At 40.6% G+C, this 70,904-nt stretch overlaps 2 protein-coding genes and 1 long non-coding RNA gene across 10 annotated transcripts in view; 1 reads left to right on the top strand and 2 right to left on the bottom strand.

Moving 5' to 3' along the window:
* LOC121666784 overlaps positions 1-5,735 on the bottom strand; it is a 10,210-nt gene extending 4,475 nt beyond the window's left edge. Inside the window, exons 1-2 of the long non-coding RNA XR_006016801.1 lie at positions 5,725-5,735; positions 2,410-2,416 (exon numbers count right to left, since the gene is read on the bottom strand). This is a non-coding gene — a long non-coding RNA (uncharacterized LOC121666784). The remainder of the gene's footprint in view (positions 1-2,409; positions 2,417-5,724) is intronic.
* Positions 5,736-14,997: 9,262 nt separating this feature from the next.
* On the top strand, positions 14,998-51,313 carry PDK3 (pyruvate dehydrogenase kinase 3). Its single transcript, XM_042035972.1, has 10 exons — positions 14,998-15,153; positions 21,820-21,891; positions 29,517-29,701; positions 31,793-31,882; positions 35,179-35,256; positions 37,378-37,454; positions 38,662-38,763; positions 39,370-39,480; positions 44,845-44,958; positions 45,999-51,313. The coding sequence occupies exons 1-10, from the start codon at positions 15,044-15,046 to the stop codon at positions 46,140-46,142; spliced, it is 1,083 nt and encodes a 360-aa protein (XP_041891906.1). The 5' UTR covers positions 14,998-15,043; the 3' UTR covers positions 46,143-51,313.
* Positions 51,314-56,324: 5,011 nt separating this feature from the next.
* PCYT1B (phosphate cytidylyltransferase 1B, choline) overlaps positions 56,325-70,904 on the bottom strand; it is a 44,048-nt gene continuing 29,468 nt past the window's right edge. For 5 of the 8 annotated variants that reach the window (XM_042035941.1, XM_042035905.1, XM_042035895.1 and 2 more), the window contains 5 exons: positions 70,882-70,904; positions 69,887-69,965; positions 66,627-66,769; positions 64,304-64,492; positions 56,325-59,291 (listed from right to left, as the gene is read on the bottom strand). The exon at positions 70,882-70,904 is cut by the window's right edge and continues 129 nt beyond it. In XM_042035941.1, coding sequence (XP_041891875.1) covers positions 59,085-59,291; positions 64,304-64,492; positions 66,627-66,769; positions 69,887-69,965; positions 70,882-70,904 — 641 coding nt within the window. In that variant the 3' untranslated portion in view covers positions 56,325-59,084. Of the gene's footprint in view, positions 59,292-59,835; positions 60,139-64,303; positions 64,493-66,626; positions 66,770-69,886; positions 69,966-70,881 lie in introns of those variants that run through there. The other 3 variants (XM_042035913.1, XM_042035958.1, XM_042035931.1) reach the window with 2 other exon arrangements.

The following is a 70,904-nucleotide window of genomic DNA, read 5'->3' as shown; positions in this document are numbered from 1 at the left end:
GCAGCCTGTCCTTGGTGTGAGCCAGCCCTGGAGGGCTGCACTAGTGCTGAACCCTGCCCCAGCTGGCAAGCTCCACACAGCTGCTTGCTCACATCGTCGGGGTACCTCAGCTGTCAGTAAAGTTACTGACAAATGTTTTGTCAAATGAATGGTTGTACTGCAAAGGTTACATATAATTAAGCACAAATGAAGACATGAGTGAAGTGTAAATGGTGTAATCCTTCAATTATGCATGAAAGAGTCATTTGAAGCTGTGCTAGTGCTGTCTTGTGAACGCGTGCCAGGATACTGTACTCATGTAATCCTCTCATTGCTGGTGCCCAGCTGACCAAGTGTCTGAGACCGATGAGTCTGAGGTGTGTTTTGTCAGAAACACAAACCATCTGCTTTTGGGGCTTGTTTACTACTGAAGCTCTCTTGGCCAGCTGTACCTAGCCCTTTTTGTTTCATGTTTCAAATGAAATGCTTTGGATGAATTTTGTTCCTATGGGGTTACACTTGGTTTTTTGTTAGCTCTTTGAACATGTCATATATTAGTGTACATGTACCACAGAGTTACTAATGGGTTTGGATAAAAAAGCTGTGCTTGTGCTTAAGACAGAAGATAGTGAATCACAGTGAATTCTTGTTGTGGAATGTGACTTAGGAGATCCTGATTTTGTAGGTTATAATCAAAATATTTGTGGTGACTGCTGCAGTTAGTGGCATTGAAAAATATCACAAAGGTTGTAATTTAGTAATTCTACTGTACTGAGAACAGCTGAGCATGCAGCAGATAATCACAATGAGTGCATGGAACTGTTGTGCCCTGGGGCATATCTGGAGGAAAATATGATCAATAGATCCTTCTCATTTTTTAAATACAGTTTTTGACATGAAATTGTTTCATTTATGTGGTACCTATTAAATTTACCTGTCTTGGGGCAACATGTAGGCCCCTTCCAAAGGGATATAAAGAGCAAACCAGATATCGGCATTGCTGTTGGTGGCTGCCAGTTGTATGAGCAGGATGAGTGAGATTGGGGTTTTGCAAGAGTGTTAATGCTTCATGTCGCTTTCTTGGTAGAGGCATGGATCTGAGCTGACAGCCTGCCACTGGAGAGGTAGCTGGCAGATACAATTTGAACAACAACAACATGTGGAGGTAGGAAAGTAGAGATCAAAACCTGCCTTATGCCTCCAAATATAATTACTAATCTTCTTATGGAAGATGGCTGTTGGAAGATTTTTGTACACAAAAAGATACTGGAAGATTTTAATTGTTTGGTTTTTTTTAATAGAACATTAATAGAACATTAGTTAGAGTTTTTTTAATAGAACATTAGAGAGACTGTGCATCTACAGCACTTAAAAAGTTCAGGGCTAAAAGATATTAAATGATTACCTGCTATTTATTGCTTTCAGCTGTGCTTTTTCTACTGCTCTTTGTGTATGGTTCTTAAAACCTTACGCTTGATTTAAATACATCTTCAAAAAAAAAAAAAAAAAAGTCCTCTTAGCCCAAATGTTAACCATTGGAATGCTGACCTCTGAGTCGGATCAGGAAGATTAATGCTAGTCAGGCATTACTGTCTTTCATTTTCATCTGACTGGCTTCAGCTTCCATACAGCAGTTTTGTTAGAGCTTTTGTTGGTAGGTTGGGATCCTTTGATGCCTGGAATATTTTCACTGTGTGGTATATGTACAGTGTGGTGGAGTATCTTTCTTGATTTTGTAAAGATAAATACATTAAATGAGCTATTTCAAGCCTTATGAAAATACCATGGAATTAACTTCTGTGGCTTTTCCAGAATTTTCAGTATTGTTCTTCAGATATGTCTTTTAGAGCTTTAAATAGCATCCCTTTAGGAGTTTTGTGGAACGTTGGAATAAGATTGTTTCACTGCTGTTTAGTTTTTACCTTGAAAGGCTACCCTTTGGTCACAGTGACAGCTGGATGTGCAAGCTGGATTGTCTGCCTGCTTTTGTTCTTGAATTCTTTTGTGGTTATCACCTTTCCATGTTCAGTCCTTCGTTCCCTAGATCTGGGCATAAAGTTTGCATTTCATAACATTAAGAAGGGTTTTCTTTGAAGGGGCTGTAGCACAGCAAGTAAGCTGGAAGCCTTTTTGATGCAACTGTTATTTATAACCTGTTCCTATTTACAACTGCCAGCTGCTGGCAGGCAGTGGTGTTCCAATACTATATATAATATTGAAGGGTTTTATAAGGCCTAATATTGATTGTTTTGAAGGTCTGGAAGAGTCATTGTGGTTAGGTAACTTTGTTCAGCAGTCACTACTAAACTGTGATATGATAGAGATATTTGTGTGTGGGAGTATTGTGTAATACTAGACTGTGGTGCATTTCGTATACAGAATTATCTGTATCAGTCACTTTTACAGGCTGTTTATTCAATAAAGGAATACTTAATTTCTGAGTGTAATTGAGATTTTATATATATTCTGAATTCAGTATTCTAGTATAGTTACAGTACAAATTCCATAAATTGCTGTAGATGATCAAACTGGATCATCAAGGTATTTTTTTTTTCTTCCTCATAAAGCCTAAGCACTGAAAATTCTGCCTTCAGTAGGTGGTTTGGCTGGCCACTCTTGCCTGTAAGCATGGCCTAGTAGTTTACAAGTGAGCATCCTTCAGCTGATGGAATTGCTTGAGTTTGGTTTCCCAAAACAGCCAAAAATTTCTCAATCTGTATTCCATTTGTCTGTGGGCTGATCAGAGGAGCTGTGCAGTCGTCTGTCTTGGGATGCTGGGAAGGGGAGATGATGTTTCCCTGCACATGTGCATGTCTGCATGCTTGAGCTTTTTTTTATTTCCTGAAACTGGTATGGCATGTAAGCATACAGCTGAATGTCTTGGGTGATAGAGAGAGGACAAGAACTCCTCATCTGCATGAAGCAGTAAACAATGCCAGTGGGTTTGTTTATTTCTTTTTAGCAAGAAGCAGAAGCAATGGAGAATGCTGCCTGATAGAAATTGAGGGCTTGGGAAGCTTCTTTCTGGAAGGACAAAAAGATAGGATTTGTAGCTCTTGAAGATCTAAGAATGAATGGGACATGTTTTTCTTCTAGCAACTGGTAGAAATTGTTGAAATGCCTGCTTTAGAGTAGACTAAAACTAATAAGGAGACACCTGAAAATCTGAGATTAAACTTTGATTAAAATGGACATGAATTTGATAGCATTCCTTCTCTGGAATGGAAGAACTGACAGCCAGTGATTTTAAAATAGCGTAACTTCTACAAGCCGAGAAAACATGTTGGTAGGGTCTCTCCTAAGATATAAGGAGGAGTATAAGATGATGTGTCAGTTTGAGAAAGAGCAATTCTGATGCAGACAAAAGATAGGAGAGCAGTAGAGCAGTGTTACGAAGTCCAGAAATACTGTTGATTAAAAAACATCATATGAAAGCTGGAAGCAAGGACATCTGTCTTAGGTTGCAGTACAAATAACAGCCAAGGTGAGAAGTCATGGGATAGAAAAGCAGATAAAAAGATGTTGAGATAGTTTAAAGTAATTGGGGAGAATGCAGAAGTGAAACATTTACTTGACGAAAGTAAGTACATAATGATAAAGACTGTTGAATTCATCTTTGCTTTGGTCTTCAGAAAAAGATGAATTGTATCCAGAAACATAAAGGAAATCACAACTCTCCCCTGGCCCAAATTTTAGATCAGCTGCAATATGTCTAGATCCTCTTGGCCTAGTGGGTTCCAGCAGAAGTAAATCGGTTCTGTGTGTTGTGAGTAGCTGAACACTTTCTTCTGCAAATGTGTGTGGCCTGGTGCAGCACAGCTGGTGCTTACGGGTTTCATGGAAATAATGGATGGCCCCAGTATTGTGGAAGTGGGAAAAAACACTGTTTGTCTTTCAGGGGAGAGGAAGAGGAGGAGATTAGAGTTAAGTCAGGTTGACTGAAGTAACTGAAAAAGTGATGGAGCTGATAATGAAGTAATACATAGATAAGCACCAAGAGATAATAAGGTAGTAAAGAGACAAAAGATTGTGTTGGCCTGGTCTGATTTCCAAGTTAATTTGGTGTGTGCTAAGGCAGTAGCAGTAGGTGCTGTATCTGGCTTTTTATGAAGTTTTGGCACAGCTCCATGTGACATTCTTAATTAAAAACAAACAAACAAAAACCCCCTCAATTACAAAATAATGGACTAACTTCAAGGTGAGGTGGTTGTATCATAGCTGTTCAGTGTTATGGTAGGTTGACCCCATCCAGTAGCTGGGTGCTTGCTCCCCTCTTTCCACCCCTCACTGGCGTGGGGAGAGAATAGGGAGGGCAGAAATGAGAGAACTTACGGATTAAGAACAAGACAATTTAAGAAGTAAAGCAAAGAGGAAGAGAAACAAGTGATGCACGGGCAGTCACTCACCACCCCTAGGAGCAGAGCTGTGCTCAGCCAGACACTGTGTGATGGACATCTTGGGTGACAAAGCCAGCCAGTTTGTTACTGCTGGGCATGGCATCATGTCATATAGAACAGCCCTTTGTCCAGCTCAGGTCAGCTCTCCTGGCTCTGTCCCCATCCAGCCTGTTACCCACCCCCAATCCTACTTGCTGGGATAGGGACTGAGTGCAGGAGAGAGAAACCCCTCATGCTATGCAGGGCCTGTTCAGCCATAGCCCAAACACGGCTGTGTCACCAGCGCTTCGAGTTACAGCTCCAAGGCACAGCGCCCTCTGGGGCACTGTGAGGAGAACTGGCTCCGGCAGCCAGCTCAGTACAAATGTTTATGAAGAACAATTAATACGTATGTTGCACTAGCAGTCATTGATCTTCACAGGCCTGTGTTGTGAAGAGTGAATGGTATGTCTCCAGTCCTCCATAACTCAAATCAGTATAAGCCATCATAATAATCCATCAATATAATCCGTCATCGTCATCCACCATAGGCATAGATTTAGGGATTGTTTTGTCTAATTCCACAGTTACTATATTAGAACAGCTTTTCTTGTTGCCAGCTATGCTTAATATAATGGCCTTTTTTAAAAGCCACCTTTTTCTCAAAACTGCTGAAGTATTTTAGAGGCTACTACTTACCCTTTAAAAAGTACATTTGTTTTTTTGTGTTTTTCTGGAGTCAGTTAAATGTAATTTTTCTTTTTGGAAATGTTAGGTTGAAAGGATGAATTAGAGCACTGAACTGTGACTCTTGAGGCATAGTTCTCCTTTTTCTGATGCTTTTTGTGTTATAAGAGGCTATTTTATTGGCTCCTGTTTCCTTTAAACCTTTCTATGTAAATGTGACGTTCTCTTACATTTCTTTGTTCTGTTTAAATTATTTTCTGTTAGTTTGTAGTCAATATAAAAAAAGTGACACAGTATTATAAATACTTTCACTGACTTAATTCATTAAAATAGTAGGCTTGTGCAAATTACAGTTGGTGTTTTTCAGAATTAGGTTTAAGACTGTGAATGGACAAGCAGAATTCTTTTGCTAAAAATAATCTACATTTTAACTGCTACTTGTTTGTTTTAGTCCTTGTTTATGCTTTTCTGCAAGATTTTTATAGACTGCAAAAATACCTTCTGACTGATAACTAGCAATGACATAGAGGAATCCTCTAATCTTTTTTGTAATGTGGTTTGTTAATTATCAAAAGTGTTTTGAAACAAGATGTTTAACAGTCTAATGCGTTTCACTTCGGCGAGACTAAAGGGAAACTGGAGCATGTGGTATTGGCAGTATTTTTATGTAATTGGTTTTAACTGTGTGAGTCTTTGCTCATGAACGTTAATTTTATTTATGCTGGGGATTTGGAATAGCTTTTCCTTTGGCAGGTTTACAGGAACTAAAGGATAAAGCAGGGACTTGTATTTTTCTGGAATGGTTAGAGAGAATTATGGAAGTTTTTCATAAAGGTTAGGAAGGAAGTTGTCAAAGTTGTGAGAGCTTAGGGAGAGTGTTAAAAATTTGGAACATCTAATTATAATCTTCAATGTGAAACAGATTTTTACCTCTTATGGGAGGAAAAGGTGATTATAAGACCCAAGAAGCAAAACTCAGTCTTTTCTGGTCAGTTTATTGTAACAGAAGCTGATCAGAGCAACAAAAGGGGAATAAGGTTTCTTTGGTTCGGTGCTTTAAGCCTCATCTACATCTAAAAAACCAAGTTTTAGATTTGTTTTAAAATTTTGAGTCTCACCAGAGCAAAACGTGAGATTTGTTTTGTCCAGGATCTCCTGTTTGAAAGCCACAGAGCCCCTTGGCAGTGGAGGCCAGGGCTGCTGCGCACCTCTGACCTGCTCTGACTGGCTGCTCCCTGCTTAGGGCTCAGGAGTGCTGGTGGAAGAGGAGCTGATACAGTCTGAAGAGACACGTTGTTTTGGTTTTGTCTGTTTTAGAAGCCCCTTGTGCCTGGCTAGGGAAGGAGTCTGGTTTGCAGAGATAGTTCTAAGATCAAGAACCTGATCAGGGCCATGGTTTCTCCTGAGAATGTTTTGGCTCTTTGCCTGTCATTTTCTGTGGGGAGTGCCTATGATACAGCAAGACAAAGCTTTGTGCTAAAATGATTCACCTGACTTTCAGTCTACTCCCAAATTGCTCAAAGGAAAGACAGCCTTGGGTCTATATGTCTAAAAATAATACAGCCTGTGGGTAATTGGTTGAGTGCCTCTGCGTTAAACTTTATAGGTACTTTTGGTTACTGTGTTGTCTCTTGGCAAATGCATTAAAATACTCAAAAAATTATTTTGTTAGAAGTGAGTGGTAAGCAGCTAAACATTAGTTTTAGATCAGGGAAGCTTATGTTAAAAATTCACGCTTTTATTTTAATTTGCGTTGTTCTGTTTAACAGTACATGGTGCTGGTTTACAGCTTTGACAAGTGGTTTTCTGATAATCCATTCCTCTTGAGAGGGACAGACGTGTCTTCACTTGGGTCTTTTCTGTGGCAGGAAGGCTGTGGCTTTAGGAGTTAAAATCAATGATTGCAGTTTATTGTGCATCTGTTAATTCCTCCTGTTGTTCCTGTTCAGCAGTAAGTTAAGCTGCTTTCCAGCACAGTCAGTCTCATTCAGAGCACCATTTACTTGAAACAGGCTTACTGGAGTTCACAAGTCATATATTGTTGTTATTATTATTTATTATTAAATTAGTGTATAGCTAATGTGATAGTAAATGTAATGATTCACTCCATGTTGAGCTGTCCTGCTGTGCTAAGGACAGCTAGCTGACATTTTTTCTTTACCTGCATTTATATGAAAACATGAAATGACTTTTTCTCGATGCCAGTGGTATTCCTTAACATGGACATAGTAATTAATACACATAAGATATAAACCAGCTCACTCTTAGGGGTTTTGGAAATAAGTGGAGATAAGTATGTTTTTCTGTATATAAATTCAAGAGTATTAAATTCAAGAGTTTTAACTTCTTAAGTTCAAAAGTCTAGACCTTGATTATGAATGAGATTTGGTCTGGTCATTCAGATAACAGGGTATAGGCTAATGTATTCTCCTGATGAATGTTGTACTGAAATTTTCCTTTAGAGCAGAAAGTGAGCATTGCAGTTGCCCTGCCAGTCAAAGCTTGAATGTGTCGTTAGTTGAATTGCATAAATTGGAAATGGTTTATTAAGCTCAACTGTTTCAGTACTTCAGCCCTTGTTTTATCCATATGCTGTGACACGTGACTGTTGGAAAGTTTTAATTGGAAGGGTAAATAACATGAGCTCCCTAGTTTGGATTGCGCTTAGCAGTGGAATGGCACAGAGCGCAAATCAATGGCCATACAGTGGTAACAACTGAGTTCTCATCTGTGAACATAAACCATGTAGATTGAGAAGACTCAAGCACCCCTATCAATGTGCTTTCCCTTAGGCTGAAAAGGCCCAACTAGTCATGGGAATTGGGCTGAAGAAGATAAACAAATATTTGGGAAAGATTACTTGCAGACTTCAGTTCCTCTGGCTTTAGGCTGGTTTTCTGGCAGTAGTTGTTTGACACAACTTAATTGACTTCATAAAAGTGATATGTTTATTGTAGTTCAGTAATATGTAAAAAATATTTTTTGTTTTTAAATCTTCACGTTTCATTTTTTGAAACTTCAGAATTTCTCTGGTTTCCTTACTGACATAGAACCAGTCTCTTAACGTGCCAATCATATGTGCCAAGTGAAGCATGCCCATAAAACAGGACACTTCCATGAAACAATTGCAAGGGTTGGTGGAATTAGCCTTAGAGAGCAGTAATGGAACTTGGGCTGAAGCTTAGTCCTGATGTGTCTAAAAAGAGGCTGAATACCTGAGGAAGTGTGGTTTGGATTCTTAAATTTCAGATCCTCCGTCTGCAGGCTACCTATGTCGGAACAGCTGTGCAGGCTGTGGTTGCTATTCTGTAGCACAGCGTGGCAGGTCCAGTTTCAAAATACAGGTTTCTAGGATGCAGTTTGTGGTAGGGAGTGAGAGTCAACAAGAGTCAACATCTCCTGTTACATTGTGTGTGCTTTTTCCACTTGCTTCATCATCTTCATTGGGGTTTACAAAGCCCTGTCTGGTACCAAGCAAACAAACCCTGTATACTTTTTGTGGGATTGGTATTTTTAGTGCTTGGTGAGATAAATATCTAAAGAGTATGCTGAAAATATAATCATTCCCATTGGGGAATAGGAAGGATTTTGGACTTGGGCTTGTTTTGCTGAGTTTTGTTTTGTAGTCACATTTCTTGGGACTGTGCAAACATCGTTGAAATTCAACTGTTCTTAAGTTCTGCTTTCCTACGTTCAGCAGCAAGTTATTAGTTTTAGCTTTTGCTCAGTCTGCTCTGATGCACTGATCTTTTTGCATATTCTTTTGAAGATTTCTTCATCCTTCTGCTTCACTTTGTTTTGTTTGCCTATACAGGAGCTATGAAACATTCTGGAAGCTCAAGAGAAGACAGTATATGTGGTTGATCACTCCTGTTTTCCTGTGTTTCTTCCTTTGTTTTGCCCTAAAAGCAACAGTAGTGGTTTCTGATCTTGTTTTTATGGAATTCTGGATAAAGTCTCTTGTCTCTGGTAGACAACAGGTGGGACTTTGAGTCTTAAAGTAGTACAGTGTCTGTCTCTGGTGTTCGATACGTAGTTATTGGAGAGAACTAGACCTCTGCCTGCAGTGAAAAGACTGAAAAGAGCACTTTGTCTCTTCTTTTCCTGCCTCCTCTGACAGACGAGTGTCAATATTCAGAAACTACTGATGCTTTTATGATGTGACCTTGGCAGTCCAGTGACAGCCTGGGGATGTGACAACTGTATTAGGTTTGTGAGCTAGGTGACTTTGATCATCATTGTGAAGGACTGTTGCTGGAGTCTGTTCTCAAACAGGTATTCATGAATGTGGGAATCTGGCAGCTGAACTGAGAACATTGGAACCAGAGTTTATGATCTCATGCTGCATTTCTGCCCTCTTCTGCAGCAAAATGGAGGTTTGTGTGCAGCCTTCTGTATGGAATGAATCCTTTTGTAAAGTGGATCTTGGACAGTACAGTATTGCTCTGTCAGTTTGTAGAATTTGCCAGAACTGGATCAGGGCCTGCTGCATGTGTGTGAAAAGCCTCTGCATTGTTTGTGCCTCTTGTTGCAGGACCCAGAACAAAAGTTTGGTTTAAGTGCAGCTTTGCAAGAGTTGTCTAATTTGTTTTCCGTTTCTTAGCACTGTGGAGTAAAAGGTAAAAGTAAGAAAGAGAAGAGATGAGTAAATGTTAGAGAAGAGTTGAATCCAGAGAGGAGAAAAGAGAGTAGTAGAGAAAACTGAGAGTAGAACTCTGTTTCCTGAGTTTCCTCTGAATGGAAGATCCACCAGTGATAACATTGATGTATAACCCTGAAACATTCCACTTTTAATCTTTTCCCTTCTGATGGCATTACATTTAGAAGTTCTAGTGCATTTCAAGTCTGCTTTTGTGACCTGTGCTACCTCAAAGGTTCTGGGTCATGTTTTATTAACATGTTTTTCTTAAATTTTTTTCTCCCTCTGATACCTGTCTAGTTGAATAATTGGCATGACTCATTTTTGGTGGAAACATGTAACACTTTTTCATATCTGGAAAAATTGATTTAATATTAAATGTTGTATTCTGGGTGAGCTTTTTCTGAAATTTTAATGTGTTACTCTTATTTAAATAAGTCTACTTATATTTTCAACTTAAACTTGTGCAGTGGCAGTCACATCATTCTTCAGGTGTATCATATTTCACTGCATAAGCAAATCCACCAACATTGACTCTCGTGAACAGTGACCATTCCAAATGCAGCAGTATTTGTACAGGTACCATTCCCACTGTATTTTTACAAACCCTGTGTCTGTCATGCATAAGGCTGACATTGAAGGTTGTCCATAGAATATTCTTCACTGACCTTGCTTCGATGTAAAGTCCAGAAGATTGCTGCTTAGATTTTTGTTTTACTGATGTATTTTCTTATTTTTGCGGTGTTGAAGACTGTTGTCAGTCCATTACACTGACTTGTTCTTAAGTGAAAGAGTCTCGAGATTAGCATTGCAGTCTCTCTTTGGTGTTAGTTTTGAGCTGAAGATTTGAAAGTGGCAGAGCAGTGGCTACGAGTAAGTTTTTCTATGTGACTTCTGTATAGGGTGACTGATGAGCCCAGACAGGTAAGATTGTTCAGAAGATTGAAGGTGGTAGAACATTTATTAAACAGTTTCTTTTTTTAAACCTCTGGTGACACTTGACATTTCTTTCAGTTTTTGTGCTAGCTATGCGTTCAGTAGTAATAACTTGAGGATTAGTTCCTTCATAAATACCTTGCTTTTCATTGTCTCTTTTCTGTCAAAGTAGCTATTATTGTATAACTTTATGCAGTCTGTGCTGTGTTTTTGCTAACTCTGACTTGCTTCAGAGTTCCCACTTTTTGCTTGTTTCCCTGTGCAAAATTGCACTGCTTTCTCTTTGTGGGTTTCATATTGACAAAATATGAAGTGATCAGTTTCTTCCTCTTGGGTCATGAGAGAATTAGGGCTGCAAAGAATGTTAGGCAGTGTTCAGTCTAACCTCATTTCAGAGACTGAATCAACTAGCTTAATGTAATTTTGGCAGATTTTTTTTTTTTTTTTGTAAAAGAGATGCCTAAATCAGATCAGGTTGCTCTCTTTTACAGTGTTTACCATGAAGAAGTTTCTGCATATTAAGACTTGAGTCTTCTGCAGTTTGAGTCTAATGCTTGTTTGGTTCTTGAAGGACAAGGTTACTGGTGCCTCCTCTGTAGTGAACTGTTGAGGCCTTGGAGAACATTGCTGTGTTCTTTATCTATTTCTTCTTAGGTAAATCCGTCAGATTCACTCATTCCTCTGTCACAGACTGTTTTATTATTGTTACCTTGATTTCTGTTGCATCCGTCTATGTTTTTAGAAGATGCTCAGAAATTCATGTAATTTACCGGTAGAGTGGGATATTTTATGCATGCTTTTCCTTTATCCTGTTGGGTCAAATTCTGGGTTAAGTTGCAGGCATTGTAGCTATGATTTTGGAGTTTTTTAGTCACCTTTAAGGTGTAACTTCATTAGGAGTAAAAATCTGTAGATAATCTAGCCTCTTGACCCTGAATTGACACCATCTCTTAGAAAACGCAATTACTTTGCAGGGTTATTTTCTACCCGGAAGAATAGTATGGGATTGCTTTGTTCCCTGCAGTAGAGCAGACCTGTAACAAAGAGGTTTTATCTCTCTGGTTTGTTCTTTTTGTTGCCTTAATGGGATACTTACTGAAAGAAACTTGTTTCAGTGCCTGACTTAAGAATTTGGTCTGCACAATTATTCCACTTAAAGCCACAAAACTGCATTATTGTTCAATTGCAATCAAATCTTGCTGTTTTACAGACAGTGGGAAACAAATGGTGGTGGTGTGTGCAAAATTCTGAACCCTATATATCATGAGATGCTTTCCTTGCTTTCTTTTCTTCTTGGCTTTGTGGATAAGAAATGTTTCACTTTGAGTTTTCTAGTATTTCCATTTTCAGATTTTTAAAAGCATACTTTTAAAGAGTTTCAAGTTTTTGGAAATAAAACTAAATACAGCCATTGATGCCTAGTGCAGTATAGATTCCACTAGGGCATAGGATGACTATTCATTCTTCCATTTGAATTCGTATAATGGGAAGCATATATTTGTATTCTTGAGTAATGTATTGAGGATTGCAGTGTAAATCAAGGAGGGATTATTCACAAATTTAACTTTCGCTTTGACCCTGAGAGTGTGATTTCAAATTCTCTTCAACTGAAACTGATAGATTTGGGCTGATTTTAGCCTCTGGTGTTTAAAACAAAAGCCTGATTCTGGCAACGTGTATTGACCCAGCTGGAGTCAGAAAAAATCAAGAAAGATTGCTGTATATTTTGAAAAATAGATGGAATGACTAGATCAAAATTAAAGCCAGCCTTTGAAAAAAAATTAAATGTGACTGTAGGCTAAACCTGCAGAAGTCTCATTGCAGCTTATTAGAATGCTGTTTCTGGAAATATGTTTAGAACTTACACTTACTTTATCATACATGCAACTGTCATGTAATTTATGATCAATTATATTAAGAAAATACCTAACATACAGACTAAGGGGTTTTTTTACTTAGTCTGATGTCCCTTCTTTTGATGGATATGGTTGTACAGGTGTTGCTGTGAGGAACAGCAGCCAAGGAGCAGTGTTAGGACACAGTTTGCTTTTGCTTTGAAAGCTGGAGGGTATCTAATTACTGCTGATCTAGTGGGTACCATTCTCTCTTGCATGCTGCCTGGCAGGCAGGTAACTGACCTGATGCTAAGTGCTGAAACAGCTCTGTGGAGGCTCTCAGATAAACTGACTGCAGCTAAGAAGCTGATACAAGGACCATGTGCCCCAAACCAAACAGATAAGCTGAACTTAAGCTGAAGCAAGCCTGTAAGCTGGGAAGGCTTAAACCAGAGCTTCCTTTCCTTTTCCTGCACTGAGCATGCAAAGGGACCCCAAAGGGCTCTGTACCTAAAATGTAACTGTACAACAGGGCAAGGCAGCTCCTTAAAGAGATGGTTTAGAGCTGCTGGAGTGAGACAGGTTGAATAGAGATATGCCCTTGCATGTGGGAGCAGAGGAAGTGGATCTTTTCAGCCAGTCCTGCTTTCCTGTAGCAGCTTTTGTTGTTTGCCTTGCACAAATCCATGGGCTATGGGTTCTTGTTCATAATTTTCTTATTTTCTGTATGGGCTGTCTTTCATTTTGCTTTTTATTGCCTAGAGAATAACTGAACTTGCTCTCAGTCACTCTTGGGAAGAAGCAGTTGTTGTCTTTGTTCTGAGGGGTTTTCCAGCTCAGAAGGTATAGGCTGAGCTAAGCCAGGGAGTCTTTCCTGCTGTTCAGCCTCGTGTCTCTCCTCTGTTGTAGGTGAATTGGTATCTGGCTTACTTGAAAAATTGAACTCTGAAATCATTACTGTGCTTCACAGAAAACAATGTAATGTCTTGTTTCCTTTGTCTTAATTTTGACAGGATGTGTGTATTTGTAATTGAGATGTGAAAATGCGAGCAAGTAAAGTAGGTCCAAATGTTTGCTGGAAGAACTGTAATGGAATTGATGGCACTATCAGAATTTAATGACCCCCAGATTGATGATACCTAAATGAGCAAGAAAAAAGGGAAATGCTAATCCTTCCTGCATATTCCCCAAGATAATGTCAGGGTTTGGGAACTAATCCATCAATGCGTGTTACCTATGCAAAGAAGGTGAAAACTCTGTGATTATAATGGGACTGTCTTTAAAAGTATCTCCTTGATTGTGCTGGTTGCGCTGTACTTGAATCTTTCAAATTGCAAATCTCAGTGATTATGGACCTAGCAGTGCTTTTAACACTTTCTGGTTTGCTTGAACATAATTTGTGGCTCTTACATTATGCCTTCACTCAGAAATTTTGTGGATGGTTGAACTGGTTATCATCACAAAAGAACATTTGCTGTCTTTCTAGATGAAAGCAGAATACTGGCTGTTCATTACAAGTAAAACATGGACTTCTTAAAAAATTTAACTTACCTGGACTCTTTAGAAATTAGTTATGATGGGGACTTTACCCACTTGTTAAATGATGCAAAATACAAAAAACTATGTTAAGTAAGGTCTGATCTTCTATCTAAACTACTTGGGCAAGTGTCTTAATATCTTGTGCTTTTAAATATTTGTAGTTAAAATTTTATAGGTATCTTTAGTAGCTACTTTAGCTTAAGATTGCTCTTAGTCATGTCAGTCTTTCGATTTGTATAGGGTGGCTTCAGAGAATGAAGACTGTTACAACTAGGTCTGCAGGAAGGTATTGTTATTTTGCTGGATCCATTTATTTGCTTTCTGACTGTATGGTCGGGGGGGTTTTAATGTTTTATTTTCAAAATACTAGCCTCGATAAAAATCTGTTTTAAAAATGAAAGTTAAAGATAATCTTAGCTGAGGCCTTTCCAAATGGGAATGTGGTGATAAGCACTGGACTTTCCTTCCAGGTCTCTAGTGAGAATCTTATAGGCCAATCCCAGGAGGGATGACAGCCTGTGCTGGTCTCACCAGGTGCTCCTCAAATGTTAAAGTACTTAAGTTTGAACAACTTGTGACATGAAACATCAGCAAACTGTTGTCACAGTTTTGTCCTTTTGTTTTCCCTCCTTACCCTCTGTTATGTGTGCAGCATTTACTTTTTAAAAGCTTATTAGTATAAAAATTGTACTGGTAAAAGCTAGTATTTTGGCGTCATATTTCCAAGTAATATCAAGTATTTGGTATTTGATGAATTTTATTTCTATGATGAGAGATTTATGCGAGAGAAAATGAGATGATGTGAAATGTGCAAGAATGTCAGACAAAAAGGGTTAAGCTCTAGGAAGGCAAAAGTTTAAAATGTGTCTCGTGAGAGGAAAGTGAAGATGGGTACTGAAATCGCTTTAAAACCTTTTATTTTCACAACTGGTTTTTTTTTTTTTTTTTAAACTTCTAACATTAGGAGGTCTAAAATTTGATCTGCTGCAATGGGCATCTGTTTTTCCTTCCTACTGACAGGTCGTGACAATGCCTGTGAGAAGACTTCATACATGTTCCTGCGGAAGGAGCTGCCTGTGCGACTGGCAAACACCATGAGGGAAGTGAATTTGCTGCCTGATAATTTACTGAACAGGCCTTCGGTTGGGCTGGTGCAGAGTTGGTAAGTTTAAAAAAAAGTGGATTGAAAAGCTATTGCAAAACTAACACTGTATGTGTTGTTTTGCTCGCAACAAAGAATTTTTGAATTTTTCTGAATCGGTTGGTTTTCTGCCTTGAATTGTTTATAGTATGTCTTGTCAAATGAGGTTTCATTTTTTTTCTGTCTGATGTTGAGTATATACTCTAATCTGGATCCTAGCTGAGGATTTACAAGTTACTCTTGTGAGTTAGTAAAAACATACTGTTGTCTCCCAGGTAATTAAAATGCATCTGTAACTTCCAAGAGCAAGCTTTTTTGACATTCCTTACTGTATTGCACTCATGGCTTCTTGAAATAGCTGTTCTTTCTCTGTATTCTTCCTTCATCAAAAATATTGAGAGAAAATTAAAACCTCATCTATTTTTCTCACTGCTAAATCTTTAAAAACATAACCTGGTATTCAGTGGAAGTTATGGAATGGGTCAAAAATCTGGTGTCATCCAGTAAACTACAATCTCCATTGTAATAACCAGTGTGGATCCAAAGTGATTCAAGGTCCTGTCATCTTTTCCACAGTAATTAATTTCTAGCCTAATTGCATGTTCGGTGAGATTTAGAGACTGCTGCCTTGGATGTATTAAGCACTAAAAAATTGTTGTTCATGGGGTATTTATTGTCCATTTACCAGTTAATACTTTTCCAAAGACTTTTTGTAAAAATATCTTTGCAGTATGCAACAGAAGTCCCTTTGTGAGTAGCAGCTTATTTAACTGTAAAAGCAGCTAGTGTTGTAGGCTTGTGTTAAGTTCAGTTATAGCATTAAGCCTAGAGCCTCTGTGCTGACTGTACATTGACTGGGTGTCATATTTACCAAGCTTCAGACTTAGAAAATATAAATTAGGATGTGTGGTATTGTGTTTGTCTTTGCAAGGTTAACACTGGATGTCTTGATGACCACTTCAAGTATAGTGATGAAGTGCTTCAAGTGAGTGTAAATGCTGTGGAGCCACACAATCACTTTGTGGTTAAGTGGCGGCTTGCAAGGTTTGAAGGCTTGTCTGTCTGATGTCACAGGAAGTTGTTATGCGCATAGAAAAGAGTAGATAATATGTAGGCCTTTTAGGTGTTTCTAATCTGGTTGACTTGTGGAGCTGTCTTTAATGAAATGTGGACAAATAGATTAATGGAAAAAAGGAAATAATTTTTCTGTAGTGACAGCAACATAATACTTCTAGTCCAAATGTCTGTGCTGTGGCTTGTGCTTCTGCCCTACCAACACAGAACTAAACAACATTTGGATCCCTCTGGCAAAGGAACTGAGCGGGTGTTCAGAGTGCAGGGACCCTTCAGAATTTTTGTTGAAGATGTTTGAGGACTCACGTGATGCTTTCTATGGTCACAATAGATACTACTGATTAAAAAGGGAAAAAAATCCCCAACCTGCAAATGAAAAAAGCAGTATCAAGTGTTATATGACAATATGATTTGCACTATCACACCTGTAGACCAATAGTTATCTGCTGAATGGGCTAAAATACCAAACTGTAATGTGGTGAAGAAGGTGGAGTGGACATCAAGCCCAGAGATGGAAGCTTGAAATCAGAATGTTTTCTGTAATTTTCTTCTAATTCTTGATCCACAGTTAACTAACAGTTTTTGTGGAAAGAAGTATTTTTGTTGAGATTGTGTGAGAATATTTTTATGACCTTATGTCAAAGATAACAGTAATTGTAGCATTTTTTTCCTGTGATATTATAGGTGTTGAATTTAAAGAGCTTAGTTTTTATTTTCTGCTCGGAGGTTTTTAATTGCTTATCAAACCTCTAGTTTGTAAGTCCTGATGATGAACCTTGGGGAAAATATACTTCTAAATTTATCTTCTAAAAAGACCAAAACAAAGATTTTATTAACTTCAGTGTGAATGACCTTGAGTATTATGCAGCTATGCTGATAGCACATTTTGAAACATATTTATAGTTTCTTAATCTAAAGTTTAGAGATACCTAGAGTGAGATTCCTGAATTTACATAGTAGAATAAATAAATATAAGTTAAGCTGTTCAGCTGTTTTGTGAGCTTGTAAAATGAAAAAACCTCTTCTTGATGCACTTCAAAACTACGCTATAGGTTGAGAAAGCTTGGCAGTTCATTAATATGCAAACAAAAATCTGTTGTACATTTGCTACAAGAGAGCAAGACATTTAATGCATTATTCACTTTAATATATTTATTTGCTAATTTTCAGTAATTTATATAGTCACAAGCATGTTTGTTTTATTTTTGCTACCATTTTACACTAGAAAACTTATTTTTTTATGTATTTTCGGTGAGACTCCAAATAGCTGGAGCTTTAACATTTGAATTCCCAATCTATTCCTTAATGCCAGCATGCCGAAAAAGAAAACAAAAAGGTCCTAATCTTTAAGATGGGTTTTACTAGACTTTTAAATTGAAGTGGCTCTGTAAATAGAGGAATAAGAAATCAACCCTGCCTACACTACAGCATGGATCCTTTCCCATCAATCCTCTGTGCTTCCAGTCATCAAACATTCTGGATTTTGTCTGTTTTCTTGCCCTTTATGGCTCCCTTGGGAGGCAGCTTCATTTTGTCACTCCCTGCTGCAGGCAAGGCCTGTTCTTTCATTCTCCAATCCATCTCCATGGCCATGCTGGAGGCACTTTGCTTCCTGTGCTTCGGTGCCTATCAGATTTTACAACTGAGTGCTTGATTGCTCTTGGGAAAGGTGCTCTGTTGGTTTTTTCTCTTTCCTTTCTGGGCTCCTCAGCCTGATGTGTGCAGCACTGAGGGAGAGACAAGACCACTGTCCTTCCTTTTTACTGCTCAGCTACACCTTCCTGAATAAATCTGGCACTGCCCAGAGAGTGAACTCTGAACAAACCAAAAAGAATAGTTCTGCATTTCAGTAAAGGTAAAACATCAGGTCTGTCCCAGTTCAAGTTCACAGCTTAGTTTTTGTGTATCATTTGCATGGAGTAGGGAAGGAATAAAGTGAATCAAGACAGTAATGCTGTCTTGTTATTATGTTTTGGCTGTGAGCTGCAATGGTTCCAAACAGCAGACAGATCAACAATCAGTGCCTTGTTTTCAGCTTTTCAAAATTAATGGGGAACTTGCTTGATCCAAAGAAGTGGGCCTTTTTTAGGCCAGCTTTGAGAAGGCACTATAGCTAAAGTGCAGGTAGGATACAGTACATATGGCAGAATTGTATAATAAAGGATATGGTCACTAATGTGATGAGGGAAAATAGTTACAATAAAACCTTACAATGGATAAGGTTAGAGCTTATAAAATACCTAAAGTAAGTGTGAGGTTTGCACAGTATGTTAGTTATATGTAAAATTCACATTTTATTTAGCCCTGGACAAATTCCTCTATTTTTCTTTAGTGCTTTTCCTTGGAATATGCTATAAATTTCTCTCTTGGGAAAGACCCATTAAAGAAATACATACAGTTTGGGGATTAATAATTGTTTTTTTCTCTCTTTTCTACATTGAGACTATGCTATCAAGATTGTGTTACCATGGAGATTTGTTTTATCTTTTTAGTGCTTTGGTATTAGAATGATTGTAAAGGAAAATTTTGGTGAAATACACATCAGGGAAAAAGCAGAAGTATCTTGCATGAATTAAAAAAGAAAAGAAAACCCAGAGTTGACATTATAGGCTTTTGCAGTGCTTTCATGTATGCAATGTGCCATTCTAAAATTATTGCATTTGGCAGACTAACAAGAATTCAATCTATGTGGCAGTAATTAACAGAAGAACAAGGCAAAAGGGTGCTTGAAACCAAAGAGCTTGACCAATTGTAGTGTATTGTGATAAAAAATTGAAAACCAGAAAGACAATATGTTTGAAGGGCATAGGCTTTGATTTCTGTTTTTAGTGACTCACCAAATACTGCAAAATATAACTGACATTGTCTTTTTCTCATATATGCTGGATTTTTTTTTTTTTGTGGATTTGTATTCTGTATAGTTGTATTGATTTATTAATGACACAGCAAGTCATGCATTATTCTGGTACTTTTGTCTTTTGTTCTTTCTGGCTTGTAATTATGTATGAATTATGTTTAGACATCACAAGGTCTTGCTTTTCATTGCTTGATAAATCCTGTAGTTACCACCTTCATTTATCCCTCTCTGCAGCTGCAATTCAAATCAAAAGAAAATGCAAGGCAGTAGATGGTTTGTATGAAAAGGGAATGACTTTTTCACACACACTTTTATAGGAATGCATTACTGACTGCTCCCCTGTCATCCGAGTGTAATGGTGGTGGTCATTAAGACCAGAGTTATGAATATAATTTTAAATATGTTTTCTCTTAATTTCTTTAATTTTGAGCTGTTTGGTAGAGAGGAAGTGGGGTAGGGGGTGGAGGGGGTGCTGACTTTGGTGTACAAACTGGAAATCACACCAGCATAAAAGAAAAAGATGTACCAGCATTTGCAGCTCCGAGTTTCTATTCAGAGACTTAAGACACAGCGTCTCTTACAACATCCAGACTGGCTAATGTACAGTGGTAGACACTGAGCAGTGGGTTAGGGTTGTTTGACATAAGGTGACTTTTTTCTAGCTTGTCACGGGCTTGGAAGAAATTTGGGTAACTTAGATTTGAAGTTCACCTTTTCTTTAAGCTGGTCCCTCTAACTTGCTAGATACAGTGCTTTTACTAATGAACTTGATTTCTAAATTTCTTTAGAATCAGAAAGACGCATCTAAAAATTGTTGATAACGCTAAAGGAAAAGCATTGCCATTTTCCATAATTTCTCCAGTAATGGGAGGCAACCAGTCAAATCCACACAGTACAAAAATCAGGTATCATCTACCTTCAGTACCAGCAGCATTCACTGCTGTTTTATCCTCGTGTCTGCACAGGATTGCTGATGCTTGACATTTATGGTAGGAGGTCTGCATTAAAAACAGCCGGTTGTGTTGCTTCTCAAGTGTGGTGGTGTCATTCAGAAACAGGACTTTCATAATATTATATCATGACAGGTGGGGGTTGAAGAACACACTTCAGAGTGAGTATGGTCATGATTTGTTAATTGTTGCATGTGAATCAGCCGAGTTCAGAGTGATGGTTGTTAACTGGTGCCATCTCTTAGCAGCATAAAATAGTATCTTTTAAAATAAGCAATATTAAAGGTATCAGCTATATGCCCTACTTGTAAGTGACAAATATTTGGGGAGATTCCTGTAATGGTTCCTGATGTTTGCAGGAGGGCACAAAGGCATGGAGGGGCAGGAGCTGGTGTTCCTGTGCTGACCATGTTGAAAATGTCAGTCTCCCTGAGGAGTGTCACAGTGACCTGTGGCTGCAGCTTGAAATGGGGGTGGAGTAAGCGGTATGCGGTTCTGAAGGGAGTCACATACACAACGGTGCTGAATTAAGCTTCACGGTAGCTTGAAGATGCAGGGTGGAGTTTCATAGCCTCATTAAGCTGGTCTTAACATGGAACTGCTGCCCAAAGAGCTTATGCATAGGTGATTTTGTTGAGCTGACCTGATCTACTGGGTTGCTGCTACTCAAAAGGAAAGGCTTGGTAATTTTTTTGGTTTTTCCTTGTGTAGGCTCTGTGGTTGTCTTTTCTTGTGTGCTAGCTTTAGCTGTTTAGACCTTTCAGTGAGTTGTTTTCCTGTGCAAGAAAGGTTTGTTTTTTTTAATCAATCTGTTTCACCATTGCAGGGAGTTGGAGCTGGTGACACAAACATCTGATTAGTGTTGATATTATATCGTAAATGGCAGTGCTTTACCTGAAGGGAGGGTAATGTCGAAACCCTCCCTTTTAAGTGTGTTATTGATACTGCGTGTGATTGATACCTTTTGTGATTTACTTCAGGAAACAGGTCCTGGTTCTGTAGTCTTTAAAGCTCCATCTGTACTGCTAATGCACGTACTCCAGGGGTGATACCTGGTCCTGGGGCCCAGTGCTGTGAGGTGGCAGAATTTATACTGGTGTTAGGCCAGTGTCCTACAGAGCAGGCTGGCCACGTTCATGTTGAGGGGTTCAGATTTGGGTCCTCTGTGGTACCTCTGGGACTCTAAGCCTCGGTTAATCTCATGTGACCCAAATGTCTGAGCAGGAGAGAGCTGTGTTGTGTAAGAGAGGTTTTTACGAAACTGAGGGTTGTGTCGCATGGCCCGAGGTACAAAGGAGCTGTGGAAGTGTGTGAATGGGTGTGCTCTTCTGGAGTACTCTGGGAGGACCAGCTTGGTGCAGTCAGGTTAGTGTGCCTTTTGGGGAGTGTTCCCCTGAGCTTCATTTTGAAGGAAAAGTTGGATTGCTCTCTGAGGAACATGGGAACAAGCTAACGTCTGTACAGAGTCGATGAGCGGAAAAATCAAGATCCAGGGACAAACTACCTAAATTACAGACCTACCTGTGGAGAGGTTTTGCTCCTGTTAACTTCAGTTTGATTTATATAGCAATTTTCCTGAATTGCAGACTGTAAGGTCATAAGTAATACTTCTTAACTCAATATAATATATTGTGGTTGCTTTCTTTCCCTTTGTTGCAGCATCCCACTTACTTCTAGCCTTTGCAGAGAACTGTGTACTATGCATCTATTATCCTATGTGACCTTGTAGTGTTAAAATTAAAGAAACTCAAAAGTATTTTAGGTTTAAGTATTTTAATTCTCTCTTTCTAATTTTGGTTATTTCAGGTACATGCAGAGTTTCCTTGAGCTTTTAGAGTATGAAAATAAAAGTCCTGAGGATCCTCATGTTCTGGATGAGTGAGTAATTGATATAACAGTTCATTTTGAAATAATCTGTCTCAAATACCAAGCGGTTTTGTACTATAAGATAACAGTTACCTTATTTGTAAGGTAGAATAGGTATGGCAAAAGCTAAAATTGTAATTTGGAGTAGAATGTAGGTATCTAAGTGCTTTTGAACAATATATTTTGTATTTATGCAGATGGTAGTTTAAGAAATGGCATGAAATGCTTCCTCCAAGGCTGTATTGAGAAAAGAACATGGATGTGAGACTATACTTGCATATCAGATACTTAAGACTAAAATGTCACTTTAGTATACATTGAGCTTAGTGCTCTGTTGTGTGTTAAGTATGTTAACACATTAATAGTTTGATTTTTTTTTTCCCAGTTTGAAAGCATTCTAATGTGTCAGTCATTGTTTTTATCTAAAAGATTTTTTCATGGATTTCAATTAGTGGTGTTCACCTAGCTCACTGAATAACTTGAATTACTTGAGAAGAAAGGAAAATTTAGGCAATTTTCTTTATCAACAAAATCATACTGAAATTACCATTAGAATGTTTGCCTGAAATGTGTACACATAAAACAGAAAAGAGCCCCACATGTGAGAACAGCAGGTGCAACATATGCATCAGAGACTTGAAAACAAAGCAACCAAAACACACACACACACACCTGCCCAGCACTGAAGTCTGTTGCTACCCTGTACCTATAGCAGTCACTTTCTTTCAGGGTATTACTTCTTGCAGGTTTTTTGTTCCATTAATTAGCTTTCTTAGGGTAGTTTGTCTTTTGGATTTCTTTTTAAAATCTGAAATCCTGTATGATCAAGCAGCGCTTTATAGAGCGTTTCATAAAATATCTTGCTCTCTTTGTGCGCCATGTGGCCTGTGCTGTGCAAAAATGGTGCTTTGCCTTCAGCAAACTTCAGATGCATTAACGGTGATGTTACATTAGGTTAAATAAGGGTTTTAGGAGGTGGCGCATTTCAGGTGTTTCACTCTTTTGATTGTGGGCATGTTATCTGAGGTCTTGACACTAGCTTTTGTGTACCAACCAATATGTGCAGGAGAAGCTCAAGTGCAGGAGTACCAAGTTAACTTGTTGCTCCTTGTCATGGCAGAGCTGTAGGAGCCATAGGGATCACTGACTGACTGAATTGTAGTGCTATTGAACAAGGGGAAAGTAACCATTTACTCAGTGTGAGTCCTAAGCTGGAATGCTGCCTGCAGTTCTAGGTACTACCTTTTAAGAAATTAAAACACTTGCGGACAGCATTGATGTGAAAGGAACAAGATTCAGAGACTTGGATAGTTCCACCTCTGAATAATGCTGAAGGCATTTGTTGAGACTGGCAAAAAAAAGACACTGGAGACGCTGGAAGTCTGTGTGTGCCAAAAAAATAAGGCCACTGTAATAAAGGATAATTAGTTGCTCTAACTGAAGAACTGGAGAACTGGAGAACTGGTTTTTATTAAAGTTGAGAATGCATGCAGGGCAAAAGTAAAGATTGTAATATTAATGAGAACAGACTGAAGGCTGTAGAGCATCCTATTTAAAAAGCTTTTATAAATAGATTTGATAGTTTTTAGTGGCATTCTAGGTGTGCCTGTTCTGTAGAGGATAAATCAATTTTTCAACCACTCTAGCTGTTACATTTTGTGATTCTGTATTTACTGTTTGCTGATGACACAGGAATTTCTGCTTGTGACTAGTTTATCAGCAGGCTTTCCTTTGTGGGATGAGGTTGCCGAAACTTAAGTGTCTGTTGCCCTTTGAGATGGCATGAGATGTCCTAAACACCTGTGTGAGCCTGGCAAGTGTAACACAGGTCCTCTTAAGCCTGTAATGTCCTGGGTGTGGGTTGAGGCAAGGTGGTTAAGTAGTTTCTGAAACCATCTTTGGTGTTCTGTATTTAGGCAACTGAATTTCACCTTTTTAGGAACTTCAGAGGTTCAAGGTAGATCACAATATAATAAATACATGTATTTATGAAGGCTAATGAGTAGTTCTCTTGGAGATCTATTTTGAGAGTCTCATAATTAACACATGAATTATCTAAATCTGCTGTATGGATATGGCATTCTTGATATTGTTTCATGGCAACTGCAAATATTGTTTGCGATGCTCTATATGAGTATGGTAGAACAAATATTTCATAATGAAGCAAATATCAATATCATTCAGTATAACTGTTTGTTAAAAGCTTTGCAATCTTGCCATTATTGTATTCTATGTAATTAAGCACATATAATAAGAATGCTTGGAATTTATTGCTACCTATTGAAGTCCAGCTAGGGTCTTCGACAGTAAGAGTTGTCTTCTGTACTGCATTTGGCCTGTGAAAAGATATTAAAAATGTATTATCCAATTAAAGAGCAGATTTGTTTCTTTTGGCAGTATTGGATAGGCTACCTAAGATTAGAAAGTCAGATTTACTTTCTTGCTCTGGGATGTCATCTGTTCCTAACCTACTGAAGGCTAAGCCATTTAACTGCATATTGAACTGTAATTAGGATTTTTTTAATATTAGTTACAAACTGCATCTTTCAAAAATACTCATAACTATGTCCATATTTATCTTATAATAACCCACAGATAAATCTAACAAATTTCTCAACTCCTGTGTCAGTATTCCATGTTGCTGCTACCTAGTCCTATCCTACTTTTATGTCTTGTGGTCAGAAGTGTGTCAGTATGGTCAGAAAGTATCAGGAATGCTGGTAGCTAATGAGCTTCTCAGTGGGGAAAATCCCCACATCTCGGAGTTCATTTAAGTTTGTATAAAAGTTTTCTGTTCTTTTCTGATTGCACATATCATTACATACCGAATTTGAGCCATTGTCTGGGACATTGTGTAAGTGTCTTTAAGGATGCATAAATAGGAATAGTTCTTTTTTTCAACCAGATTGATTTGCTTAAAGGAAAACCTGGAGGTTTATAAGGTATGGACCAAAAGCCTTTTTTGTGTGGGCAGTATCTGTGGGGTATCTCTGAGTACCTTGCCAAGAGCAGCCTTTAATAAGGGATTGGAGCAGGCTTCATCTCTTGGCTTCTCTCCACTGTCCTGTTCCTGTGTGGCACATGCTGTAGAACAGCACATTTTACATATTAATGTTACAGATTGTATGGCTTGTAGTACAGAAGACCCAACCTTGCATTCTTTGGTCATCGAATGCCCATCCTTGTCAGTCCCGTGGGGCATCAGGTGATTCAGGCATTTCATGATGGCCCCCATCTCTTCTCTCTTTAGCTTAATTAGTGTTACAAGATGTGAGTCTTGCCCGGGTGGAAGTGTCTCTGTCCAGTACCCATCCCAGCAGCTTCTTTTTGGAGCTGAATGTTGTGTTGACCTCAGACACTCAAAACATGAAGCATAACAGAGCAGTTGATTTTTGGAAATTAAAGAGTGCCCTGGTGGACTTCCCGTCAGCTGAGGTGGACTTCACTTTCTGTTCTGGCTAATCAGGGTTATAGTAGCGCAGGAGAGAAGGGGAGCTAAACTGGTCGTTCACGGAGGTTGAGTATCCACAGATGTGCTCTATCAATGTTGCCAGTAGTTCTTCAATTACTGCTTTCTAAAATGGTGCAATGCTTTTATCAATTGAACAGAAAATTATCCTCTATTTGTGTTACCATCTCTGCTTCTCTGGGAGTCTGCTCTGGTATTCTCAGAGTCTGGGCTCTCTTTCTGAGGAAACCATTTTCTGTATTAGTGTTATAGTATTGCAGATGTCATCCATGTACTGGCACAACTGTGTGTAAAGCCACACAGTGAAGTGAATTGGGAAATTGATGTAGTGGAAGAATGTGGAGGGCTGTGAGCCTGACTCCAAGGTGATAGAAGAATAACCCACTTTTAGCTCTGTGGTCCCTGAAGTGTTACAGTGTGTGGCCAACAAAGACAGCCAGCAGTGCCCCTGCAATGGAAAGGGTGAGTGGTTATAGAAGTAGGTGCAGAGACTAAACTAAAGCTGATGTTTTTCAGAGTGGCCCAACTTCTCTCTGCTCCTAATGTAATGAATTTGAGGGCAGATGGATGTTCATGAGCCTTACCTTTTTGTGAATGTTGGACAAAGTCCTTTGAAGAGATTTTTTTGCCTCGGCATTTTTCTGATGAAGTGTTTCAGAAGCGTTTCAGTTTGTTGCCTTCTGTTGGTTGGCAGACCTCATGAGGCCTTACTGCAACATTGCCACATTACTGTGTCACTGTCAGTAGTGTGGGCACTTGCCAAATGGTAGGTGAGTTTTACATTTTCGATAACAGAAATACTTTTTTTGAGCTGTAGAGAGGTCAGGTGGAAGTTTTTCTGCAGTTCTGCCAAACAGTGTGATAACAGGAGCCCTAAGATAAGGTGTCCACGCTTGGTGAAGGGTGTGAGCGGGCAGAAGTGTTGGAAATTTCCCAAGATGTCAATATGCATCCAGTAAACACATGGAGGTGGGAGCTGTGTTTCAAAAATTGAAAGGTTTGTAAAACATGCTGTTCACATGTGCTCTCAAAGGACACTTAGTGCAGCCTCTACACCCCCGAGTTTCTTTGATGATTTTTCTCTTTGTGGCCCTCTCAAGGGAGGGTGTGCGGGGGAGTGTCCTGGAGCTGGGAGGCACTGAGGCCATCAGCTGCCAACATGCCTGAGATAACACACACAAGGAGCTTAGTAAACAAGGAGCCTTCCTTTCTGCAGCACTGCAGTTAAAATAGTGGTTCTGTAAGCAGTTTAACCTAAGTAAATATTGCTCTATTTTTGATTACGAAGGTGCCATTTGTTACTTTTACGTAAGATTAAATGCTACTTTAGTTAGTTTTGAACTTTGGAAGTAGATACACTTTCTAGTAGAGAAATCTTTCAGTGTGAACTTTTACCTCTGTTTCTGGTGATACTCAGCTGCCAGCTACCACTGCTTCAAAAAAACGCAGCCATTTAAAAAAAAGCCCAAACCATTGCATCTGTTGCATTTAAAAGGGTTTTTACTCTACTCATTACTTTCTTGGTTTTCATCTTTCAGATAATACTATCCATAAGAGGCATAAAAAAAAAAATTCCCTTTGTCTTCATACTGACTTTCTTATGCTTGTTTTCTTGCACTGTAATGATAGATCAAAACAGAATAATATATACAGGTTATTAGGAAGTTAATTAATGAATGTCACAACACAAGTTATTTTTGTCTTTGCAGAATTTTTTAGCCTTCATTTATTTAACACCTGTGGTAATGCCTGAAATGTTCTTGTATATTAACAGAAAGCACTGAAGCTCACTTAACTAAAGTAACTTCATATTAATAATTTCTCATTTGTAAAACCAACTACATCATTTATTCTTCATCGTTTTGAAAAAAACAGAATTGTAGGGGAAAAAAGTAATTGGCAAATAAAATTTTCAGAGCTGTTCTGGAGTATTCCCAGTAAATTCCATAAGCAGTTTAAAAATTCCTTAATATGGTCTCCCACAGTTTGAGTACAATAAAAGCTTTGTGTCTTTCAGGGGTGTAGTGGGTAGAGGGACTGTAAGGAATGAGTGTTAAGATTAAGGAGATATGTTCTGATTTCTGCCCTGCTACTCCAAATGTGTCTATATGCTTCTTCTGTTTGCTTCTTGTGTTTACTCCTTTAAAAGCATCTGCTTGATGGAAACACGTGAGTGAATTCAGTTATCTTGCAAGATGGAACAGGAAGTTTGCCATATCGGTGCAATAATGAGGAATTACTTTATTATATATTTAGTTATATGCTGATTAAGCTTCAGCTATGATTTTGCTGGTCTGCAGCAGATAAACCTAAGCCCTTTGCCCTTTGGCATGCTCTGTGCATTTAAGCACTTCGGGAGTGGGATATCGGTGAACAATTTGCCCTCTTGGCATCAGGTATATATTGTGGATAGTGGAGGTATTTAAAAACAAATAGCAGAGCAACTATCAGGAGACAGTGTTGTCAGTTCTGTTTCAGACATGACTGTAAGTGCTGCTTCCAGCTCTGCTCTTCACTAGGGTCTTGTTGCTCAGAAACAGAGAAGCAGTACAAGTACAGCCAGGCACCAGTCTCTAACATCACCTCTCAGTGGCAACAGATCACACAGAGTCAAGACTGAATAAACATAAAAAGTCGATAAACCTTTTAAGCATTAAATGTTCTAAGCTGCCCAGTCAGCAAGACTGGTGAGTAAGAGAGCAGTCATTCTGTACTGTGATAGTATTTAGAATGGGGAATTAGGCAGTTAAAACTTCCCCTTTCCTATGCAACAGAGGAGTGTTGAAAGACTGCTGAGCTGTTTGTTAACACACAGGCAAAAACTGATAGCTAGACTTAAGATCATGAAAAAAGTAGTAAAAAGGAACCCTACATTCCTTTGCAGCTGGCAGTGTAGAGTAGGAGAAATTATTTTAGAAGTATGTCACTTGTTAAGAATGGTATAAAAAAATTGTCTTGACTAAGTGGTGCTGAAAAGGAAGAAAGCATCAGATTTAAATGGCTGGTCTTTTTTACTTTACGTGGTCTTTGTTCTTTCCCCTGCTCATTTGCAGGGGCATTGGAGTAGATGACCTTTCAATAATTTCTGTGATTCTTTCCTTAGCTGGTGTATATTCTACTTTTGATAGAAATAATGAATGCATTTATAATCAGTATTCATTATAGATCCACCAAGTATGTTCTGCTGCTGATGTTTTTTGAGAAAGGATCTGTAGAGTTGCAGATACAGGCATAGCTGAACAGCTCTTCCAGCTGTGCTTTCTTTGGAAAGCTGCATTTCGCCATTTGTACTTTATAAAACAACATTACATAAACATTGTGGTGTTAACAGTAATTTAATATTGGAGAATGTAGCAGAGTTGAGTAGTACTGATTTTCCATGTTTCAGCTTTAGAAAGCTACTAATAATTGATATTTCCAGTATGTATGAGTTACCATGTGGGGGGAAAAAAGGATGAGCACATTGAAGATCATAGCTGTTGAGCTGCCTTGGCAGGAGAAACAGAAATTCTCCAAGCTGTTTCAAAGGAAATGCTTGCTAAAAGCAATGGGAGTGTTAGTGTTATCCCAAAATTTGCCGAGCTCCGGAGGAGAGCTCCGTTGTATTTGCTCTGCCATCCAGTGGTGTGAGAGGAAACTGAACAGGAGTCACACAGTTACTTGTCCTGAGATTCTAACTTAGCCCGAGAGACGCCAGGTGAAGGAAATGCATTCGAAGTTAACTGCGTGGGTTTAGGTGTTGGGAAGAAAACACGAATTTTTCTAAAGACATTATAAAGGGCGGTCAGGTTGTTTTTCCTGAGCTTCCTTTCCAATCTCCCAGCTACTGTTAGAAGTTGCAGGGGATGAGAGTTACCATACTGCATGTGATTACAGTGAAAGAGAATCTTTTGCTATCCATCAATGGTGAAGAGAAATTGATTTAATTTCAAGGAAGTTTTGGGGAGGAATAACTTAATTTGGGGCTCTAAATGCTTCACAGGTCTTGTGAGTGAGAAGTTGCTCAAATACTTCTCTTTAAATAGGCTTGTTGGAGTACTATATTTTTGTGTTTTCCCTCTGATACTTTGTTATTGACTGGGAGGGGTAGTAAACAGATAATATGGTTATGCTGTTGTTGAGTTTAATTTTACTTCTAACAATCTGTTTCTAATTTTGTTTCCTGTAGCTTTTTAGATGTTTTAATTAAAGTGAGGAACAGACACAATGACGTGGTTCCAACCATGGCGCAAGGGGTGATTGAATACAAGGAAAAATATGGGTTTGACCCATTTGTTAGCAGTAACATCCAGTATTTTCTAGATAGATTCTACACCAACCGCATCTCTTTCCGTATGCTTATTAACCAACACAGTAAGTAATTGCTTTTCTCTTCTTTGAAAACTCATTCGTTACTGCTTGTAAACCTGAAGCTTTGTTTTGTTTTGGTTTTTTTTCCTTACTCATGACTATTCTGTGCTACTTATGGTAAAAGATATACTGGCAACTGGTTACTTTGGTACTTTGCAGTGATCAGAAATGAATCCAAAACACCAGTGTGCTTTCTTTTAGAATTGTTAGTCTTTGTTAGTGTGGCTGTCGCTTTTTAGTCTTGTTGGCTGAGATGGCTTGTGAAGTGATATATGAAGTATTTTTAGATAGTAGTAGAGTAGCTGTATCTTTCTGCTCACAGAGCTTTCAACATAGTTTGTAGAGCTCATATTTATTTTGCAGTGAAACGCAAAGATGCCATAAATTTTGAATAGGTTATGTACTATACATATTGTTTTTTCCAGCAAGTTATCTAGACTGTCTTGCCTTCTAAAGAGATTGAGTATTTCTAACTGAAGTTTTAAATTATATCTCATCTTCCCTTACTTCCTATTTCCTATTTATGGATAAATGCTGGAATTAGTCATCCTTTGTCATTAGGTTCTGTTTCATTTGTTGTTACTAATAAACTCACTTTTTTATATTCATATTACAGAGTGAAGGGAGTTACTTGCACAGCTCCTATTAACCAGTATGTGCAACCATGCAGAAAGTGATCTATGTAAAGTTAAGGACAGTCTTCTGATCTGTTTTAGCGTGTCTTGTGCCTTTTAGCTCTAGAGCTTCATTCTCTGCTAAGTATTCTGCTTTTCTGAGCTCTTAGAAATTGTTGTACGCTACAGAAAATGCGGACGCTGGAGTACTGTAGTATGAGGTGTTTTACTACAAGTTGTGTGTCTTTCCAGTAACCTTTTCCGTGACTAACAAATGCCTTGCTGTGTGTGCACAGATAACTTGAATGTGGCAAAGCATACAAAATGAGATAAATGTACAGTTTTTTCCTTACTTGTACCTGGGCAGACAAATGACAGACATAAAACCAAGTTTAAAGGCTCTCATAGAAGAGTTCTAGCAATAGAGTACAAACATTGTCCTAATAGAATTCTTGGGCTGAGTGCTAGCATAATTTGCACTAATTCTAAAATATTAAACTTGATTCATTGAACTGAACTACCTTTTCCTATGGATCCTCTTCTTTAACTGATTGGAGCTTAAAACTGCTTGTAGGTGCTTAAAGTTAACCTTGTCTAATGTCTGTGTGTTAGCAGTGTTAGTGGTATGTCTGTGATGGCAAATATTAATCTCGAAGCACTGAAGAAAAAGATAATTGGAAAGCAGAATGCAAAACCAAGTTTTTACGTAGTTTGCATTTCTGTTCCTACATTCCTGGCAGACTGTTTCTTACAGCACCATTCTGCAAGGACACAGTACCCAGTGTATGAACTTGCTGTGCCCAGGGTAGGAAAAGCTTTCAGATCTGGACTTTTGCTCACCTCATGCTGCACCTGCTTCATGTCAGAGCTCACTAACTTGCTAAAATAGCAGAAAATCACTCCTGAAATAAAGTATAAAACCTTTCTACTTCTTTGAGAGTCTTCTTTAAACTCTTGGTGAAGGGTCTGGTGAGTACCAGACCCTTGTGCAAAGAGGGAGTGGGGATCATACTGCTGAGATCCAGGGAGAAAGTCGAGTGAGTGAGTGAGACCTCTGTGCCAGCTGTGAAATTGCAGCTTAGGTGAGTGTAAAAGGCTTTTAATGATGCCTTACAGTTCTGCAGTCCTTTTTACTGTAATGTTTTCATTGTTGTGAGTGCTTCTGTTCTGGCATAATGGCATTTTACATTTAAATTTTATCTAATTTTTGATAATCTGCTTTGAAATGTAGGTTTTCACCTTAACCCTCCTACATCACAAATTCTGTTTTAACTAGTCTTAACTGTAAAAACTAGAAAAAAGGGGGGAAGATGAGCAGTTAGACAAGTAGTCTTCCTAAATGAGGATTGTAACAATTTGCTAGAGTATCTTTTTACAAAATGATGCAGTGTACAGGAAGCCTCTGATACCATCAAATTGAAACTTTCTGGGCTGCCTCAAGGGTAATAAATAATTTACTACCATTTCTTTTTTATTTTAGCACTTCTGTTTGGTGGAGATATTAATCCAGCTCATCCCAAACATATTGGAAGTATCGATCCTAATTGTGATGTGGCAGAGGTGGTTAAAGGTAAGATGAAGTTAATATTTTTGTTGACTGAAATCCCCCCAACTTAAAATATGCAGAAATATGTTATTGAGATACAAGAGACTGAAGGTGATTTAAATCCATTTCTCTTTTCTTATTTTAATAAATGAAAGCTCTGCAGTTGCTCACAATAAAGCCCTGGGCTTATTGAGGCTTTCTAATGTCTTCATTATTGAGAAGAGAGAAACTTTTGGTCTGTTAACAGAACTAAGAAAACAATGTGATTTTTAATAGCTTTAATTTGTACTTTTAAATATCAGATGAAGTGTCTAAATGTTTTGTTAAACTTTAGATGGTTTTTTCCTGAAATACTTAGAAGCGGGTTCTCATGTACTGCCTTTGTATCTCATGCTGGTACTACAGAAAACTGAGAGTAAGTGAAGTTGCCATTTGGTTTAGTTTGCTTTAGCTAGGCCTTTCTGTAAATGTCCTCGTGTGTACAGATATCCCGGTGAGACTCCTCCTTCCTCTGTCATCTGATCATACCACAGCCTGTTCTGTCTCCTGCAGAAGACATGGATGTGATGGTTGCACCTGACTGATCTGGCACAGTCACACTGAAGTCCTGTTTGCTGAGTTGTGAATGTTCACATGCTTTCAGAATGTTAACAAGCAGGCATGAGGCAATGCTGGCTGCTTCAAGAATTTCTCTGTGGGAGGTTCACACTCTGGGTGTATCTATTAGCAAATGCAGGTCTTGCTGTAGGAGAGAATTCCAGGCTCTATCCTTTGCTGCTGTTAGTGCAGCTGCAAAGGGGGGAAGAATGCATTTCTCCCCTTTACCTTCTCTCACCCTTTGGTGAAGGGAGAGGGAAACCTTTCTTATCTCAAAGTCTGACCTGCATGATAGCTTGCTTTGTAATGCTTTTTACAGCTCTCTTACGGCTTTTTTTCTAGCTCTTCTTGGCTCCTAAGGTGGCCTTTTTCAGCAGCTTTTATTTTGTTTTGATTGACCGTACTCCACTTTGGTGTCAGCATTGTATATGTTACAGCCATGTTGTTTATTTAGCTTTTCCTACCAATAGCAATATTTGAATCAATTTTGATCATCAGATTCATACTTGCTGCCTTGGACAGGGGAGTGCATAGTGTCGGAAGGTGCTAAGTCCAGTTTTCAAGCAAGTAGCTAAAATAGGTCTTACACAGCACTGAACAAACAAGGGTGTAGCCAACAGTGTTGCCTTTCAAAGAAATGAAATGTCCTTAAAGACAGGGGTTGTATAGTCCTGTCAAGGTGATTGAGGCCTTTCCTTGTAGAATTGGTGGAGGGGTTAATTTATGTTCTGTATGCTGTGCTAGCTCCCAAATGTTCTGGTTCACAGGCAGCATTCTGGGCTGTTTATCAGTTAAAATGTCGATGTGGTATTGTATGTGGCAGCTACAAGCTCTGTATGCCCTTCAAACATTGAAGAAATTATTTAGACAGCCACTTCTTGCTTCAAGCAGCTACACCAGGTGTTGTGTCTGTGCTGTGTGAAGTGGCTGTCTCTGTCTCACTTAAGACTTTTGAGCTGACGGCAAATTCAGGTTTGTTCCTGGAGCCAGGATTTTAGATTACCAATAGATCCCTCACTCTTGTTGCTACTTTATCTCCATCCACACCATGAAGCATGCTTTGAACTTCACAGTCTCTTTCGCAGTCTTAGCACTCTGCCAAAGAGTTGAGTTTTAGAGGAAGATGAAATGTTAGACTGCACTCAAACTGACCTAGATTTGCTAAGAAACCAGGAAGAAATCTTTCAAATATAGAATCCCAGAATGGGTCAGGTTGGAAAGGAGCACAATGGATCATGTGGTCCAACCTCCCTGCTCATCCCAGATCACATGGCGCAGGATTGTGTCCAGATGGTTCTTGAACATCTCCAGTAAGGGAGACTCCACACCCTCTCTGGGCAATCTGTGCCAGTGCTTGGTCACTGCACAGGGAAGTTCTTCCCCATGTTCAGGTGGAACTTCCTGTGCATCAGTTTCTGCCTCTGGTCCTATTGCTCAGCATCACAGAAAAGAACCTCCAAAAGGCTCCATCCTCTTGGCACCTCCTCCACAGATACTCTTAGGCATTGATGAGGTCCCCTCTCAGTTGTCTCTCCTCAGGGCTGAACAGGCTCAAATCCCTCAGTCTCTCCTGGTAAGAGAGATGCTGCAGGCCTTAATCCATATTTGTTGCTCTCCACTGGACCCACTCCAGGAACTCTCTGTCTCTCTTGTCCTGAGGAGCCCAGAACTGGACACAGCACTCCAAACACACCTCACTGAGGCTGAGTAGCAGGGCAGGATCCCCTCCCTGACCTGCTGGCAGTGCTGTTCCTAATGCACCCCAGGATTCATTGGTGTTCCTGGCCCCAGGGCACTGCTGGCTCATGGACAGCTCGTTGTCCACCAGGAGCCCCAGGTCCCTCTCCTCAGAGCTGCTTTCCAGCAGGTGGGCCCCCAGCCTGTGCTGGTGCCTGGGGTTGTTCTTGCCCAGGTGCAGACCCTGCATTTGCCCTGGCTGAGTTTCAGAGCGTTCCTCTGCCCATCTCTCCAGCCTGTCAAGGCCCTTCTGAAGGGCTGCACAGCTCTTGGGGGTATCGGCCACTCCTCCCAGCTTTGTGCCATCAGTGAACTCGCTGAGGAGGCCTCTGCCCCTTCCTCCAAGTCATTGATGAAGATGTTAAACAATACTGGGCCCAGTATTGAACCTTGAGGGACACCACTAGTGACAAAGGTTAACTTAAACTTTCTACTGGTATTTTAACAATATGTAAGGCCTGATTTGGGCTATGGGGAGGTATTTTCAGGGGGAGTAATTTTTGGTTCAGTAGGAAGGAATGAAGAATCTTAACGATTCCGGCTTTTCCCCCAAAAGATCTTGAAAATTAAGTATTGTAAACAGTATTGTGTTTGGAAAACTTGAATTTATGGCTGCAATATCATCCTTTTTTATTTGAGGTGGAAAGAGCAAGTATTAAACTGTAATAAGGGAATGAAAAATAACTAGATTTTTATGGTCAGCCTAAGATTATATCCTTCTGGTTTTCAAGCCCTGAACAAGGATGAAAAATAGCTTCCCTCCAGTACTGTGCTTTTCTTTTTAGAGCTTTAGATCGAATTTTCCCTTTCCTGACAACTGGGCTACGAGTGTACAGAGAAAAAGGGACTAGATTGGATACCAGCTTCATGCTTGTAAACTAGTGCTCAAAATGAGTGTTCTGTTTGTGGTCTTTCAGAGAGGATGAACACTGCTGGTCGTCTCTAGAAGATTTTGATAAATCAGTGTTTGTTGTGTTGTTTTGTAGATGCTTATGAAACAGCTAAGATGTTATGTGAACAGTACTATACAGTGGCACCTGATCTGGAAGTTGAAGAATTCAATGGTAATTATGAAATTATTTGGTTGATGTATGTAAGAAAATGCATTTCTGATATGTGATTTCTAGTTTTGTTAACTAATTGTAAGTTGTAATTTGAACTCTGCAGTCCTGTATGCAGTTGCTTTTGTTCTAAGTGTCTACATGGGCACCTGAATTATAGTTTATCATCATGATGTGTGCTTCTTTATGCTGAATGCGGAGTTCTATCTGCTGAACTCGCTCTCACTTTGAAGAAAATAAATCAAGACTCCTCATAACTGAGAAGGAAACATGCCTGCCTTCTAATCTTCTAACTGAACTGAAACTTGTTTTATTCCAAAGTGTGCTTATAATGAATTCCACTGGCACTCTTGACACAGCGGTGAGCCCTTCTGTGTAAGATGGCAAAATTGGAATTTTTATTAGGTAGTCTATGCTTTAAATCCTATCATAAACTTATCACATGAAAATCTGTTTCAAGTTGATTGCAGAGATGGTAATTGGATGACACAAAACTGATGAGACAGGCCTTGTCAGCGTATTGACTGCTTTTTGTTCATTATTTTATTGACAAAAAGGAGCTTATTTTCTTTAGTTAAAAAAAAAATTTCCTGAGTGATCCTCTCCCAAATTTTGGACAGCAGCCAAACAAGACTAAGATGTTTCCAGACTTCAGTAGCAGAATTGCAAAAGTCTCAAAAACAGGTAACACTCAATGGAGAGTGTGATATATGGAATATGTGTTGCTCAAAGTACTACTGAGTAGTATAGAAATATTTCTCTACACAAGGTGATACTGTCAGCAATGAGGTATTACCACCCATCTCTCCCAAAACCAAGGGACCCAACCTTTCCCTTTTAAACTGGGTGATTCTAGAGATAGAAGTACTGAGTGTTGCAGCAGAGGAATCAATCAATGCAAAATTCATCTGACAGCGTAAGTAAAAAGATCCAACAGTAGAGAAAGCAAGCTGCTGGAGCTAAAAAAAAAAAGTGAATAAAGAATGAACTATTTCCTTTAAACCATCTTATTATCAATATGAGGAAAGGAACTTTGCAAATTACCTCACAAGAGCAACGATATCTCATCTTCTGTCTCTGTGCCTCAAACAAGTGTGAGTCAGTTTGCCTTGGTTTTGGTGAAGTAAGGGAATGGGAGTATGGACTGATAAAATTAACAGGATGAAGTATCAAGTTGCCTTGCAGAGCATTGTTTTAGTCTTCTCCTTTTCCTAGGATTTTTCACTACCATGTCTCATAAAATAATTACTGGGATTATTACCAGCCCTCAGTGCCAGAAGGAGTGAAGTTGACTCCAGTCATGTTCTTAGTGCATATTTATATCTTTCTGGAATTTATGAAGCAGACAGTTCGAGACTTCCCTTCAGTCTGAACTGCTGCTCAGTCTGACTTTCTGTGACTGCATAATTTAATGCCAGTAGGTATTTGAATGTTCAGGGATGACTTCATCTTCAGTACCAAAACTGTCCTGGAATGTATTAAATGCAGCTGTATTATTTCCTGCCCAATCAGTCAATGAGCATTCTGGCATTCAGAGCTGTGCCAAGCCGTACCCCTCTGCTGAAACACTCACAGGGGGACAGCAGTGGGCAAACAATTCAGTGATGGTTTGGAATATGGAAGCTGTGTTATTGTTTGAAGTAGATTTGAAATTTTTTATGAATACTTACATTTTATATGTTTTAATGAGGGGAAAATATGTCGTTGTTTTTAGAATATTTAAGCAGTTACTTTTTCTTTAGTTTAAGAATCTTTTTGTGCAGCAAATATTATGCTTAAATAATATGTGAACATGTGAAAGTTTCCCACCTAAGTAGGAAAGTTCCCTTGGTTAACATACACTGTTGGTAGGAAACCAGCCACTGCTTAGTGAAGCTTCCTATCTAAACAAAGTCTGCTGACTGGATAGATTTGAAGATCGTAATTATAATGTGTTCTTTCAGGTGATAGCAGTGACTAAAATTTATGGTTTTACTTCATGAAACTAATTTTGCACTGGGAAAATTAGAACATGCTTACATGCTTGTCTTTACCTACATGTTCATGTTATTCTGATAAAGGGCAATGCTACAAAATACTGTTTTGAAGAAAAATGATTTGACATTTTTCTCTTTTTTTTCTTAGCTAAAGCTCCAAACAAGCCTATTCAAGTAGTCTATGTACCTTCTCATTTGTTTCATATGTTATTTGAATTATTCAAGGTAGGTTGCACTTGTTAATATTTGGGAGGGTTTTGTGACCCTATTACTGTTGAAATTGAGATTCCTTCCAGTTACAGCTCTCAAATGTTATTTCGGTTTTCCTTTCTTAAGCGTATTCTTAAGTTTCAAACACTCTTCACTTGTTTAAAAGCCAGATTTAAACCCCTCTCTTATGACCTTGTGTACTTAAAAACTGCCTGGTTTCCCACTTCTCCTGTTGTGCTTTTGTGGCTTTTTTGATTAACTTAAAACACTCAAGATAGTTTAGTTTTGCAGTGATGGAATATTCATAACCTTGCAGTTTTCATGAGCTTACTTCTTTATTGCATATTTGAGGACTGGTTAGGATCAGTGTCTTTACTGTGAAAACAGGCCCTGTGTCTTTGAATAGTGTAGATGACATGCTTTGTTTGGGTTTATGTGTTCTGAATAATTGGAGCAACAGTGAAAACAGAACATGTGAGAGCTGTTACATTGTTTGAAAGAAGAGAGGAGGTCTCTGAGTGGTGTAACCGAACACCAGAAATTGAGGGGAAAACTTGTGTTTGGCCAGAGAGAAACTTTTTCAAAGTACTGGTTTTTGGGGTTTGATTTCTGACATTTGTCAACTATGTTCATGTAAGTCTTTCCCCATTTTGCCATTTGTAACACTAGTTCTAGGGCAGAACAGGTGAAAATTGGTACGTTACATGTGGGTATGTTTTTGGTACAAGTCATGAAGCAGGTTGAAGGCAGTAAGTTGTAGCTGTAAAGAACTGGCAGTGGAAACTCTTGTTAACATGCATTATAAAATCAGATTGACAGATGGTATCTTAAAAATTGTGTGACCCAGGCTGAGAAAATCAAAACTAGCTTTCTGTGGGTGAACATCACTGTTGGTGTTGTGCATGGTAGAGGTGAAGGATGTTCTCATCCCGTGGGTATATTTACTTGATTTCACACAGGGGAAAAAAAAAAAGTCTTGCTTTCTTTTCTCTGACTATACCAAGTAAATAAAAGTTATGTATAACAAGTTGTAATGTAAAAATTCAACTGGGCAATTCATTGACTGGATGGCACTTGAATTTGTGTTAAATACAGCCTTCTCTACCTTTTACACAACTGTAGGACAGAGTAGAGGCAACAAAATAAATGCAAGTTCTAGCTTGTCACAAAAAGCTTGTATGTTAAAGTTAGGATCAAAGAGACTATTTTCTTTTACCTTCAGAATTCAATGAGAGCTACAGTGGAATTGCATGAAGGTAAGAAAGAAGCCTATCCATCGATCAAAACCTTAGTCACTTTGGGGAAAGAAGATCTATCTATTAAGGTAAATGCCTAAAAATAATACACAGCTTGCAAACCTGCTAGGTTTAGATTAGTATGACATATAATTTGAAAAGGCAAATTAATTATTGTATCACCTGCTTCATATTCATTAGAATGGAATATTTTCAGTTGGGAAGGACCTATGAGGAGCATCTTGTCCAACTGCCTGACCACTTCAGGGCTGGCCAAAAGTCAAAGCACGTTTGTTAGGGGCAGAGTCCAAATGTATCTTGGTCACTGACAGATGTGGGCCATTGATGACCTCTGCAGGAAACCCATTCCACTCTTTGACCACCTTTCCCATACAGAAATGCTTCCTGATGTCCACTCTAAGCCCCTGCTGATGTTGCAGCTTTGAACTGTTCCCACGTCTCGTCACTAGATCCAGGGAGATGAGATGAGCACCTCCCTCCCCAGTTCCCCTCCTCAGGAAGCTGTGGACCATGACAAGGTCACTCCCAGCCTTCTTTTCTCCAAACCAGACAGCCCCAAAGTCCCTAGCTGCTCCTTTTAATATTTATAAAGTAATTTAGATAATGCTGCTTGAGATTTTGTGGTTTTTTTCCCAGAACCTAATGTTTAAAACTCTTCCATTTTCATTCCTTAGATAAGTGACCAAGGTGGAGGTGTACCTCTAAGAAAAATAGACAGATTGTTTAACTACATGTACTCAACAGCACCCAGGCCCAGTCTGGAGCCCTCGAGGGCTGTGCCTTTGGTAAGCAGTTGCAATATGTGTTTAAATATCCCTTTGCACCACTCTGATTTTACATTTCCGTTCACTGCAACCTGCTGGATCAGGTTTTCCATTGAGGAAATGGTTTATCATTAGCAAGTCTATCCAGGTAGAACAGGAGAAAATGGGTTGTGTTATCATCACTTGGTCTATGGAATAGAAAATTACTTCTGTCTTGACATTATGTTCTTGGAAACAAGCATAAAAAAACTGCATAAGCACAGTCTTTTCACAGATTAATGGGCAGGATCTTTAGTGCGATATTACTGAGAAGGTGGATCACCTAATGAGCTCCTCTTTGGTGTATAAATTACTGTTTATCGAAGTTTCCTATCATAAATGAATTAAAAAGGTGAGCCACACTGCTCAGCACTTGAGAAGCACCTCCTGGCAATGCACAAGCTTATACTGAAGCTTGAGGATCATTTTTCTGTAAGTTACAGACTGTAAAAACACATCTAAAAAATAGTCCCAAACCTGCATGTGGTATGAACACTTTTGGTATATTCCTGTTCAATTGGAAATATCTCACGTGATACTCCTTTCTGAGATGCATCAGGGCCAGATTTCAAATAAAAAAATAATTCCCCATAGTTTCTTCTAGGCAGGGAAATTATTTCAGTGTTGAATGTGTAGATTCTTTTAGCAAGCATGATTTTTAAAAAATATTATTAAAATACTGCTTCTAAATTGTTTTATTAAATTGTGTATTGACTCATGATAAAAATTGTATGGCTACTGTTGCACTTGACTGATTTTCAGTAAGTGGACTAATACAGATACTGTATTTTGCCTCTTCTCATCTCTGTTCTCTGTCCTTCTGATGCAATCCTGTTGAGGAGTTGATTCTCTTGAGAAATTTCCTTTCCCTGCTTAGGAGCATTCTCATCTAGCATGTTCCTAAGCAGTTTTTTAAAATTAACTAAAGGCTTGGAATTAAACTAAAGGCTAAGTGCTGTGTCTACTTGTTTCCTGAACACTTCCAGGCATGATGACTGACTCCAGTCCTTCCCTGGCCAGCCAGTTTCAATTCCTGACAATCCTTCCAGTGAAGAAATTCTTCCTGATGTCCAGCCTGAACCTCCCTGGCACAGCTTGGAGGCTGTTCCCTCTTGTCCATGTGACTATTTTGGATATAAAATATTTAACAGTAAAGTGAGGGTAAAATCAGTTCAGAGTGACTCATGATGCCATGAAGATTTTTTGCCTTTTCTTTTATATCCCTGTTATACCTTTTTACAACTTCTGTACTCTTAGTGCTTTTTGCCTACATTCTTGGACTTGTTTGTCAAGCTGGGAGACTAAACATTTTAGAAGCTTCATAGCTAGGGATCAGTGTGCCCCAGACCCCAAGGTCCTCTCCAGAACACATTCTGTAAACCAAGATAGAACCATCCAGGGGAAGGTTCCTTGGGGAGGGGGGCTCACTTGAGCCTCTCACTGGGGAATCTTTGATAGATATGCTAATTAATGAGACCTATAATATTATACCAGATCTTTTGGGGGTGTGCATAGCAGTGTGCATTGAGGTGCAGTTGACCTGGACATAGTGCACCTAAGGATCCTTAAAATAAATACCAAGGTAAAATCCCTTTTTCCCTTCTAGAGTGTTTGACTCTTGATTTTAAGACCAGGAAAAGGCATCACTCAGAGGTAATAAATTTCCTTTTGGCTTATGAGCAGAAAGGCTTTATGGTGCTGTCTTGGTCCACAGTGGGTACCATTGTGGCATGGCAATACATTGCACTGGTTTTACCCCTTTGCACTGTGAGAGGTGTGAAGCCCCGTTCTGTCTGCACTGACTTGGTACTGATCCTTCACAGCTCCTACCTCTACAGCACATCTCAGTCTTATGTTTCAGACTTCTGCTTTTTCATAGAAAATCTTCTTGAATGTGGTGAGTGAGAGGGAACAGGCCTTAATCCAAATACAAGCTTTTTTTCTTTGTCACAAATGGCAGAATCTCTCTTGATGCATAATCTGGCTTTGTTCTGTCTCACTTTTGATCAGCAATTTACTGTATCAGTCTACAAGGACTTCCTGAAACTTGTTCTCAGGATAAACTTACACCTTGATTACCGGTTGTATGCACTATTAAACTGTCTCTTCCTTTGTAGCTCTGATTATAAAATGTGTTCATTTTAGGATTGACACTATTCTTTTTTCTTTTTTCCGTGCATCTTTAGCAATGCATTGCTGTGTTTACTTCCTCATCTTCAAAACTGCTTACTTTGATTTGTGGCATTTATCCTTGGTGGTATTCTACTGTATCCCGTTTTCAGGCTTTATTTGCCTTTCTCAGTCTATGCCACTGTAGTCAAACCTGCAAAGGATCCTCCTCTCTTGTGAATCCAGCAGCTTGTGCCCTGTGAGTCTGACCAATGCCTGCACAAGACTGAAAGTCAAGAATAGCTGTTCAGCTCTGTTATTTATGTGTGTGCAGAAAGAAAAAAGTCAAGCTGTGAGTCTGTGCCATATCTTGCTACTAACAGGAACAAGGACTTAGCAGTGAAGTTTGACATGTTATGTATTATGGCCCAGATGCAGTTATGCTGTGCCTTGCATGTCAGTCTGGAAATAAAAATCCTTTAGCAGAAAGGTTCCACATAAATCCTCTTTGATGTCCATACAGAAGGAGTTTCCTTATTGTTAAGTGTCAAAGACAAAACAAAACCACTTAAGAATTACAGTGCTGCAGAAGGTTGGTGGTGTGTCATCCTTGACTTAGGTAATATTCTAAACTAAGCTATGGTGCAGTGTAAATAGACATATTTTTCTGTTCTAACATTCCTTCCCCTCATTATATGATCCCCTGTCTAGTTTATGAAACATTCATGGAATTGGGCAGTGGAAGAGAGGTATCCTTGTTGATAGGGGAAAATTTTTGCTCCCTGTCATTGCAAATGTTGTTTAAAGACTGCTGAGAAACCTTGTTACCATGGCAGCATTCAGAATTTTAGCAGGTCTTAGGTTCATCTGCACTGCACATAGAGTACACAAAACCACATGGTCATGTTTAGTGGTAGTAGGTTTTCTTAGGGAATTTAATGATTCTCTCTCTGGCAGCATTTGTTTACAGAAGAAGGAGAAACGTGGCTTAAATTAGTTTTAATTTAAATCTGTAGATGCTAGTAACACAGAAATGTAATAACTTCCTATTTGTTTAATGCAGACCATAGCGTTTAATGGTAAATATTCTCTAAGGAGCTTTCCTTTCTCAAGGCAGATGTGCCATCATGGACTGTTCTGTCCTCTAGGTCAAGCACAGATCTGTGTAGTAATCACCTCTTGTTAATTGTCTTTTGCAAAATATACCCTTTGCAAGGCCAGGATTTAACAAGGTACTCATCTGGGGTCTCTTGTCTTCATGTTTCTTGTAAGTTACCTGGTTTGGAAAACACCCTAAAGGCAGTGCACAGAAGAGGCTGACGGGAAATGTTTGAAAGAGGGCTGTATGAAATAATGATGTGGGCTAGCACAGAGCATGAAGGAACAGGAGACAAGCAGAAGCTGGGTTTTAAGGAGGGGTAATTCTGGAGTGAGGAAAGTATAAAGTGTTTTCAGTATTGTTTGATATTACCCTTTACTTGAGCTGGTCCTTGGGGTATGTACTGTCCACAAGTTGCCTTTTGGTCACTCTGCCTTATAATTTCTGTAATGTATTTATTGTCCAGTCTCCAGAAAAGAAAGTCAGCTTCTGACTTTTTTTTTTAGCTCTTTCTGAGGCAGTCAAATCAGTTTTTTAGAGGTTAAGAAAGAAATCTCTCAAGTTTCAAGACCAGGTGTTTGAAAGTGATGCGTGTGTCTCTAGTGGGAGATGTTGGGAAAAGGGCAGCTAAACAACTGTTTTAACTCTGCTAATGGACACTAACAACTATGACAAGCAGTGTGAAAAGGGTGTACTTGGCATTTCTGTTTCTCATTTTGCTCAGAAGAGCTGAGTGAGCAACTGTAAACAAATTTAATACTAGATTTAGAATTCTGTAAAAACAATGCAAAAAAGGCCAGAAGATACGTTGTAGTAGATGACAGCAAGAGAATTTTTGATGGACACTGTAGTACAAGTTCTTTAATGTTCAGTTTTCCCTCAAGGGATTTCCTAGAAAGTGATATCACATATTAGCTGTGCATAGTGCTTGCATAGTCCTTCTTCTTAGCCTTCTCTTTTTTGTATCATTTTAGGCCTTTGTTTTAAAAATTATGGGTATGTTTATCACTTACCTGTCAGGTTGCTTTTGTACAAATATTATTGTGGAATGAATTTATTGGTTTTCTGAAAGCTTCAGGTGTCTAATTTTTCTCGTAGTCCACCCTTACTACATTGCTTTGTATATGTGTTTGGTTTTTGGGGTTTTTTTGTTTCTTTTTTTTTTTTTTTCCAAATGCTTGTGTGTTTGGAATCATTCCTTTATTGCACTGGATAGTCCTGAAAAATTCAGGTGGGATTTGGGTGCATAGCCATTGTGGTTCTCAGCACATACCCAGTCATCTGAAAGAGTTGGTGTGTAGAGCAAAATTTTACTCCTTTGCTGCAGTGAGAGAAACTTGGAGGGTTTTCTTGTAACTTTTCTGACAAGAGAGGCCTGGAAGAGGTGCCTAGTGATTGATCTTGTTGCAGGCATGGTTATGAATATTAGTTTTGTAAATTTAAAATCTAAACTTTGTACCCATCAAGTCCATTATGCTTTAAAAATTGTGTGTCTCAGTCTTCAGGAGATCATTCAGTGCTGTGGAATCCTGATCTTTTGTTAACCAGAGAGCATAATTTGCCTTGTATTGCTTGCGTATTCCTCTGCAGGACTCTGCTGATCTCTGGCACTGTGGCACTAGCAGTCACTTAATAGTATGACCTAGATGAAGCAGAGTTGTCTCTGGCTTTCTTATGTCCTAAGTGTGGAGACATTCGAGAATAATAATCGCAGGCTTGGGGGAGAAAAAACATGCTGTCAAAACTCTGATTTTTACCAAAGAAACAATGCAGTACTACAGCAATGGTCATCACAGCGAGGAGGCTGTGTAGAGCATTGGTTTGCTTTGCTGGTTGCAAGCAGCATGAATGGTATGCTGCACCTACCTGCCTCTGAGAAAATGCAGAATGGACAAGGGAGTTCTAGCAAAGGACTCAGCCTTTTTTGTACTAAAAACTAATGCACAGGAAAAAAGGAGATTGCTCAAATACTGAATATGGACTTAAAGTATAAACTGAGAAATAAAGGAAAGCTTAAAAAAGAATTTGATACAAATCTAATATTTAGATGTCCTCACTTTTATAAATTAATGCAGGGATCTGTTGCATTTTTTTTAACTTGTCATCATATTTTTCCTTTTGTTCTTTTGTTTTGACAGGCTGGGTTTGGCTATGGATTGCCAATTTCTCGTCTGTATGCGAGGTACTTTCAAGGTGACCTTAAACTCTACTCAATGGAAGGTGTGGGTTCAGATGCTGTTATTTATTTGAAGGTATGAATTTGACCCTTTTATAAACTAGTAATGCAGTGCAAGTTGTTTGTAGCAGGCTCTTTTACCTCTTCAGCTTGTTTTGGAATTTATTTTTGCTGTCTTTGACACTTTAACCTAAATCAGTTACATAAAATCCTAAACTCCAAGGTTATATATATTAATCTGGTACTAATACTAGTTAGTTTGCTTTGATTTTTTTTCAGTCCCCCAGTTGGATTGTTATAAGTGGTGAATCTTCCAAGAACTGTGATATGAGATAATTTTGGTTAATGCTTTTTGTTTCTAAGTTTTGGCCACAATAGAATTGAGAAGATCATTGGCCAACTCCTAACTAGTAAATATCTTCTATTCTATGCAGTTCTTGATGCAATAGACTGTACTGATCTTGTTGTCATTTTTTGGAAAAGCCCAGGCTACTCAGGGGCTAAGGGTTGACACTGCTTGAATTCCACAAGGGAGTTTAAAAGAACAGAGTGTGTAGCTCGTGTAGGTTATTGGCTTAGCACTGTCACTGTGCCTTGCTGTATATAGCAAGTGAGTTGTGGAATCCTCTGCTTCTGATGGGTTTCATCCTCTGCATGTGTGTGTGGAGAAGAAAGGTCTGGCCTTTCTCAGAGGAAAAAGGTGGGCCAGGGGACTGAACTGGGTCAGCCCCCACAGATCAGTGTGCTGGCAGAGCCCAAGTGCATTCAGGAAGGGGAAGTGTTTGAGGAACTGTCTGCTCTGTGTCAGTGACAAATCTCACTAAAATATCTTTGACCAAAAATCTTTTTCTTGCTATCTCAGTAGACACCACTCTGTGGAAAGAAGGGAAATATTTTTCAGTGCTATTACTTTCTTTTAACTTTGACTAGGACTTTGAGTATACCTAGAGCTACTAGTCACAGCTCAAGTATTTTCAAAGTAGTGCTGTGATGTGTAACTCTGGGATAATTGCAGCACTTGTTGGGTACAGAAGTTGTAACTGTAGAACTCCCTGGAGTATCACCTTGCTCTTGTATCTCCAATGATACCTAACCATTGCTTTTGTTTTTCTATAGGCCCTTTCAAGTGAATCATTTGAAAGACTTCCCGTTTTTAATAAGTCAGCATGGCGGCACTACAAGACCACACCTGAAGCAGATGACTGGAGCAATCCTAGCAGTGAACCAAGGGATGCTTCTAAATACAAAGCTAATCGATAATTTGCTACCTTTTGTCTCTGTTGGAGATGACCTCTGCATTCAGTATAAAGTCTCTGCTTTGTTCCAAAATCCTTCAAACCACAGTAGCTAATTACTTCCAAACAAAGACCTAATCAGGGCATTGAAAAATACTAAGAACAAAGTGATGATTGGGACTTAAAGGAAGGCACTGAGCACGTTTGGTATGTGAATCCTGTGTACTTCACCAGAATATGCTTGGTTGCTTCAGTCATGCATTGACAAAAGGGATCGCACTGTGCTTGCACGTAGGAATACAATGTTGTAACAGAAAAATACTATTTGAAATGGCCAATTCTTATTCCAATGGAAGGATTGGTAAGATGTGCAGAATCCCTTAAAGTGGTGAATAGTATCTTTCACAGCAATATGGTATAAGAGAAAAATTCTAATGTAGTTAAACGTGTGCTTCGAAAATCCACTGTTTGTGGCATTTTGTATTGCACAGTGTCACCTCTAAGAGAAAATCCCTTTGAGCTCTTCAGATCTTATCTCTAATGAGTTTATAAATGCATAGTTCTAAAAAGGCTTGCACAGCTTTAAACTGATGCTTTCTCCAAATTCCCAAATCCATTTGTCATGTGCATACAAAAGTTGTGTTCTTGTAAGACGGTAGGACTTCCACTTCTTGGTATGCACCTTAATGATTTTCTTGACACAGAAGTGCATTTCTATGCATTTTTCCTTGTTTTGAGGAAAGCTCCTAAGTAGTTAGATCATCTCTCCATACAAGAAATTCTGTCAATGCAGGGGCAGGGGGTAATTCAATTTCCTATTTGCCTATCATTTTAGGGGAATTGGGGAGGGGAGAGAAATGCTGAGAGGCCAGACAGCCAGTCATACAAATGAATTTGCCTTAAGAGTGTTGGTTGCTTGAAACCTGATTAGTTTAAAACCTGTAAATAGTTTGCAAAGTTATTTATACATTCAATGTCTGACTACAGTCTGGTAATCTGAATTTGTAGTGTATATAAAGATGTCGTACGCCAGCTTTTGGAACGTGTCATTGGTCTAAGTACATGAAACTGGAAATACAGTAGAAATGGGAGGGACAAAATGTGGCCGGTACCTGGTTTAAGTTAAAAAATATCAAAGACAAAAATAATCCAAGTATTTTCCCCATAAATTTATCATAAGGGTCATTTCTGACTATCAGAAAACTGTTCTTCTCAAAGTCTTTGCCAAATGCTGTTTCTGATACTGTGGCCTTTCAGAAAAACCCATGAAATTTAAAAGTTCTGGTGATACATTAGCTGTGGCAATAAACTAGATAAGTTGTAAGCAGCTCTGATGCACCCTCAATTTCTCTTAGGTGCTTTGATATTTTCTGGAAGGATAATAGAGATTTTAGCATGGAAGAATGAAACTTGTTTACTAAAATTGTGGGGGAACTGTCCCTTTTGTCCTCCCAGTATTTATTTTTATAAAGATTTATTAGGGAAATGCTGAGAAATTCCTAGGTATTTTAAAAAAAGAAAAAGAATCTTAGTTTGACTTCACAATAGTACTTTGCACTTCATAGCACATTTCGCTGAAGGATTATAAAGTGCTTTGAGCAATAAACTCCATAGAGCCCCATTTCTGAGGAGTCGGAAGTTCTTGCTTTGCCTGTTGCAGTGAGTTCCAGAACTCGTGGGAGCAGTGGATGAGCTCGCAGGGCTGAGGTCCCGTGCGTGTTCCCACACACAGGGACTGGGGTCGGGCCCGTGGGAGCAGCGGGTCCTTGTCTCACAGGGCTGCTGCCCCTCCCTGTGAATCAGGTGGCACCAGGGCAGCTGCTGAAGGCTCTCCCCGCTGGTCAGCTGGGCAGTGCTGCCCTCAGAGCCCCCTGAGAGCCTCGTCTGCCAGCAGGCAGGAAGAGGGAGTGGGCTGATGGGGCTGTCCCGTTCCCAAAACGGGCTCATTTGGCCCTGGCCAGAGGGTCTTGGCAGGGCAGGTTGAGGGTGTGACACACATGTGGCCTGCAGAGCAGCAACTTCCCAGTTCCTGCAGAGAAGGCAGATTGCTATTCAAGCAATACAGCTGTGCTGCTGGGGTGAAACCAGGGAATGGTTTGACTAAAACACTGGTTGCAAGTCACATCTACTAAAGTTTAGTCACTTACCTTCTGCCCCTACCTGTAACTTCATACTGTTTTTAAAATTATTTCAAGTTGCATATGTTTTCTAGTAATTGCAGGGGAGAGTTTGCTTAAAGATAGAAATTTCTGATGAAACGAGTATTTTCTCAGTTGCATGTGGTCAGTTTTTTCTAGAACATTACCCAAAACATTCCAGGGAATAAGGTAGTTTGCATAAGAAGCTTGAGTTTCAACTTTTGTTAGAAATTGTATTTTGAAGTAGTAAATCCTGACCTGGTACTTGTTTTTGGCTGTCTCCTTATTCATGACAAGGAGAGGGAACAGAAAGCAAAGGAAGGATGCAGGCATACTGGACTTGTTTTCATGAAGTGAATGTAAGCCATGGGAGCCATGGGATGTAAACCATGGAAACTGTGAACAACAGCTGAAGATACCATGGAGGACGTTATGGTGTATTAGTGATGTCACTTCTTGATCCACAAAAAAACTGACTGGCTTTCAGGACTGGAAAGCTCCAGTACTCGAAAACTGAACTCCTCTGAAATGGCACCCATTTCCAAGAACCCTGAGCTTGTACAAACGCCTCAAAGCAGCAGGGTAGAGCACAAGGAATGCATTTTCTTTCCATTCCCCAAGGTCTCTATGTGGGTGTTACGATGAATATGAGCAAGAAGCAACTTTTCTTTTCTCCAGCCTTGTCTGGGCAGCCTGTGCTTTAGTGGCAATCCCAGGTGTGCCATCAATTGTTCTCCACTCATTGTCCTCATGCCGTGTTTCTACATAGGGGTATTAGTCTGAAAACAGTTTCAGGAAGCAGCAGCAGACCTTCAGTTAGGAGAGGGTTTTTCAGTGGCTGTGCCTGAAAATGAGCATGGGTGGGTTTTTAATATGGCTGGTTTAACTATAGATAGTATTTTTTTTTCAGTTACTTCTATCTTTGATTGGAATCTCTTATGTTTTAATATCTTGGGGCTGTTAATTCCAAACTTTCTGATGATAAAAAAGTATATTTCCTTTTCATGAATTTCAGAGTTATGGCCTGCTGATGTCATTGCAACCTGCTTGTCTTGACTTACAGGACACATAAATACAAAAAAATGTTTTCAGTGAAAATGTTCCTTACCTGTTGTATTTAGTTATTAACAGAAACAAACTAACAAGAGATGTTTGCTCTTTGATTCTTCCTGAGAATTTACAAACGACTTCTGTATGTCATAGTGTAACAAATAGTTTACTTTTTTTGTCCATTGTGCATTTTTCTGGTGTATGTGTCTTGGATGTAATTTTATTAATCCCTGCCTAGTTTATATTAATAGATACAGAAGTCTCTCCAAATCATGTACATATTTGTGCTCCTTGCTTTTCTAGGCTTTGTTTTGAGGCAACAAGGAGTCTTTCAGAGTCGGCATTTGATGAGAAATATTCAGAAGATACCAAAATGCTTCTTTTGCAACTCAGGTGCAGTCTTTGCCTGTGTAATTGACTGTGATGACCTAGGAGAGCACAGAGAAAGTCTTTGTCCTGCTGCATCTGTGCTACCTCTTGGGCAGTGTTTAAAGCAGGTCCATTGGCACATGCTTAAAAAATATAGCTATTAATTCTTGGAAAACTCAGGCTACTTTTGGCTATGTACAGCTACATTTGCTGCTGCAACTGGGTAGCATTCTTTTATTTGCCCTCAGTAGCATTTGCTTTGAAACAGCTGTTTACTTTCTCCAAGAAGTGAGCAAGAGTGATCTTTAGTGCAATTTCCTGTTCACCTCCACCCAGACATAGTATTTAGGGTGGTATCCTGACCTCATTGACATGGAAGAAGTTTCCTCCCTCCTCACCTTTAATAGGCACTTCTAGATCCTTACGTGTGAGGTGCTGCAATAGTGGTCAAGATTCATGGAAATAATTCTGTAGAAAACAGCCTAAATGTTTACTGTTAGTATTTATCTTGAGGACAACCATGTCCCATTGTGCAGTGTTCCCTTTCCTTGCTTGTTTCCGGGTTGTCGTGGTTTCCGGTAGCTCTTCCTTGCCTCTTCCTGGCATACACACCTGTCTGTGAATTAACATATATGTGTTTTTGCTGAAGTTAAGAGAATATGATGGCACACGACAGAACAATGTGTTACTGACTTCAGAGGCTGAGTTTGTTCACAAATGAGGAACACAGCTATAAATTGTGTAGTGACTTCAGGGCTGAGTCTTGCAAATACTTGCACAAGTAAACAGTGTATGAGAGGAATGCCACTTAAATGAATCTGTTCTCAGGATCAGGACTCAGGCTGTTGATATTAATCTGAAACAATGAAGATTTCTGTAATTGAAGTGGCTTTCTAATTAAAAATAAATACAAAAATTTAAAGCTCATGTGCTTTAATTGCAGTATTATGTTGCCTTAAAAGTCCTCAGAAATCAGCATAGAGAACTTGTTTGCTTCTTAAATCTGGAGGGGTTTTCATGTAGTACCAGAAGGATTGATGAGTGTATGATAATTCTGACACTGTCCTCCTGGTGTCAATTGCTTTATTGAATTTTTCCTTTGAATTGAAAACTGCCAAGAGGTGTCGCACACAGTCCTTTGAAATCCATGCCCTCTGCAGATCACATCAGGCAGAGGCAGTTTCCAAACAGTACCCTCGATGCTCTCAGTTCTGCAGCAGGGATTGTCCTCAGGGACCTGCAGACTGGCTCACCTCTCATGGAAAGTGTGCTGACCCTGCACTGGGGGTGTGATGAGTTTGTCATGTGGGGTGAAACGAAGTCCCTTTGTTCCCAAGGTCAGGTACGGGACAGCTCTTCCTGGTGAGCTGCTCTGTGTTGCACTTGGCGTCCACAAGGGAAAGTGGTCTCATGGTGCCTTTCCTCTGAAGCGGCATCGTTTGAACCTATTAAACCTGTAATGGAGGAGTGACAAGGAAATTTTTCATGAGATTACTTGGAGATGTTTTAAATTTATTTTTGAATCTTCTGTAACTTGTCTTGGAAATGTTTCTAGTCCAGTGCCTGTGTATTTGACTTGTGTATACTCTTATTTTCCTTTTTCTTTCTGTGGTTGACAAATAAAATGATGTAAAAACTACATGCTGACATTTTTAAGGGACTAGTTTGGTTTCATACAATATGGAGCTTAGTTTGTGATTTAGCAGTCCAAGGTCAATTTCAGAGAGCTGCACTTGGGAGCTCAAGAGTAGTTTTAGCATATGATCAGCTGAGCAGCTTTTGGGTTTGGGGTTTTCTCTGCTATATAAACCTCCCTAAAGCTAATTCTCAGATTATTCTTGACAGCCAATATATCTGTTATAAACAGATGTATAACACCCAAGGCTTCTATACCTTGAAATTTCTTCAGCTTTCAATAAAGTTTTATATGCATTTGTAAGTTATTCGAGAAAATGAAAAAACCCCAAAGTTTCTTACCAAGCAATTCCAGAGCAGGAAAATGCCTGGGGACCCATCTTGCTTGGCTTGTTAGCTTTCTTATAAAGTAATAAATGAGGCTCCAGATGGCCAGAATTTTGCTAGAACTGAGATAATTTTCTTTGAGATGAAGAATTTATTTTAAAACTTCAGCTGAGAAGAAATCTGTGTGTTGTACTTTCTCACTGCTTACCATTTGCCATGATGGGGTATTCACAGGAGCTGAGTAGTTAATTAAGTAACTCAAAATTGCAAAATGTGTCAGCATGCACCGCATATTTGACAGTAGCTGCCTGTAGAAGATAAAGCAAACAGTTGCAGCAGCAGTATAATGAAGATTTATGGCTTTAGGACACAGGCATATGTGGGAGAACAATTTGTAATAAGGGATCAGTTTCTGGTTATACAATTCATGCCTTTTTTAGATGGCTGAAGACTTAATACTTCAGTTTGTTGTTTTCAGTGGAAAGAAGTCTTGCGGCAGACAGTTTTAAAATGAAGTGAGACATATAAAACATGTCAGGCATGCTTGATAGGGAAAAAACTTTTTAAAAATGTCAGATCTGTTTATATTCGTGATCTAATTCGGATGCTGTCTTTAAGCTTTTGTACCATCTTCTCTGGGAGTTACATGGAGTGTAGTAAATAATGCCTGCTGTGTGTTGTCTCAAGAGCATCAGCCATTTAGAAATTGTGTCACAGCAATCCCAAAGCCCTTTTCCATCCTAGTGACTTGCTTAATTTTTTTTATTTCTTTGGCCCAAGCTACTCCCCTCGTGTCTCTCCTACTCCAAAGGCAGCAGGCAGGTCGCTGTGCTTCTACTAGTGTACAGCTGGAGCCAGCATTTGAACATTGTAGGACGATTTTCTGTTTTGATTTGCCACTGTGGATTCTTTTCCTGAAATTAATAAATGTGCAGGTACCTGCAAACACTGATTTAAGAGATCAGAAGAAAGCTTCAGTTCTGCCCATTTCCAAGGTCACATGTTGACTGTTTTGGTATTGGGAAGCTTTCAGAGGTGTTTCATTAATGTGGTTGTGGAAGCTGATGCTGCATATTGTGCCATGAGAGCTGTCCTGGCAGATTTGGGGTTGTGGGTGTGTATGGCTGCCCCTGAGCACCTCTCTTGCCTGATCCACTTGGCTCTTCATCCTTTGGTTAATAAATCTCTTTGTAGACATGGAATGCTGGGTATCAGGTCCTTGGGGTGGTGGAGGACCCGCACTCAAGGCATGGTCAGGTTTGCACTCAGGTAAAGGAACCTGGCTGTGTGTGCCAGGTGCGAGTCATGGCTGTGGGGGGGTTTCTGTCTTGTTTCTGCACTAAAGGTTAAGTTTTCCCCCCAGGAAGTAATTCTTTCCTTCTCGGTTTTCAGATCCAGGTGTCCCTTCAGTGAATGGGTGTCTGTGGTCAGTGTGATGCAGCACTTGAAAACTGCCTGTGTAAAACAGCTGGGTCCTGCATGTTACAATGGACAAGGCTGCCACTTACAAACTATTTCACAAACAGCCATTTGTGATGGGTGAAGAGGTTGGAGTTATACTTTATTCTGGTCTTTTAAAATGCATTCTATCTTGCTGTTAGTGCTCACATACGTAATTAATCTCAACTTTTGGGTTCTTGGTTAAACAGTTGGGTAAAACATGCAAGAAGGTAACTTGGGTAGTTCTCTGTGGGTGCAATTTCATTCAGGTCAGAATGGCTGGAGTCAGTTCTGCTGATGGCATGGCATGGCACCACCACTCACGACTTAATGGCTGGGTTTTAATTAGCTCCTGTGTCGTTTAGCTCTACGTTCTTAATGACAAATTGATTTGACTTCCCAAAGTGGAAGTTAAAAGGTGTCAGAATAGAGGTGTTTGATCTCATAGCATTACTTTTTCTTCCATTTCTTTCAAAGATACAGACTCTGAGTGTGCTGGTGTTTTCTGACAGTTGATGTTCTCTCTGTGTGATACAAGTTTGTGCTGTGGCATCATTTGAAGAAAAGGTCCTCTTGAGGAGAAAAAAGGAAATTAGAACAAGCCACCCAAGATCTGTGAGGCTGTTTGGATTATGTTTAATTTGGAACCGCTGTTCTAGGGGCATTTTGTTAGTTCTTACACAGGATATGGCTTTATGCAGTTTTGTTTGCATGTGAAAAATACGAATATTTAAAATGTTAGGTTTGTTCTTTTCTGGAATAAATGCCCTCATTTGTGAGAGGCCTTTTACATAACCAATGGGGGATGAGTGGAACAAATGAAAATTTTCCCTATGGGGTAGTTTCCCATTTTGTTTTGGCATTTGGCTTTTAATGACATACCATAGAAATGCATTTACCAGGACACTGGTAAAAATGAAGCTCATTAACTTTTAAACTGATGATATAAACTATCTTAAGTATGGCCAAGTAGCAAAGTAACTGGATCCCTACTGGTTGATGTGTTAGTTTTGAAATGAAAAAGCTGGAGCCGAGCATGGTGTGTAGAACATTAAAATAACATCTCCTCTTGGTATTCAGAGCCGGTCACTTGTAAAGAGCAAGTTAAAATTAATCTGCTCTTACTAAGCAGATGATGCCTTTGCAGTTCAGTCTCTTTATTTTATGGAAAACCAGTGTTGGTTTGTGGAGAAATATGATTAGAGAATCACAGGAATACTGTAAAAAAAGTACTACAATGTGATGAAGAGGACACAATTAATTCTATTAAAGCTGTTTCTAGAATTTGAAATATGTGTGAGACTTGATGTGCACATACAGCCTGGTCGGTGCCACCAGGGAGGCTTTTCCCTTTGAGTGTTCCAGCTGTCACGTGTTAAGCACAGGAACAACTGTTTTGAGATAATGAAACATTTTTGTCTTGATTAATCCAGTTAAGCATTTAAAAAATGAATTAGTTAATCGTGTTTGTGCGAAAGGCAGAACTGCCTCACCTGGCTCAGAACCTGCAGTTCCCTGTTGGTTGCTGAAGCAGCGATTGATGCTGTTGGAGTCTCTCTAAAAGGGGATGGAGACACCAGGTGTGCAAGAACTGTTTGAACTGGCCATGAATAACTGCTGGGGCAGGGGAATTCAGGTCTCATATTTAAAGAACTAGTTGTAACATGGGAGCCTGCTGGGATTCCGCAAGATCAGCAAATGCACTTGTTCTGGGAAGAACCTCAGTTATTGCTGGAGTCCAGTCCCACATTCCCCAATTAGCACAGTGAAAGTGCATGTTCAAAGGCTTGCAGTTATTTTTATTTCAGTCTGTATTTGTCTCCTCTCCTTCAGGCAGAGCCATGAGGCGGTGGCCTTGATTTCCATTTGGATTAGAAATGCTAATGCTGCCCTTCCCTACACCAGGAAAGGGCCTTCCCTTTGGAAACAAAAGGGCAGAAAATACCTGTGTGTGTGTGCTTGTGGGACACGTGTTTTGAGAGGAAAGGAATCCCTCTTCAAAATCCAATCAGAAGAGGAGTTCTTAAGGTAGTTTGGTGCTTGAAAGATCTCCATGCAAGAGGCAAAGCCCTGGGTCCATTTTCTGCCCCATTTTCAGTTCTGTTTTATGAGAAGGTTGCAGGTCTTCTGCACCAGACTCCAGAGAATCTGCTGCTAAATTATGTGCTATCACACAGGAGACTCTCCCTGATGGTTTGTTACCCTTTTACAAGCAAACCTACAGTAGCATCAAAGCCTTCCTTCCTGCTGAGCTGACAGGCCTGGTGTTCAGGGGCTGCCTTGTTCCCGAGGGGTTTGCTGTGAACCAAAACAAGGGTCTCCTCTGGGCTGGGCTGCACACTGTAAGCTCACACACAGGGGTGTTTCTTACGGCTCTCCCAACTGGTACCAAGGTGCTGCTGAAAACAGTCCAAATCCATCTCAGGTAATAAGCCTTTTATTACCTGGGAGAGTTTTGGTGTGGACTCTGTGCCATTAAACAGTTTCTCTGCTATGCTCAATGACTTTGAAATTTTCTTATTCTGTTACTAAAAATATCTTAGCTAGGAAGTCCTGAGCTGCCATTTGCTGGTTCAGCTTCTGCCTGCCTGAGGCAGGACTGTTCAATAAATAATCTTTACAGCTGCTGCAGGTACTAGCTTCTTACAGAATGGACAAATGGGAAAAAGCAAAGCAGAATATTCGGACACCAGACTGACTTGGCTCAAGGAAGAGTCAAGTCCAAAAGCCAGTGTCAGCATTTGTCCCTAAGGCTCATGTTTGCTGCTGCAGTTTTCCATCCGGCACAGCCATGCATCATCTCGGCACCCATGAGAGCAACTCAGTTGCTGCTGGGGGTGGTTTTCAGCAGTGGAACCAGAATGGCTGCAAAAGCACAGTCTCTTTCTTCCACTTTGAAGCAAGAATTCTAACAGTGGCTCCTGATTGCACTGTGCTGGGACAGAGAGTAAACAAGGTCTCAGACTTGTTGATGTCTAATGCTCCACCCTTCCAGCGGGGACAGCACTTCCCCACCTTCACCCACATTTTTCTGGGTGCAAGGTAAAGGCAAGGAGAGGTGATTCTGTCTCTGCAGAGAGCAGCAGAACTCAAGCAGCAGAATTTTGGGCATGTTGGCAGAGCTGCTCTTGGGGCTCTGTGGGGTACCATGGATGGGGATAACGGGTACTGTGCCGTCAGTGGGGTTTCCTCTGCAGGTTGTGTTCATGTGTCTGAAGATGCTGTAAAATGAAGGGGAGAGGCAGCTGTGGCTGTCATACACTTTATTTTTCACTTGGAGCTTGGCTGATAAATAGGACTCAATTAAAGTAACACTTGTGAAAAGTAAAACCCAACCATGACTCAGAAGTGCAAAATTGCCTTTCATGTGTCCAGACACCATGAGGTTCTGGTTTGCTGGAGACAGCACATGAATGTACCAGCAGGGCAAAGGCTTCAGCTTACCGATATCCTAAATGCAAACAAGACACCTGGTACAGAATATGGCTTTGTTGCTGGGTAGCCACCTGTGACCCTGAGAAACAGCTTCTGTTAAGAACAGGTCACTGGTGAGTTTTTCTCTAGTTACCATTTACAAGTCAGGGTGCTGTCTCCACTCAAACCACTGAGCAAGGGCTGCTAAACAGTTAGTGCTATGAAAGTAAAATGAACAGAAAACAATGGTAAAAGCCAAGAAAACAAATCCTTGCCCACCTCCATTGCATTTGGACATGGCTCGTCTATCAACAGCACCAGTAGAAGCAGGCAGTTCCTGTGGTGGTGGAGTGGTTTGTGATGGCAAGACTTAAGACTTGCAAAGGATCAGAAAAACTAACAAGTGCATCCCAGGTATGAAATTACAGTAACAGGTTGCCTAAGGCTGAGAAAGGTTTTAATTGCATTGTCCCATTGGGCGCGGTGGCAGCTGAAGTAGCTGTGGCTGTCCCTTTGCACATTCCACCCTATTTCCTGCTCACCTGTTTTTGCAGCTCTGTGAAGGAACTAGCTTGACTCTGGAGGACAAAGTGTGGCACGAGATGCAGTGTACTCAGTCTTGTGGTAGTCTGAGAAGTGTCTGGCAAAATGTTCCCAAAGAAAAATTAGTTACCTCATAGTGGGGGATGGAAGAAAGCTGTAGGGAGTGAGCAGAGTGTGGGGCAAATTTGGTGCCTGGTACCAAGGTCTGTAATTTACCTGACCAGAGAGTATCTGGAAGGGAGTTTATCTACCAGCGAGTCACCCAGCGAGGCAAGGACAGCAGCCTGGGGGGCACTGCTGCCAGCAAGCACAACCACCCCACATGCTCAGGCATTTTGGTCCCTCAGTTTTTTTCCAAGAGCAATGTGGAGCCCTCCCTCCCCCAGTGTTTCTTGTGCTGCCTGTGCAGGGAAGCAGCCAGTGCTGACTGGTGCTGCCCACAGCAGCCGGTGTGTCCTGGTGGGTTTGCAATTCCAGGCAGCAGTGGCACAAGAGTGATTCTGTGGCTGCAGCCCCCTTCCCGGACTGCTTGAGGCTGTGCCCAGCAGGCTGCCCATGAGACAGGGGGCAGTGGCAGCCTTTACCTGCTGCCCTGGCACCACAGCTGCTGCTGGGCTGGAGAGCCTCAAAGGTGGCCATGTGCTGAGGCAGCTGTGCCAGGCAAGCCTGGGACCAAATGGCAGCAGTGGCACAGCCCCACCCCAGCGCTGGGGGCTGGGGGTTTCCTGCAGCTGTGAGGCAGAGCAGCCCCAGGGCTCAGGAATCCTGCCAGCCCCTGCAGCCACTTCAGCAGGTGTCAGCTGAGGGACTGAACATGGAGCCAGATGTCAGGCAGGACTGGCTTTGCCCAGTAGGAAGATCAGCATTGAGGGGAGAGCTTCACCCGTGCTACCCTCTGTGTTTCTGCTTGTGGCTGTACAGGTGTCATGGATGGAGAAAGAAAATAGTTGTGCCTAATCCTGTTCAGAAAGTTTCCTTTGGTTTTTTCAAATTTTTTTCCTCCATATTAGCGTAGAGGAATAGGTTTGGGATCCTCTGCAGGGGCAGTGTGTCTGTGAACACATCCTGTTTAGAGTTTGATGAGAAGTTTAACTGGCTGAATACCATGTGACAACAGCACTGTTTGCTTATCATTTGCTGATACATAGCTGGGAGCAGCAGGTTTTCCTAGGAGGCCACATCCCAAGGCCTTGGGATCTTTTTAGAAATTCACCAGTAAAAACCACCAGCATCTTCAAACTGTCTTATTTCTTACACCACCACATTCCAGCTAGGGCTGTCTTTTCATTTCCTTTCTTGCCTTCAAAGTGCAAAGCCAGGGAGCAAACCAGAAGTGATCAGGCAGCTGTTCAGGCACTAGGAACGCGGAGAGCAATTTGATAAAGCAAAAAGCCAGACTCTTTACACACCCCACACAGAGGCTTGGTCAACAAGCAGCACTGAATATATTAAATGGATTTCCACCAACTTGCCTGGACAGCTCTTCATTTCAGTGCATGATTTGGGCTCTGGGGCAGATGTTATTCAAAAGGAAAAAAACCCAACTTTATTCCCCGTTTCTCAATATACTTCCTGCAGCAATGCGGTTCCTTCACCTGCCAGAAGAGCTCAAGGTCAGCAGGGTACAACGGCATCTTCCTCCCTCTGCAGGCTGCAGCCGGCACTTCCCTGTGTGCTGGGTCCGGATCAGGAGCCTGCTGGGCTCCTCCTGCCAGCCCCCCTCGGTGCAGAGCTCCCACCGGCCTGGCCTGGAGCAGCAGCTGGAAAGCAGCAAGACAGGGGCAGGAACTTGCACATGGGTGTGTTTTTCTGTCAGTCCCTGGGGCTGTGCCTGGCAAGTGCTGCCGGCTGGGTCTCCAGCACCGCGAGAGAGTGGGGATGGGATAAGCTCTTCCTGAGATCTCCCCTGCTGTGCTCCAGTTCATTTTTGACATCTCCCAGAGCACGATCCCTGGTGTCAGAGATACCCCTGGTGTTCCTCACGCTTCTCCCCATCCAGTGGTTGAGTTCATAGCTTGTTCTTCTGTCTCATGGTTAAAAAAATATATTTTTTATTTTTCATCCTCATCTCCCTCGCTCATGCTGCTGAGAGAGGCAGAGGCAGCTTTTGGAGAAGAGGGAGGGGAGGTCTTATTGATGACCCAAGGTGGAGATGGAGAACGGGATGGAGAGCGGCCTCGCGTAGGACTGCTGTTTGGGCTCTGCCGGGGAGAAAAAGCCTGGAGCATTCGGCCGCTTCGTTCCTGGAACATCTGCTTCTGCAAAAGCAAAGTGAAAAGATGCTCTTTGAGTAGTGCACAGAGAAGGCTGTGGGCAGGCAGGGGCTGCACTGTGCCTCTCACTGGGGAGTGAGCCGGGAGCCAGAGCCCTGGAGCATGGCTGGTTTGCCTCTGCTGTGCTCATGATAACCTGGTCCTTGCATGCAAGTTTTTACCTCAGCTGGGCCACCTCCTGTGTGAGAACACCCTTTGTACTGGCCCGAACCACACGGGGGAACTCCCTTTGTATTTTTTTGTACACGTTCATCAGCCTCTTGTCTCAAAAGGTCAACATTCCTACTTCCCATGGCCTTTTCCTTCTAGAATGTTGGGAAGGACCACCCATCTCCTCCTGAGCTTCCTGGCTTTCCCAGCTTTTATTCCTCCTTCCCTTCCCAAGGGAGACAGCCTGGTCCCTGCCAAATACTGGCAGCCACTTCCCCAGCTCTCTGGAGCAGGCATGACCCAAACCCATAAACTGAAGGTGGGAATGTCGGAATTCGCATGTCTGTTGAAAAGAGAAAAAACACTTGCAGGCTCTGTGTTCTGTTTGGAGCTTTATTGTCACTTTTGCTTTGTCAAGCTGAGTGGAGGCCTGCCAGAGCTGGTGGAGTGGAAGAGACACCTCTGCAGTCAAGCAATCTGCTACAATAAGGCAAGTGCCTCTACTCATTAGTAGCAATGTGGCCTTGCGTCATGCTGGGTTATGGAAGATGTGGCATGTGCTGCACAGGCTTCACATGGAAAATGCCAAATCCGAGTGCCCTGCTGCTCCTCCTGGGGATGGGGAGCAAGAAGTCTCAACCTTGGCTGAAGTACTGGCAGTCAGGTCACAGGCGATGCTTGGCTGAAAGGAAGATCCAGCCCCAAGAAAGTTACGTTACCACTCAGGTCTGAGAGGAAAATACTTGTGCAGAGTGCATGGGGTTTGCCTGTTTGGGCAGCTGCAAACTTGACCTCAGCTAAGTTTTCATCTTGTTCCTATTCCCCTTCCTGCTGCAGTGACTCTGCTCTGTGCTGACCTTCCCCCCAGCCACAGAGCATCTGGCTGCTTGTCTTGCTCCTTCTCCTCCTCTTTGAAACTCAGTATTCCCTGCCAGTGGAGAGGCAGAGGCTGGTTTGCCCCTCAGGTTTCTGGGTGTTCGCTAAATCCCAGGGCTTAAAAATCAAGCACAAATACTGAACTTAGCTGTTCTTCTGTGAGCTCCCTCTCCTAATTTACATCTTTATCCCATTTGCCTTTACTGACTTAGTCTTAGAGGCTGGATGTTGCTGCAGTGTGGAATGGCAGAACAGTTCCTGCCTGAAGCTACACTTACCAAGGCTCTCGTGCATAAAACCCCATGGTGTGTAACCTACCCCTGCACTACTGCTAGGTCAAAATATTAGTAGAGACTTCCTAAAATCTCAATAGTTAGCAGATGGTGGTTGCTCCTGATAAATGGTGCCAGGAAGCATTCAGAGGGGGAGGATTTCTGCAGCTGAGAGCTGTGAGGATGGCATCAGGGCTGGCAAAGCCCCAGGGCCCATTTGCAATTCAGTGGTAGGGGTGCAAAATTTCTCTGTAGATCACAGAAATGTGAGGTTCTGTGAGCTTAAGTTGTTTCACCCTCTTACTGAAGATAATCCCTGATAAAAAACCCCCATGTTTGATATGAAATATCTTTTTCCTGGCCAATTGAAATACTTTGACTTCCTTCTGTTACTTCAAACAACTCAGTGGCACAGTGGTGCTTCATGGGGAGTACCAGTGCTAGGGGACATCCAAGTGTCCCATCTTGGCTTGGCCTGCACCATCCCAAGTGGTAGGGGGTACTTGACTGTACCTTAGTCACAGAGGCCAGGGATGAAAAGGGGAATCCCACCTTCCTGCTAAGTCCCTCAGCCAGGCTGTAGGACACCTGCTTCCCAGGTCTTCAGTGAAGAGTTTGTTGCTTGAACAAGCTGATGCACTCACACCTTCAGTAGGGCAAGTGCCTGGCCCCTCCGCGTTGCCTCCTGCATTAGTGCTGGAACCACCAGGCTGCTGGCTCAAACCACAGCTCTGCAGGAGGAGGAGGTGGTGTCATCCACCTGCCTCACAACCTCTTTCTCTCCAGCTGTGCCCTAGCAGGGTCAGTAAGCCATGCCCTTTGCAGGCAAGGAGCTCCTTGGGCCACTGGGTACTGAAGAAGCAGAACAAGTGTTAATGGCTTCCTTGGAGTGCTGGAGGGTTAGACAAGGCTGGATGCACTGAGGACCTTTACCAGAGGCAGGGAAATCATTTCAAAGCCTTGATTCAAGCAAGTTCAGGTACACCCAACCAGTTTAGGGTTTGTTTTTGGCAAACTCGCTACTGGGAAAAAACATTTTGCCTGTTTCTGAATTTTATTGCCTGTATGTTGATACCCCTTTGCTTTGCAAAGAAAATGCCAGCTGGGTGTTAAGAGAAGGCTTCTGCTTTGGAGCTGCTGATTGTTCTAAGGGCATTTTAGGTCCACGCTGCAGACAGGTGGTGTGGCCTAAACACCATCCCCAGGTTCTAGTTGCAACCTGTCTTATCTGAGCCCCTGCTGATGTCTGAGGTGATGCAGCTATTTGGAAGGCAACCTTCCCCGAGTGCCCGTGTGCTGAGCAGAGGGAAGCCAGCCCCTTGAAGGGACATCTCATTTGAAGGGACATTTCTGAGGGAGACTGGCACAGAAACCCTGCCCTGTGAGCTGTGCTTCCTCTCCACTGCCCTCAGCTGTAGGTGCCTGCTTGTACATGTCTTGAGAGGAGGTGGAATGGACACCTGCACCCTGGAGTGGTGTCTCTGCCATTAGGCCCTGTGTGCCAGGCTGCGTGGTGGTCCTGTCTCACATCACAGAAAAGCTTCATGCCACATTAATCATTGTTTCTGACCCCGCTGTGACTCTCTTGCAGAAAACATATGCACAGGAGATTGCACAGGTGGGCAAAACTGCCCATGAATTATAGACATCTAGACAGTTGAAAACTGACATTTTGACCTCTTTCACAAACGGGTGGTTTTTTTGTGGGTTACATGGCCCTTACTTTTAGAAAACTGATGCTAGCATAAAGTGTATTATAATAATTATTTGTGAAATAATAATAGCATATTAATGGCATGCAAATTACTGATCTAGAAATCCAACATGCCCGTAACGATTCCTGTACTTTTAATGTCAACATTAAAAGCAACATCTAACAGTGATAAGGCAAATTAACATTAATAACAGTTTTGACACTAATAGTAAGTTATCATTATTTTAAAAGTCTTTCCTGTTGCCAGGGCTCAAACTGATTTTAAAAAAGCTACACCACCTCTCAGCTTGCTGTCACTGATGCTCTTCCTACAACACTGTGAAGAGATTTCACTCCTCTTGTTCTTAGCAAAAGTCCCTGTGATTACACCAGACTTCCTACTCTGTGGTCAAACACTTACTCAGAAAACAAGAGTTTCTAGATTTTAAAAGACCTTTGCAGAGCACCTTTTCCTTAATTGAATTTGGTAAAATGTTTTATCAGCAAAGGTTTTTAAAAATGCCATTAGTGTGCAGTGTTGAGTGGGTCGAGTCAGGAAATGGAGTCAATGCTTTTGAATTCTTCTCCTCTCTCTGCACAGCTAAACTCACCTCCTGTGGCTTTCACGTGCTCTGTTAGCATCAGCTTCAGTTATTCAGCACCTATGGCCACAGGACCATCCCACATGGGGAACACACACCAAGTTCTATGGGCAACAACTCACAGAGGAAGCTTCATGTGGATGTGGACAATGCAGGAAGACCTGAGCATTTCATCAGAAGAGTTACCTTCTTGCTCTCCCCCAGGAACATGACAGTGTCCATGAACAAACTGTTAAATAAGCTCACTGTTCATGTGGCTGGGGTCTGTGTTGTTCACTGCCTTCGAATGGACACAAGCAGCTGTAAGATGACAAAGTCTCTGCTCTGAAGCCTTCACAGCCTAATTTTAGGTTTTCCTCAACTGAGTGTAATCAACATGGCAAGTCAGTGCAAAGATGAGAACTCCAGTAACAGACAGGTACTGCATGACTTGGTGGCACTGAGTTGTGACACAGCACTGATGTGAGCTACTTAATTCACAAAAGCTCTGTGACTCTTCCTATGTGTTTGTTTACGAACAAAAGCTCTGCTAAGTTCATTCCAACAGAAGGAAATTCTTTTTCACTGAGAGTTTGCAAACAGAGCAGCGTGTCTGAGATGGTGCCTGCACTGGAGGGTCTGGGCTTTCATCCCAACACAGATAAATTCTACATTCCAATTAAGCTTTGTTACTGGTTTCAATGCAGCAAAACGAAGTCATACAAGAAAACAAAGCTTCTTGAGGTCTGGCATGCTATCAGAACTGACAGATGGGGGCCAGGACTCTTTTGGGGCTCTGAAGTGCCACCAACTCACCAGCTGAGTTTGGTTTGAGAAGGTTTCTCCCCAGAAAGATGCTGTTGCAGATTCTCAACTGCCTGTCCAAGGCACTTGGGGACCATTAGTAAATGGGTCTGTGAAGCCAGCACATACCAAGCAGAGCTTTGCAAGTGCTTCAGTCCCACCTGAGCCTTCCCTGCTGTCAGTAGTTTTTGAAGTTAGAAAATTATAATCTACTGCTGAATACAGAGCATGAAGAGAACTACTGAAAAGCTTTTCAATGGTCCTGTTCTCCCTCACTACCTCCAGTGTATATCCCTGACGTCAGAGTGGTTGCATTTAATGCTAACAGGGCCAACAGACTGTATTGGCCTGTTTGCTTGTGTGGTGCTCTGCTGAACACAGTACTATGTTCAGCATAACACCTTCAGAAAATACAGATATCCCAAACAAGCAACAGCCAGAAGCAGCAAATCCTTCTGTTGCGGTATTGGTATGCATTAATGGCTTCAGCAGCCAGGTCTGCCATTACCTTGCTGTGCTGGCTTTTGAGACTAAGAATGCACCAGAAGCATCTGCTCTTGACCTGTGTTAGAGAGGAGAAATAAAAACAACTCAGACTTCCTGGGATGGCAGAATACCTACCCAAGCTCCGTCAGGTCCAAACAGCTCTAAAAAGTTGCCAATAAATTCCCTGGACTTTTCTTCCCACTTCTGAATGAGGTCATGGCTCTTCTCTTCCACCTTGTAAACAAATTCTTTTGACTTTTCCTCCACATTCTTGACTTTTTCTTTCATCTTGTCCACTTGGTTTTGAAAGCGATATTTCTTCTCCTGTTTTAAAAGTGTGTTCAGAGATTAATAAAAAACTTGGAAATAATCAGCCACAAACAGTTGATAAGACAAAAAAAATTGCATTAATGCATCCTAATAAATATGGCCCTGATTAGCTATTCCCATGTTATTTTTACAAATGCAAGTTTAACGTTTGTGGAATTTAGTGCAGAAGGTATATATTGAAAAGACTTCCTGTGTGACTACTGTGTTTAATCCACTACATGAATCTTTTCTGTATTTTCAAACTGAATGCACTTTGAAAATGATATGAATCTTGTGAAGGATATGAGTGAGAAATGAACAGCTCAAAGTTAAACAGTAGGCAAAAGGCAGATCTCCCTAGGTTTACTAGCAAATGCTGCTGACTTGCCAGTCTAGATGTTAACTTGGACCAAAATGTCACTTTGCGTGGATTTCTGCAGAGCAGAAGGAAAACTCTCATCAACTCTGAGCCTGGCTAATACAGGATCTTCTGGCTGCAACACAGGTGTGTGTAGGTCAGTGGCCTGTGGCCAGCAAACTTCATAGAAAAGAGAGCAACTCCTAATTGCTAAGTCACACAGAAAAGGAGAGACACAGAAGATAATATTACAGAGCTCCTGGCAAAAGCTTCTGAAATACTTCAGGATTAAAGGGGTTTTGTCTTGAAATGCTTGTGTGCTCCACAAATTTTTGGTACAAGCAGATAAACAAGATGTGCTCTTGAAGGTGTGGTGGTCTGTGTAGAAGCACAGATCACTATTGGCTTTTAATTCTCTGTTAACTCCATTTAATGGCCACTTGAATTTACTTTAAAAACAAGCACTGTAGTGGGGTTTATTCTAGCTCACAAATCACTAAAAGCACAATCTTTGCAGGGCACAAGCACAAACAAAATCCCCAAGGTCCAAAGAAACCAAACTCACTCTGCACCTAGAACGTGATCAGCCCTTCCTTTAATGAGGAAACCAGTGCTCTTCTGCCTTGTGAAATCATGGGCATTTAATTTTGAAACACAAACAGTCTCTGGTGCAAATCAGCATTTCTGCATTTAAATTACTGTAAGCTAAATAACCAGATGTCAGGAGGTTCTTCAGGATACAACAGTGTCTGAGACGGGGTGGGGGAGGGGGGAAGCACAACTTACGCAACAGTATCTTAACCTCACAGATGCTAAATAACAAATTTGAGAACCTTCAAGGCATCCAGCATGCCTTATTTTAATGGATATTTGCAATAGTGATCCTTCTGGGTGGAGTACTTACAAGCAGGATTTTTTGAAGGTGTAGAAGACTTTATAAAAAAGCACAGTGAAATAAATATTTATGCCCTGTGATCTGGGGTTTATCTGCCAGACTTCAAAATAAGAAAGAGATAAACAGAAACAGATAAACTAAACTCTAATGAAATAACACAATTCAGTCCTTCACAAGGGAGATTTCAGTTATGTGGGTTATCTTGAGGTTTAAGTCAAGACTTGAAACAGAAAATGAAGGAAGGTAAAGTCTAATTTCTGTGAAGTGTTTACTTCTCACTGGAGGGGCAGGTCTGCATGTGGAAGATGAATAATCTCAGCAATTGTTTCACATGGCACTCTTGCCATTGTGGCTTCTGAGCTCTACAGCAGCATAATTTATACACCAGCTTCCTAGCATACTTCTTTCTTTTTGAAAACCATTTTAGCATTCCGTAGCAATCTCACTGCTTTGTCATTGGTTTTGTTAAGAGGTTTTTTGGGGTTTTGTTTTGTTGGTTTTTTTAATCCTATCACGCTTGAGAGAAACTTGGGATTTCAAAATCCATGCTCTCTGGGCTGCCTTCTTGGAATAGGAATAAAGAAAGAAATTGTGTGTTGGGTGAGTGGTTGAGCAACCTCTGGTGGGAGGGTGGGCTCCTTCCTAGTGTGTTTTTGTCACCTACAGCTCAAGGAGGAAGGGGGAGCAGCAGCTTTGTGAAAAGCGTAGTATGGAAATGAGGCTTCTAATTAATAGGAGCAATTAAAACTACCCTCAGTGTACCAGTTTCTTTTTAAATTAAGTTCTTTCCAGCTATTTTAAAAGCAGCAGGAGGAAGATACTATTTCTTAACCTTTACTTTACACTCAGGATGCTAGGAGAGAGCTTGAGGAGCAAATGCAGATCAATGTACTCACATTTATAAAACTGACATTCAGCTCTTTGGCGGTGTATCCTCGCTGGAGGTTGCGCCGGGCATACACGTCATAGTCCCGGACGATCCGTGTGATGATATCCGATGTGGAGATACCTTCGGTTCTCTGCGTAGGTACAAACATTCCTGAGCAAAGCGGGAAAAGAAAGCCTGCTGATAAAGCTTGGCAGGACCAGGCGCTGCAGTAGATAGCTGAGGATGAACACAAAAATGCCTGACCAAAGGTAAAAGGCTTGCAGTTCTGCCTTATTCCTAGTTCTCTCCTGTTCTTTCTGTCTGAGTTTGGGGAAGGCAAGATTGCTATACTATTAATTTTTTCTAAAGTCTTTAGAAAGACTAAAAATTTCCCTCTGTACAGTATCAGCTGTGGTGTGGAAGTTATTAGACTGGCAGGGGCTCCCAAGCCAGGAAGGCCAAGTTTCACAGTTGTGGCACTTCACTGAACAGTTCTTTCCATAAGCATAGCCTTTATTTAATGTTATATAAAGGAGCAGGGACGTTTGCTGCTCTCCTTTATTTCTACTCCTGTGCTGCACCATTTGATAGACTTTGTTCTGCTGAGTAGAACAGACCAGTGTCTGGCCTTGACCAAAGCCAGGAAAAAGAGGCATTACAGTAACTGGAAAACACCCTGGAGGTTCCAGTAGTTTGTAACGGGAAGGTGAAGTGTAATGGTAGTGTTTTGTGTCTACCCAGCCATGTCAGTGGCTGCATAACCATCCTCCCTGCTCTGACAAATCAGTCCCCAAGAAATCTGGCCATTTATCAATACTGCTTGTATTTTCCTCAACACAACCGAGATATATGTGGCTCTCTAACTGCTCCTCACCAAGGCAGGAGCACCTAAACTGTTAACACAATTCACAAATGTAATAGTAGCAAAGTGCTGGCACACCTTGCTTTAGTAGTTATTTAGAGCTACAAAAAAATTACTACTATCACTTATATGGAATTGCAATATGAAGCTGCTGATGAGAAAGAGAGAGAGAGAAGACTGGAGATGGTTTGGGATAAAAGAGGTAGTGCTTTGTCTTAAAATGGTGTTATAGCTACTGGCAAATTAATCCTCACATGTTCACTTGAAGTAAGCAGGCATTGGTAGCTAATTTTACAGGGTTGGAAAAAGACTCGGAGAACGAATCAAGAAGCTTAGCAGTCTCTTGTGACTAAATGCTATGTGATATTTTTTCTTTCTGATCTCTAATTAATACCCTGCTAAAAAAATAGATTACTTTAATCATGAGCAGACATGTTTCCCCGATCGTTGCTTTTCAGGCTTGCAGCAGTCACTCAGTAAACTATTTTTGGAAGTGGTGAAACCTACTTTGAGCCAGAAACCTTCATAGATAGGAGTTACAAGAATACATGAACAAAATTTAAACCCCACCTTTGTTAAGCTGAAAGTTGAACTGTAGGTGAACATTACCTTTAGCCATTGACTTTGCTTTCATATGCTTCATGTATTGGACTGATCCATGTTTTCCAAGCTAACTGTTCACAGATGTGCAAAAGTTTAGTCAGTGCACTGTTACCCAGCTCACCATTGCCTATTCACCCTCCCACCCACTGAAGACAGTGGGGAATTGGGAGCCCATGAGAATCTACCCAAGGAGCTCCAAGGTTCACATCTGCTTTTCTGCTGTCCAACAACCTGATGTGGGAAAATGGGAATACTGGAACTACAGAAAAACGTGCAAATGTATCAACAGTACTGGTCTATTTAAAGCAAAACCCCTAGGACAAAGGGGAAATTCATTATTGTAATAATGCTACTCTGGAGCATTAGGGACTATTACAGCACTAGATCTCAAAACTCATCACAAGTAAGTTAACATTATTCCCAATTTCTATGTAGCAAAATTCAGCCACACAAGACTCAAGATGCTTCTCTGGTATCTCGTGGTGACAGCCACAACAGACCATAAGTCCCTGAAGCTGCAAGTCCGTATTCTCTTCTGCAAAGTTTGAGTTTCTCATCGGGTCATGTGTGTACCGCACCCATGCCCAACAACAGCAGAGAAGGGTGTGCCAGGTTTGAGCACTCTCACACCCAGTCTGCTGTTTGATAATTAGGCAGGATAATTGATCCAGTGACACCAAGAGCTCCTGTCATGTTGTCCTGTGCACTCAGCACCTTACAGAAGAAAAGGAAAATAGCTGCTTGTCCAGGATGTGTGCGGTATGTCCCTTGGTGACCCAGTCTTACCAGAGGGGCCTTTTTTCACTGCCTACTGAAGGAAGCTGGCGTTGGCTCTGAAACTGTAGACAGTTGTTCCCAAAGGAGGGCTGTGGGTCTGATACCACAGGGAGGTTCATAAGTGGAAAAAGATCAAGAACTGCTGCTATAAAAAGCTCACTCCTTCAGCTCAGGTCAATACCTGGTCTATAGCTGTCATTGTATAGCTTGGGAAGGTCACTTTGCATGACATACTACCATCAGGCAGATTGCTCTGGAAATTTTTCAAGCCTCCAATATACATGTTTATGCAGAACAGAAAGAGGCTGGATTTGCCAGGGTTCAAAGCAGCATCTCCAGGGAGCCAGAGAAGAAGGATGTGATTTGTTCCTCCTCCTGCACTGTTCACTGTGTTAGGATAGCTACTGCTGGCAAAGAGTGGCTTAACGTTACCTCCTCAAATTTAATTCATCTTCCTTGAACCAAAGAGATACAAACTCCTAATGAGTTCAGCATCTTCATGTTCAATGTAATATGGTAGTCAATAAAACTGCTAAATAGTCATGGTAAATTAATTACTCTTGATACTGATTTAAACCCTCTGGCAGTGTAATGAAAAGGACCCTCAGTGCAAGTGGATCCTAATGGCTCCTGAAGGTTGCCTTTGCTTGCCCATATTCAGGACTGGTATGTGTCAAAGAGCCATCAGTTTGTGGTTATCAAAAACTAAAGCTGGCTGGGCTGCTGTGGAAACTGAACTCATTTTCATCCATTCAAAAGTCTCAGTCAAGCACCACAAGATTGTTTTAAAAACCCAGATGGGTCTATTTTGTGCTCAATCTGAATGGTTTCCTTGGGATTATGGTAGGAATTCAGCCAAGGATATCCCTTGAGGTTTTTTTCAAAGTGAATCTTTCTGCTCAAATCAGCAGTACCTACCATTAGGGTGCAAGACAATGTGATATTATCTCTACTGCTTCTCTCCCAGCAGTTGTGGTTAAAAGACAGTAAAAGAATTTGAGCTGAGGCTGAAAAGGAAGGTGCTAAAAATGTAAAGCTGCCCTTACCTGCCTCCTTTATATGTTTGTATACATCATCCGATCCAGCGGAAGAGTACGGGATGTCATCATGTGCTACGAAGTCAATCTGCCAGTGAACAGAAGAATAACCACATCCCACCATCACTAAATTTTGGTTCACTGGGGATTTGTTATAGAGAGTTATCTCTTTTCTTGACTCCAGCTAACTTGCTTTTGACATTCTCATCCTAAAGCCATCGCCTAGTATATTGGACTAGATTTGGGCCTGCAACTGCTGTGTTGTATGATCAATTATGAAAAAACAGAAATCTTCTCTCCAAAAGCACTGCCACTACCACATCACTCTGACTGGCTCAGTGTGATATTGCAGTACAAAACCCAAGACACATACTCCTGCTTTTATTCCTACTGCAGATGCAAGTGGTGAAGCCCTGGCTTTCAAAACCATGGAGGCAGGATAATTGATTTTGGATCCTTAGGGCTGTGCATGTATACATGTATACCTAGCACTGTCATGCTGTCATTTTGTCACCCAGTGATGAGGACACTAAAATACATCCTAGTTAATTATGCTTTTGTTAGGATTCATATATGTTGCAAGGCAATCAATAGCATGTTGAGGACTCTATCCTGCCTTTTAGAGGGCACGTGGTATTTTTACATATTGCACCTGTTGCTATTAATAAGAAACATGCCTTTAATTCAGGACTTCAGTCACTAGGTGACAACTTTCCTGGTTCACCATCTCCTTTTCTGAAAGTCAATTTATCAGTAATTTTTTCACTGTTATTTTACCCTTCAGAAATCCCAGTAGAGAAATCATCTCAGCATATTGAGAAAAAAAGGCAAAATAAATATAACGTTTTCTGACAGAGATGGAGGCAAGGAATGCTATGTACCTGATTTCAGTGGCTGGAATTAACTGAATTAAGTAATTTGCTCCACCTAACAGAATTTCAGACTTGCTTATTCTCAAATGTCAGTCTACAAAGGGGAAGGGTGAGATAAGGGGAGAAATGTACCTTATGTTTTTCAAGGAACTCAG

The sequence above is a fragment of the Corvus kubaryi genome, unplaced genomic scaffold (genome assembly GCF_017639235.1).
Source record: "Corvus kubaryi isolate FWS band 111438036 unplaced genomic scaffold, C.kubaryi_AGA036_p1.0 133, whole genome shotgun sequence".
In the NCBI taxonomy this organism is placed as follows: Eukaryota; Metazoa; Chordata; class Aves; order Passeriformes; family Corvidae; genus Corvus; species Corvus kubaryi.
This window is presented reverse-complemented; position numbering and strand designations above follow the sequence as displayed.

Bases quoted from the DNA above. Each gene is read 5' to 3' on its own strand.
- PDK3 (XM_042035972.1), top strand. From the start codon at position 15,044: ATGTTCCTGCGGAAGGAGCTGCCTGTGCGACTGGCAAACACCATGAGG. The intron at 37,455-38,661 runs GTAGGTTGCACT...TTTTACCTTCAG, and splicing joins TGTTATTTGAATTATTCAAG to AATTCAATGAGAGCTACAGT. The intron at 44,959-45,998 runs GTATGAATTTGA...GTTTTTCTATAG, and splicing joins ATGCTGTTATTTATTTGAAG to GCCCTTTCAAGTGAATCATT.